Source organism: Amia ocellicauda, chromosome 12, assembly GCF_036373705.1.
Source record: "Amia ocellicauda isolate fAmiCal2 chromosome 12, fAmiCal2.hap1, whole genome shotgun sequence".
Classification (NCBI taxonomy): domain Eukaryota; kingdom Metazoa; phylum Chordata; class Actinopteri; order Amiiformes; family Amiidae; genus Amia; species Amia ocellicauda.
This window is the reverse complement of record NC_089861.1, coordinates 25,142,298-25,214,386: the sequence shown is the minus strand read 5'-3', so window position 1 is coordinate 25,214,386 and position 72,089 is coordinate 25,142,298. Positions and strand designations below refer to the sequence as shown.

At 40.3% G+C, this 72,089-nt stretch overlaps 2 long non-coding RNA genes across 5 annotated transcripts; one reads left to right on the top strand and one right to left on the bottom strand.

Moving 5' to 3' along the window:
• Nucleotides 1–38,574: 38,574 nt before the first annotated feature.
• LOC136764694 (uncharacterized) lies at nt 38,575–55,923 on the bottom strand. 2 transcript variants are annotated; one of them, XR_010821229.1, is made up of 3 exons: nt 55,160–55,921; nt 53,745–53,836; nt 38,575–42,214 (listed from the first exon to the last, which is right to left on the bottom strand). It is a non-coding gene; the product is annotated as an uncharacterized LOC136764694 (long non-coding RNA). The 2 variants fall into 2 exon arrangements; XR_010821230.1 differs by lacking the exon at nt 38,575–42,214 and adding an exon at nt 52,506–53,546 and having other exon boundaries at nt 55,160–55,923.
• A 3,287-nt stretch (nt 55,924–59,210) lies between these two features.
• Nucleotides 59,211–68,847, top strand: LOC136764693 (uncharacterized). Of its 3 annotated transcripts, none has more exons than XR_010821228.1 (4): nt 59,211–60,035; nt 60,263–67,229; nt 67,407–67,463; nt 68,108–68,847. It is a non-coding gene; the product is annotated as an uncharacterized LOC136764693 (long non-coding RNA). The 3 variants fall into 3 exon arrangements; XR_010821227.1 differs by having other exon boundaries at nt 60,263–67,253; XR_010821226.1 differs by having other exon boundaries at nt 60,263–67,463.
• Nucleotides 68,848–72,089: the final 3,242 nt, after the last annotated feature.

Sequence of the window (72,089 nt, the reverse complement as noted above, 5' to 3'; positions counted from 1 at the left end):
ATTAGGATGACATTAATTACCTTGATTTAAAGATTATACATTTAATGTGGTACAGACTAAATCTAGTTCTCAAAATCTGTTTTTATTAACCAGGGAAGATTGATCTTTGAAGGTGCCCCTCTTAAAGAAGTCCGCTGTTAAACTGTTGAAGGTCTTAATGCTTGAAGGATCATTTGAGACAATAGTTTATTTACAAGAGCAATTCAGTTGGCCTCCAGAATCTTTTGAATCCTTTAGTGGCCGTGAAGTGGATTCAATATCCTGGTCTTTCAGGAGCAAAATGGAGGAACAGGCTTTATGTTCAATAAATGCTGATTTTAGCTTTTGACAGTGATTATATTGAATGTGAACAGAGAATTGAACCCTATAATGTAAGGTACGTGCCTCAGGTTTTTATAGAGTGAAAAGTACCTGGATTTATTGATGTACAGTATCTCTGAAATACTAGGCGTATTAATGAAAAATGAAAACCTAGTGTTTAAATTTCTACACGGTTGTGCCATGAAGGGTGTAATAGATGTCAGTTGGTCTGTAACACTGCAGCTCAGCTAGAGATCCAGAAAACCCTGAGTCACTGAGTTGGACTCCAGAAACCCTCCGGTCCTTTAGACCGCGTTTAGTGAAGTCTAGTGATTTGACTGAACTGAATCCTGGTCTCTCATAAGCAAAATGGCCAAACTGGTTTTATCTGTTTAAATGTGAGTAGATTGTGAAAGAATGACCTTCTTAAACATGTTGACTGGGTTTCGAACTATTTTCTAGGGATGTACGCCTGAAAGGTCATTTGAGAGAGAGTGGTTTACCAAAGGGAATTCATACCTATGGACTGCATTTTGTTGAATTACTGCTTAAAGATATCTTACAGGCTAGTTACAGACCTATGTAAAATGATTTGTATCAAGCCAATTAGGATGAAATAAAAATGATAGACTACATTCAGTCCTCAAAATCTGGTTGTAAAATTACATTCGTAAAACATAGATTTTGAGAGAGGTCAGCTGGGTTTGTCTTATCTCAAGTTCTCAATGATTGCAGGATAATTTGTGAGCATGGTTTATGGACAAGATGCATATAAATTGGGCTTCAGATTATTTCTAATATTTTAGATTGTGAAGTGGATTCAATAATGAAATCTACTGCTCCTGGTTCTTCAGCAGCACAATGTCCAAGAAGATTAAGAAGATCAGATTTTACAATCCATTTACATTTAAACACGTCATCAGGGTTTCAGTCTAAACTCGAGGTCTCTGTGTACAATGTAGTTTGAGAGAATGGTTCATGAACAACGGAGCGTCTCAAGGATTCTGTATCTATAGGTTTGGTGAATTAAAAAAAACAATTCTTTACTTTGGTTACAAATCTGATGTTGAAGTGCTTCTAAATCCAATGAGTGAGAAATCCTCTTGATCGCTGACATTTTAAAAATACATTTCATCCTCAATATCTGGTTGCTTAAGCAATATGAGGTACATGCATTGGGTTTTCATAGGGTGGAAATATACACCGTTTAGGAACAGATTATGGATAATACTATGTGACCGAGATGTCTGAGGTGTAGAAGTGTCCCAGTGTTACAAGGTTGAGATGTTGGGAAGGTTTAATCAGAGCTGCTCTGAATCGGAGTTGCGCTTCAGATAATTTCAAATCCTTTAGACCCAGTTAGTGAAGTGGTTTCAATTATGAAATGATCATTTTACTGAACTGAAATTTGCAACTGAGTTCTGAACAGGTTTTATGTTGAATGTGGATCTAGCTTTTGAAAGATGGACATATTGAATGTGACCAGAACAGAGAATCAAACCCCATCTAAGGAAGGTATCCCATCAAGGTTTGAATGGCCAGTGAAAATGACAGTGGTTTATGAAGATGATGATGAGAATCCAGTGGAATTTTACCTATAGAGGTTTGATGAATTGCAGGTTTTAAATCCTATGTGCTACTTGCAGCCGCGTAACGGAAACAATTTAACCTTGATCACAGATGTGACATTTTGACTGACTGAATTCAGTCCTCAATCTGGCCATTTTAACAATATAATAGATTGTGAGAGTGACCTTCTTAAAGACGTCAACTTGGTTGCGGTTTAAACTCAATGTCTTTATTCTTAAAATATTTAGAAAGTTTAAAAGCTTTAGAGTCAATGGTTTATCCAAGGGACTTTATACATACAGATTGTAGTTTTCTTTTGTTGTTGTTTTTAATGAACCCCACATGCTAGTATCAGACCTGTTATGTAAAATTGTCATTGTAAAACCAATTAGGATAACATTAATTATTTTAATCACAGATTATACATTTAATGTGGTACTTTAGTCCTCAATCTGTTTTTATTAACCAGGTAAGATAAATTATTGAAAGTGCCCTTCTTAAAGAAGTTCACTGTTAAACTGTTGAAGGTGTTAATGCTTGAAGGATCATTTGAGAGACAATAGTTAATGGACAAGAGCAATTCAATTGGCCTCCAGAATTCATTGAATCCTTTACTAGTAGTATTTTATTTCTTAGCAGACGCCCTTATCCAGGGCAAGAGCAATACAAAGTTCAAAATACAGTACATTAATACTTAACACAACATGAAGTGTATTCAATAATGAAATCCGTTGGTTTCCTGATAGGTTGGAGAATGTTGTTCTGTATTTTGTTTCCAAAACAAATGTGAGAAAATCCTCATCTTGATCCCTGGTAGACGTTTTATGTAAAAATGTATTTTATAAAACCAATTAGGATATAATTTAGTTGACAGATTAAACATTTCAGATGTTACTGACTTAGTTCAGTCCTCAAACTCTGGTCTTTCAGCTGTAAAATGGCCGAACGGGTCTTTGTGTTCAATGTAAAGGGATTGTGAAAGTGGCGTTCTTCAACATGTCAACTGGGTTTCAAACTAAATTCACGGTAATGATGCTTGTAAGATCATTTGAGGGCCGATGGTTTATCCAAGGGAATGTATAGCTATAGATTGTATTTTGTTGATACAGACCTGCTATGTAGAAGTGTTTATAATACCCAATATGGCCAGACGATGCATTTAATCTTGATCACAGATTTGACCTCTTAAATGATACGCACTCAATTTCAGTCCTCAAACTCTGGTGTCTTAAACCAGATGAGATGGCTTGTGAAACTGACCGTATTAAGCACTTGAACTGGGTTTCAATCTAAACTCGCTCTCCGTGAACTGGGTCATCTGAGAGAGACTGGTTTATGGACGAGAGGATCTAGGGGAATTTATACCTATATGTGCAGATTGTTGAATTACAAGTTGTAAATGAATCCTACTCCTTAGTTGCAGATCTCGAATGTTGAACTGTGCATTTAAAACCAGTAAGAGAAAATAATCCTCTTGGTCACTTAATGACATTTGAAATGGTACCTACTACATTTGGTCCTCACTCTGGCTTCTTAAGCAATATAAGGTACATTGCGTCAGGTTTTGACAGAGTGGAAATATTATACATTTATGAATGGATGGTCTAAAACAATGACCAAACATTTGAGGTGTTTAAGGGTCACACTGTTAGAGCTGTGATTTAATGATATCTGGTTTTACTGAATCCTGGTCCTTCAGCAGCAAAATGGCAGAAGAGGATTCATGTTGTATGTAAATAGATTATGAAAGAATAACTTTCTAAAACACATCAACTTGGTTTGTGGTTTAAACTCAAGGTCATTATGTTTAGAAGATCATTTGAGTCCATGGTTTATCCAAGGGAATGTATACCTGTAGTTTGTTGAATCACTGTTTAAAATGAACCCCACATGCTAGTATCAGACCTGTCATTATCAACATAATTAGGCTCAAAATCATTATCAGGATCACAGATTGTACATTTTAATTTGGTACAGACTACATTTGAGTCCCCAGAATCTGGTCGTTTAAAGCAGGTGAGATTGCTTATTGAAAGTGACCTAGGTTCAATAAATGCTGATTTTAGCTTTTGAAGGAAGGACATACTGAATGTGAACAGGACATGAAACTCCCAAGGTCTGCGTTTACATGGTCAGTGAAAAGGATCATGTTTCATGAATAAGATATGGAGAACGCAAAGGAATATATATCTATAGATTTTAGTTTCTTGAATGAAAGGTTTTCATTCCTACAGGCCAATTACAGTCGGGCAACAAGCAATTTAATCTTGATCATAGATGGACAGATTGAGGACTGAATTCAGTCCTCAATCTGTCCATTTAAACAAGATCATGTAGATTGTGAGAGTGACCTTCTTAAAACATGTGAAATTGGTTTCAATCTATATTCAGTGTCTTTATGCTTGATAGATAATCCGAGAGAGAGCGTGGTTTCTGGACAAGAGAATTTCAATTGGCCTTCAGATTCTTTTGAATCCTTTATTATAAATATCTCTTGGCAAATGCCCTCATCCAGGGCAACTTACAAAACATAAGAGCAGTTATAGCTGATTTAGCTTTTAAAGAGGGACATATTGAATGTGACCAGAACAGAGAATCAAAGCAAGGTATTTCATCACGATCTGTATGTTTGAACGGTCTGTGTAAAGGACAATGACTTCTGAACACGATGACCGGTCTGTAAGTTGTTCTCTTATGTAGACGTGTTTAAAATGAAAAGGTAACCTGAAAAGCAGTCTTAATGTTGATCACTGATCTGACACTTTACATGGTACGGACAATTTCAGTCCTCAAAATCTGGTTTAAACGATGGGTTATAAAAACTGACCTTTTAATATCTGTCAAGTGGGTTTTGATCTAAAGTCGAGGTCTCTGTGTACAAAATAATGTGAGAGATAATGTGGTTTCTAAAGGAGAGGATCTAAGGGAATTCATACCTATAGGCTGTAGTTGTTTGGTCAATTATCAGTTTTATTAAATCCTGTGCTGAATGAACTGTGAAGTGTTTCTTAAACCAATTAGAAATCCTCATCTTGATCCCTGATGGACATTTAAAATTTGTATCTGGGACATTTTCCCCTCAATCTGATTGCTTAAACAATATAAGGTATACGTATCGGGTTTCTTGATAGGTTGGAAAAGAACTGAAATGGTCTTTTTGAAATGCTCTATGACTTTTAATGCAAGAATGAATATACAGTGTTTACATTTCCACAGGGTTGTGCCATTAAGGGTGTAATAGATGTCAGTTGGTCTATAACACTGCAGCTCAGCTTGAGAGTCAAAACACACTGGACTCCAAAAATCTAACTTTTGAAAGAGGGACATATTGAACGTGACCAGAACAGAGAGTCAAACCCCATCTAAGGAAGGTATGCCATCAAGGCTTGACTGTCTGGTGAAAATGACAATGGTTTATAAAGAGGATTATGATGATGAGAATATAGTGGAATTTTACCTATAGAGGTTTGAGGAATTTCATTTCACATTCATTCCATCCTACAGGCTACTTACAGTTGGGTAACGAAAGCAATTTAATCCAGATCACAGATTGTACATTTTTAAAGATACTGACCACGTTCAGTCGTTGAAATTTGTGTTTAAACGATACAACCTAGATGGCAAGAGTGACTTTCTTAAACCTGTCAGCTGGGTTTCATTTTCAACTCAAGTTCTGTATGTTTGAAAGGCCATTTGAGAGATGGTGGTTTATGAGGAGGAGAGGATCCAAGGGAATTCAGTTTGGTCAATTACAAATTTTAATAAATCCTACATAATCGTTGCAATTCTGATGTGTAGAAGGGTTTCTAAAACCAATGAGCGAGACATCCTCTTGATCCCTGATGGCCATTTTAAATGGTACTTGCTAAATGGGGTCCTCAATATGTGGTTGGTTAAGCAATATAAGGTACATGCATCAGCCTTTTATAGGGAGGACATCTTATACATGGTTTATGAACAGATTGTCTATAGTACTATATGACGGAAACCTCTGAGGTAGTTTGTAAACGGCCTTCCGTTTCTTAAGTGTCCCAGAGTTACAAGGCTGAGACGTTAGGAAGGTTTCATCGGAGCTGTTCTGAATCGGAACCAGTAATGGAGTCATTCCAGTAATGCAATCTAGTGATTTTACTGAACTGAATCCTGCTCCTTCAGCGGCAAAATGGCAGAACAGGTTTTATGTTGCTAGATCCACATTCTTTTGAAAGGGAGACGTATTGAGTCTGACCAAAACAGAGAATCAAACCCCATCTAAGGAAGGTATCCCATCAAGGTTTGAATGGCCAGTGAAAATGACAATGGTTTATGAAGATGATGATGAGAATCCAGTGGAATTCTACCAATTGAGGTTTGATGAATTACAGGTTTTAAATCCTACGGGCTACTTGCAGTCGCATAACGGAAGCAATTTAATCTTGATCACAGATTTGACATTTTGACTGACCTAATTCAGTCCATTTTAACAATACAATATAGATTTTGAGAGTGACCTTCTTAAACACGTCAACTTGGTTGTGGTTTAAACTCAACGTCTTTAACCTTAAAGTATAAGTTTAGAGTCAATGGTTTATCCAAGGGACTTTATACCTACAGATTGTAGTGTTTTGTTTTTTAAGGAACACCACATGCTAGTATCAGACCTGTTATGTAATATTGTCATCGTAAAACCAATTAGGATGACATTAATTACCTTGATTTAAAGATTATACATTTAATGTGGTACAGACTAAATCTAGTTCTCAAAATCTGTTTTTATTAACCAGGGAAGATTGATCTTTGAAGGTGCCCCTCTTAAAGAAGTCCGCTGTTAAACTGTTGAAGGTCTTAATGCTTGAAGGATCATTTGAGACAATAGTTTATTTACAAGAGCAATTCAGTTGGCCTCCAGAATCTTTTGAATCCTTTAGTGGCCGTGAAGTGGATTCAATATCCTGGTCTTTCAGGAGCAAAATGGAGGAACAGGCTTTATGTTCAATAAATGCTGATTTTAGCTTTTGACAGTGATTATATTGAATGTGAACAGAGAATTGAACCCTATAATGTAAGGTACGTGCCTCAGGTTTTTATAGAGTGAAAAGTACCTGGATTTATTGATGTACAGTATCTCTGAAATACTAGGCGTATTAATGAAAAATGAAAACCTAGTGTTTAAATTTCTACACGGTTGTGCCATGAAGGGTGTAATAGATGTCAGTTGGTCTGTAACACTGCAGCTCAGCTAGAGATCCAGAAAACCCTGAGTCACTGAGTTGGACTCCAGAAACCCTCCGGTCCTTTAGACCGCGTTTAGTGAAGTCTAGTGATTTGACTGAACTGAATCCTGGTCTCTCATAAGCAAAATGGCCAAACTGGTTTTATCTGTTTAAATGTGAGTAGATTGTGAAAGAATGACCTTCTTAAACATGTTGACTGGGTTTCGAACTATTTTCTAGGGATGTACGCCTGAAAGGTCATTTGAGAGAGAGTGGTTTACCAAAGGGAATTCATACCTATGGACTGCATTTTGTTGAATTACTGCTTAAAGATATCTTACAGGCTAGTTACAGACCTATGTAAAATGATTTGTATCAAGCCAATTAGGATGAAATAAAAATGATAGACTACATTCAGTCCTCAAAATCTGGTTGTAAAATTACATTCGTAAAACATAGATTTTGAGAGAGGTCAGCTGGGTTTGTCTTATCTCAAGTTCTCAATGATTGCAGGATAATTTGTGAGCATGGTTTATGGACAAGATGCATATAAATTGGGCTTCAGATTATTTCTAATATTTTAGATTGTGAAGTGGATTCAATAATGAAATCTACTGCTCCTGGTTCTTCAGCAGCACAATGTCCAAGAAGATTAAGAAGATCAGATTTTACAATCCATTTACATTTAAACACGTCATCAGGGTTTCAGTCTAAACTCGAGGTCTCTGTGTACAATGTAGTTTGAGAGAATGGTTCATGAACAACGGAGCGTCTCAAGGATTCTGTATCTATAGGTTTGGTGAATTAAAAAAAACAATTCTTTACTTTGGTTACAAATCTGATGTTGAAGTGCTTCTAAATCCAATGAGTGAGAAATCCTCTTGATCGCTGACATTTTAAAAATACATTTCATCCTCAATATCTGGTTGCTTAAGCAATATGAGGTACATGCATTGGGTTTTCATAGGGTGGAAATATACACCGTTTAGGAACAGATTATGGATAATACTATGTGACCGAGATGTCTGAGGTGTAGAAGTGTCCCAGTGTTACAAGGTTGAGATGTTGGGAAGGTTTAATCAGAGCTGCTCTGAATCGGAGTTGCGCTTCAGATAATTTCAAATCCTTTAGACCCAGTTAGTGAAGTGGTTTCAATTATGAAATGATCATTTTACTGAACTGAAATTTGCAACTGAGTTCTGAACAGGTTTTATGTTGAATGTGGATCTAGCTTTTGAAAGATGGACATATTGAATGTGACCAGAACAGAGAATCAAACCCCATCTAAGGAAGGTATCCCATCAAGGTTTGAATGGCCAGTGAAAATGACAGTGGTTTATGAAGATGATGATGAGAATCCAGTGGAATTTTACCTATAGAGGTTTGATGAATTGCAGGTTTTAAATCCTATGTGCTACTTGCAGCCGCGTAACGGAAACAATTTAACCTTGATCACAGATGTGACATTTTGACTGACTGAATTCAGTCCTCAATCTGGCCATTTTAACAATATAATAGATTGTGAGAGTGACCTTCTTAAAGACATCAACTTGGTTGCGGTTTAAACTCAATGTCTTTATTCTTAAAATATTTAGAAAGTTTAAAAGCTTTAGAGTCAATGGTTTATCCAAGGGACTTTATACATACAGATTGTAGTTTTCTTTTGTTGTTGTTTTTAATGAACCCCACATGCTAGTATCAGACCTGTTATGTAAAATTGTCATTGTAAAACCAATTAGGATAACATTAATTATTTTAATCACAGATTATACATTTAATGTGGTACTTTAGTCCTCAATCTGTTTTTATTAACCAGGTAAGATAAATTATTGAAAGTGCCCTTCTTAAAGAAGTTCACTGTTAAACTGTTGAAGGTGTTAATGCTTGAAGGATCATTTGAGAGACAATAGTTAATGGACAAGAGCAATTCAATTGGCCTCCAGAATTCATTGAATCCTTTACTAGTAGTATTTTATTTCTTAGCAGACGCCCTTATCCAGGGCAAGAGCAATACAAAGTTCAAAATACAGTACATTAATACTTAACACAACATGAAGTGTATTCAATAATGAAATCCGTTGGTTTCCTGATAGGTTGGAGAATGTTGTTCTGTATTTTGTTTCCAAAACAAATGTGAGAAAATCCTCATCTTGATCCCTGGTAGACGTTTTATGTAAAAATGTATTTTATAAAACCAATTAGGATATAATTTAGTTGACAGATTAAACATTTCAAATGTTACTGACTTAGTTCAGTCCTCAAACTCTGGTCTTTCAGCTGTAAAATGGCCGAACGGGTCTTTGTGTTCAATGTAAAGGGATTGTGAAAGTGGCGTTCTTCAACATGTCAACTGGGTTTCAAACTAAATTCACGGTAATGATGCTTGTAAGATCATTTGAGGGCCGATGGTTTATCCAAGGGAATGTATAGCTATAGATTGTATTTTGTTGATACAGACCTGCTATGTAGAAGTGTTTATAATACCCAATATGGCCAGACGATGCATTTAATCTTGATCACAGATTTGACCTCTTAAATGATACGCACTCAATTTCAGTCCTCAAACTCTGGTGTCTTAAACCAGATGAGATGGCTTGTGAAACTGACCGTATTAAGCACTTGAACTGGGTTTCAATCTAAACTCGCTCTCCGTGAACTGGGTCATCTGAGAGAGACTGGTTTATGGACGAGAGGATCTAGGGGAATTTATACCTATATGTGCAGATTGTTGAATTACAAGTTGTAAATGAATCCTACTCCTTAGTTGCAGATCTCGAATGTTGAACTGTGCATTTAAAACCAGTAAGAGAAAATAATCCTCTTGGTCACTTAATGACATTTGAAATGGTACCTACTACATTTGGTCCTCACTCTGGCTTCTTAAGCAATATAAGGTACATTGCGTCAGGTTTTGACAGAGTGGAAATATTATACATTTATGAATGGATGGTCTAAAGCAATGACCAAACATTTGAGGTGTTTAAGGGTCACACTGTTAGAGCTGTGATTTAATGATATCTGGTTTTACTGAATCCTGGTCCTTCAGCAGCAAAATGGCAGAAGAGGATTCATGTTGTATGTAAATAGATTATGAAAGAATAACTTTCTAAAACACATCAACTTGGTTTGTGGTTTAAACTCAAGGTCATTATGTTTAGAAGATCATTTGAGTCCATGGTTTATCCAAGGGAATGTATACCTGTAGTTTGTTGAATCACTGTTTAAAATGAACCCCACATGCTAGTATCAGACCTGTCATTATCAACATAATTAGGCTCAAAATCATTATCAGGATCACAGATTGTACATTTTAATTTGGTACAGACTACATTTGAGTCCCCAGAATCTGGTCGTTTAAAGCAGGTGAGATTGCTTATTGAAAGTGACCTAGGTTCAATAAATGCTGATTTTAGCTTTTGAAGGAAGGACATACTGAATGTGAACAGGACATGAAACTCCCAAGGTCTGCGTTTACATGGTCAGTGAAAAGGATCATGTTTCATGAATAAGATATGGAGAACGCAAGGGAATATATATCTATAGATTTTAGTTTCTTGAATGAAAGGTTTTCATTCCTACAGGCCAATTACAGTCGGGCAACAAGCAATTTAATCTTGATCATAGATGGACAGATTGAGGACTGAATTCAGTCCTCAATCTGTCCATTTAAACAAGATCATGTAGATTGTGAGAGTGACCTTCTTAAAACATGTGAAATTGGTTTCAATCTATATTCAGTGTCTTTATGCTTGATAGATAATCCGAGAGAGAGCGTGGTTTCTGGACAAGAGAATTTCAATTGGCCTTCAGATTCTTTTGAATCCTTTATTATAAATATCTCTTGGCAAATGCCCTCATCCAGGGCAACTTACAAAACATAAGAGCAGTTATAGCTGATTTAGCTTTTAAAGAGGGACATATTGAATGTGACCAGAACAGAGAATCAAAGCAAGGTATTTCATCACGATCTGTATGTTTGAACGGTCTGTGTAAAGGACAATGACTTCTGAACACGATGACCGGTCTGTAAGTTGTTCTCTTATGTAGACGTGTTTAAAATGAAAAGGTAACCTGAAAAGCAGTCTTAATGTTGATCACTGATCTGACACTTTACATGGTACGGACAATTTCAGTCCTCAAAATCTGGTTTAAACGATGGGTTATAAAAACTGACCTTTTAATATCTGTCAAGTGGGTTTTGATCTAAAGTCGAGGTCTCTGTGTACAAAATAATGTGAGAGATAATGTGGTTTCTAAAGGACAGGATCTAAGGGAATTCATACCTATAGGCTGTAGTTGTTTGGTCAATTATCAGTTTTATTAAATCCTGTGCTGAATGAACTGTGAAGTGTTTCTTAAACCAATTAGAAATCCTCATCTTGATCCCTGATGGACATTTAAAATTTGTATCTGGGACATTTTCCCCTCAATCTGATTGCTTAAACAATATAAGGTATACGTATCGGGTTTCTTGATAGGTTGGAAAAGAACTGAAATGGTCTTTTTGAAATGCTCTATGACTTTTAATGCAAGAATGAATATACAGTGTTTACATTTCCACAGGGTTGTGCCATTAAGGGTGTAATAGATGTCAGTTGGTCTATAACACTGCAGCTCAGCTTGAGAGTCAAAACACACTGGACTCCAAAAATCTAACTTTTGAAAGAGGGACATATTGAACGTGACCAGAACAGAGAGTCAAACCCCATCTAAGGAAGGTATGCCATCAAGGCTTGACTGTCTGGTGAAAATGACAATGGTTTATAAAGAGGATTATGATGATGAGAATATAGTGGAATTTTACCTATAGAGGTTTGAGGAATTTCATTTCACATTCATTCCATCCTACAGGCTACTTACAGTTGGGTAACGAAAGCAATTTAATCCAGATCACAGATTGTACATTTTTAAAGATACTGACCACGTTCAGTCGTTGAAATTTGTGTTTAAACGATACAACCTAGATGGCAAGAGTGACTTTCTTAAACCTGTCAGCTGGGTTTCATTTTCAACTCAAGTTCTGTATGTTTGAAAGGCCATTTGAGAGACGGTGGTTTATGAGGAGGAGAGGATCCAAGGGAATTCAGTTTGGTCAATTACAAATTTTAATAAATCCTACATAATCGTTGCAATTCTGATGTGTAGAAGGGTTTCTAAAACCAATGAGCGAGACATCCTCTTGATCCCTGATGGCCATTTTAAATGGTACTTGCTAAATGGGGTCCTCAATATGTGGTTGGTTAAGCAATATAAGGTACATGCATCAGCCTTTTATAGGGAGGACATCTTATACATGGTTTATGAACAGATTGTCTATAGTACTATATGACGGAAACCTCTGAGGTAGTTTGTAAACGGCCTTCCGTTTCTTAAGTGTCCCAGAGTTACAAGGCTGAGACGTTAGGAAGGTTTCATCGGAGCTGTTCTGAATCGGAACCAGTAATGGAGTCATTCCAGTAATGCAATCTAGTGATTTTACTGAACTGAATCCTGCTCCTTCAGCGGCAAAATGGCAGAACAGGTTTTATGTTGCTAGATCCACATTCTTTTGAAAGGGAGACGTATTGAGTCTGACCAAAACAGAGAATCAAACCCCATCTAAGGAAGGTATCCCATCAAGGTTTGAATGGCCAGTGAAAATGACAATGGTTTATGAAGATGATGATGAGAATCCAGTGGAATTCTACCAATTGAGGTTTGATGAATTACAGGTTTTAAATCCTACGGGCTACTTGCAGTCGCATAACGGAAGCAATTTAATCTTGATCACAGATTTGACATTTTGACTGACCTAATTCAGTCCATTTTAACAATACAATATAGATTTTGAGAGTGACCTTCTTAAACACGTCAACTTGGTTGTGGTTTAAACTCAACGTCTTTAACCTTAAAGTATAAGTTTAGAGTCAATGGTTTATCCAAGGGACTTTATACCTACAGATTGTAGTGTTTTGTTTTTTAAGGAACACCACATGCTAGTATCAGACCTGTTATGTAATATTGTCATCGTAAAACCAATTAGGATGACATTAATTACCTTGATTTAAAGATTATACATTTAATGTGGTACAGACTAAATCTAGTTCTCAAAATCTGTTTTTATTAACCAGGGAAGATTGATCTTTGAAGGTGCCCCTCTTAAAGAAGTCCGCTGTTAAACTGTTGAAGGTCTTAATGCTTGAAGGATCATTTGAGACAATAGTTTATTTACAAGAGCAATTCAGTTGGCCTCCAGAATCTTTTGAATCCTTTAGTGGCCGTGAAGTGGATTCAATATCCTGGTCTTTCAGGAGCAAAATGGAGGAACAGGCTTTATGTTCAATAAATGCTGATTTTAGCTTTTGACAGTGATTATATTGAATGTGAACAGAGAATTGAACCCTATAATGTAAGGTACGTGCCTCAGGTTTTTATAGAGTGAAAAGTACCTGGATTTATTGATGTACAGTATCTCTGAAATACTAGGCGTATTAATGAAAAATGAAAACCTAGTGTTTAAATTTCTACACGGTTGTGCCATGAAGGGTGTAATAGATGTCAGTTGGTCTGTAACACTGCAGCTCAGCTAGAGATCCAGAAAACCCTGAGTCACTGAGTTGGACTCCAGAAACCCTCCGGTCCTTTAGACCGCGTTTAGTGAAGTCTAGTGATTTGACTGAACTGAATCCTGGTCTCTCATAAGCAAAATGGCCAAACTGGTTTTATCTGTTTAAATGTGAGTAGATTGTGAAAGAATGACCTTCTTAAACATGTTGACTGGGTTTCGAACTATTTTCTAGGGATGTACGCCTGAAAGGTCATTTGAGAGAGAGTGGTTTACCAAAGGGAATTCATACCTATGGACTGCATTTTGTTGAATTACTGCTTAAAGATATCTTACAGGCTAGTTACAGACCTATGTAAAATGATTTGTATCAAGCCAATTAGGATGAAATAAAAATGATAGACTACATTCAGTCCTCAAAATCTGGTTGTAAAATTACATTCGTAAAACATAGATTTTGAGAGAGGTCAGCTGGGTTTGTCTTATCTCAAGTTCTCAATGATTGCAGGATAATTTGTGAGCATGGTTTATGGACAAGATGCATATAAATTGGGCTTCAGATTATTTCTAATATTTTAGATTGTGAAGTGGATTCAATAATGAAATCTACTGCTCCTGGTTCTTCAGCAGCACAATGTCCAAGAAGATTAAGAAGATCAGATTTTACAATCCATTTACATTTAAACACGTCATCAGGGTTTCAGTCTAAACTCGAGGTCTCTGTGTACAATGTAGTTTGAGAGAATGGTTCATGAACAACGGAGCGTCTCAAGGATTCTGTATCTATAGGTTTGGTGAATTAAAAAAAACAATTCTTTACTTTGGTTACAAATCTGATGTTGAAGTGCTTCTAAATCCAATGAGTGAGAAATCCTCTTGATCGCTGACATTTTAAAAATACATTTCATCCTCAATATCTGGTTGCTTAAGCAATATGAGGTACATGCATTGGGTTTTCATAGGGTGGAAATATACACCGTTTAGGAACAGATTATGGATAATACTATGTGACCGAGATGTCTGAGGTGTAGAAGTGTCCCAGTGTTACAAGGTTGAGATGTTGGGAAGGTTTAATCAGAGCTGCTCTGAATCGGAGTTGCGCTTCAGATAATTTCAAATCCTTTAGACCCAGTTAGTGAAGTGGTTTCAATTATGAAATGATCATTTTACTGAACTGAAATTTGCAACTGAGTTCTGAACAGGTTTTATGTTGAATGTGGATCTAGCTTTTGAAAGATGGACATATTGAATGTGACCAGAACAGAGAATCAAACCCCATCTAAGGAAGGTATCCCATCAAGGTTTGAATGGCCAGTGAAAATGACAGTGGTTTATGAAGATGATGATGAGAATCCAGTGGAATTTTACCTATAGAGGTTTGATGAATTGCAGGTTTTAAATCCTATGTGCTACTTGCAGCCGCGTAACGGAAACAATTTAACCTTGATCACAGATGTGACATTTTGACTGACTGAATTCAGTCCTCAATCTGGCCATTTTAACAATATAATAGATTGTGAGAGTGACCTTCTTAAAGACATCAACTTGGTTGCGGTTTAAACTCAATGTCTTTATTCTTAAAATATTTAGAAAGTTTAAAAGTCAATGGTTTATCCAAGGGACTTTATACATACAGATTGTAGTTTTCTTTTGTTGTTGTTTTTAATGAACCCCACATGCTAGTATCAGACCTGTTATGTAAAATTGTCATTGTAAAACCAATTAGGATAACATTAATTATTTTAATCACAGATTATACATTTAATGTGGTACTTTAGTCCTCAATCTGTTTTTATTAACCAGGTAAGATAAATTATTGAAAGTGCCCTTCTTAAAGAAGTTCACTGTTAAACTGTTGAAGGTGTTAATGCTTGAAGGATCATTTGAGAGACAATAGTTAATGGACAAGAGCAATTCAATTGGCCTCCAGAATTCATTGAATCCTTTACTAGTAGTATTTTATTTCTTAGCAGACGCCCTTATCCAGGGCAAGAGCAATACAAAGTTCAAAATACAGTACATTAATACTTAACACAACATGAAGTGTATTCAATAATGAAATCCATTGGTTTCCTGATAGGTTGGAGAATGTTGTTCTGTATTTTGTTTCCAAAACAAATGTGAGAAAATCCTCATCTTGATCCCTGGTAGACGTTTTATGTAAAAATGTATTTTATAAAACCAATTAGGATATAATTTAGTTGACAGATTAAACATTTCAAATGTTACCGACTTAGTTCAGTCCTCAAACTCTGGTCTTTCAGCTGTAAAATGGCCGAACGGGTCTTTGTGTTCAATGTAAAGGGATTGTGAAAGTGGCGTTCTTCAACATGTCAACTGGGTTTCAAACTAAATTCACGGTAATGATGCTTGTAAGATCATTTGAGGGCCGATGGTTTATCCAAGGGAATGTATAGCTATAGATTGTATTTTGTTGATACAGACCTGCTATGTAGAAGTGTTTATAATACCCAATATGGCCAGACGATGCATTTAATCTTGATCACAGATTTGACCTCTTAAATGATACGCACTCAATTTCAGTCCTCAAACTCTGGTGTCTTAAACCAGATGAGATGGCTTGTGAAACTGACCGTATTAAGCACTTGAACTGGGTTTCAATCTAAACTCGCTCTCCGTGAACTGGGTCATCTGAGAGAGACTGGTTTATGGACGAGAGGATCTAGGGGAATTTATACCTATATGTGCAGATTGTTGAATTACAAGTTGTAAATGAATCCTACTCCTTAGTTGCAGATCTCGAATGTTGAACTGTGCATTTAAAACCAGTAAGAGAAAATAATCCTCTTGGTCACTTAATGACATTTGAAATGGTACCTACTACATTTGGTCCTCACTCTGGCTTCTTAAGCAATATAAGGTACATTGCGTCAGGTTTTGACAGAGTGGAAATATTATACATTTATGAATGGATGGTCTAAAACAATGACCAAACATTTGAGGTGTTTAAGGGTCACACTGTTAGAGCTGTGATTTAATGATATCTGGTTTTACTGAATCCTGGTCCTTCAGCAGCAAAATGGCAGAAGAGGATTCATGTTGTATGTAAATAGATTATGAAAGAATAACTTTCTAAAACACATCAACTTGGTTTGTGGTTTAAACTCAAGGTCATTATGTTTAGAAGATCATTTGAGTCCATGGTTTATCCAAGGGAATGTATACCTGTAGTTTGTTGAATCACTGTTTAAAATGAACCCCACATGCTAGTATCAGACCTGTCATTATCAACATAATTAGGCTCAAAATCATTATCAGGATCACAGATTGTACATTTTAATTTGGTACAGACTACATTTGAGTCCCCAGAATCTGGTCGTTTAAAGCAGGTGAGATTGCTTATTGAAAGTGACCTAGGTTCAATAAATGCTGATTTTAGCTTTTGAAGGAAGGACATACTGAATGTGAACAGGACATGAAACTCCCAAGGTCTGCGTTTACATGGTCAGTGAAAAGGATCATGTTTCATGAATAAGATATGGAGAACGCAAGGGAATATATATCTATAGATTTTAGTTTCTTGAATGAAAGGTTTTCATTCCTACAGGCCAATTACAGTCGGGCAACAAGCAATTTAATCTTGATCATAGATGGACAGATTGAGGACTGAATTCAGTCCTCAATCTGTCCATTTAAACAAGATCATGTAGATTGTGAGAGTGACCTTCTTAAAACATGTGAAATTGGTTTCAATCTATATTCAGTGTCTTTATGCTTGATAGATAATCCGAGAGAGAGCGTGGTTTCTGGACAAGAGAATTTCAATTGGCCTTCAGATTCTTTTGAATCCTTTATTATAAATATCTCTTGGCAAATGCCCTCATCCAGGGCAACTTACAAAACATAAGAGCAGTTATAGCTGATTTAGCTTTTAAAGAGGGACATATTGAATGTGACCAGAACAGAGAATCAAAGCAAGGTATTTCATCACGATCTGTATGTTTGAACGGTCTGTGTAAAGGACAATGACTTCTGAACACGATGACCGGTCTGTAAGTTGTTCTCTTATGTAGACGTGTTTAAAATGAAAAGGTAACCTGAAAAGCAGTCTTAATGTTGATCACTGATCTGACACTTTACATGGTACGGACAATTTCAGTCCTCAAAATCTGGTTTAAACGATGGGTTATAAAAACTGACCTTTTAATATCTGTCAAGTGGGTTTTGATCTAAAGTCGAGGTCTCTGTGTACAAAATAATGTGAGAGATAATGTGGTTTCTAAAGGACAGGATCTAAGGGAATTCATACCTATAGGCTGTAGTTGTTTGGTCAATTATCAGTTTTATTAAATCCTGTGCTGAATGAACTGTGAAGTGTTTCTTAAACCAATTAGAAATCCTCATCTTGATCCCTGATGGACATTTAAAATTTGTATCTGGGACATTTTCCCCTCAATCTGATTGCTTAAACAATATAAGGTATACGTATCGGGTTTCTTGATAGGTTGGAAAAGAACTGAAATGGTCTTTTTGAAATGCTCTATGACTTTTAATGCAAGAATGAATATACAGTGTTTACATTTCCACAGGGTTGTGCCATTAAGGGTGTAATAGATGTCAGTTGGTCTATAACACTGCAGCTCAGCTTGAGAGTCAAAACACACTGGACTCCAAAAATCTAACTTTTGAAAGAGGGACATATTGAACGTGACCAGAACAGAGAGTCAAACCCCATCTAAGGAAGGTATGCCATCAAGGCTTGACTGTCTGGTGAAAATGACAATGGTTTATAAAGAGGATTATGATGATGAGAATATAGTGGAATTTTACCTATAGAGGTTTGAGGAATTTCATTTCACATTCATTCCATCCTACAGGCTACTTACAGTTGGGTAACGAAAGCAATTTAATCCAGATCACAGATTGTACATTTTTAAAGATACTGACCACGTTCAGTCGTTGAAATTTGTGTTTAAACGATACAACCTAGATGGCAAGAGTGACTTTCTTAAACCTGTCAGCTGGGTTTCATTTTCAACTCAAGTTCTGTATGTTTGAAAGGCCATTTGAGAGACGGTGGTTTATGAGGAGGAGAGGATCCAAGGGAATTCAGTTTGGTCAATTACAAATTTTAATAAATCCTACATAATCGTTGCAATTCTGATGTGTAGAAGGGTTTCTAAAACCAATGAGCGAGACATCCTCTTGATCCCTGATGGCCATATTAAATGGTACTTGCTAAATGGGGTCCTCAATATGTGGTTGGTTAAGCAATATAAGGTACATGCATCAGCCTTTTATAGGGAGGACATCTTATACATGGTTTATGAACAGATTGTCTATAGTACTATATGACGGAAACCTCTGAGGTAGTTTGTAAACGGCCTTCCGTTTCTTAAGTGTCCCAGAGTTACAAGGCTGAGACGTTAGGAAGGTTTCATCGGAGCTGTTCTGAATCGGAACCAGTAATGGAGTCATTCCAGTAATGCAATCTAGTGATTTTACTGAACTGCATCCTGCTCCTTCAGTGGCAAAATGGCAGAACAGGTTTTATGTTGCTAGATCCACATTCTTTTGAAAGGGAGACGTATTGAGTCTGACCAAAACAGAGAATCAAACCCCATCTAAGGAAGGTATCCCATCAAGGTTTGAATGGCCAGTGAAAATGACAATGGTTTATGAAGATGATGATGAGAATCCAGTGGAATTCTACCAATTGAGGTTTGATGAATTACAGGTTTTAAATCCTACGGGCTACTTGCAGTCGCATAACGGAAGCAATTTAATCTTGATCACAGATTTGACATTTTGACTGACCTAATTCAGTCCATTTTAACAATACAATATAGATTTTGAGAGTGACCTTCTTAAACACGTCAACTTGGTTGTGGTTTAAACTCAACGTCTTTAACCTTAAAGTATAAGTTTAGAGTCAATGGTTTATCCAAGGGACTTTATACCTACAGATTGTAGTGTTTTGTTTTTTAAGGAACACCACATGCTAGTATCAGACCTGTTATGTAATATTGTCATCGTAAAACCAATTAGGATGACATTAATTACCTTGATTTAAAGATTATACATTTAATGTGGTACAGACTAAATCTAGTTCTCAAAATCTGTTTTTATTAACCAGGGAAGATTGATCTTTGAAGGTGCCCCTCTTAAAGAAGTCCGCTGTTAAACTGTTGAAGGTCTTAATGCTTGAAGGATCATTTGAGACAATAGTTTATTTACAAGAGCAATTCAGTTGGCCTCCAGAATCTTTTGAATCCTTTAGTGGCCGTGAAGTGGATTCAATATCCTGGTCTTTCAGGAGCAAAATGGAGGAACAGGCTTTATGTTCAATAAATGCTGATTTTAGCTTTTGACAGTGATTATATTGAATGTGAACAGAGAATTGAACCCTATAATGTAAGGTACGTGCCTCAGGTTTTTATAGAGTGAAAAGTACCTGGATTTATTGATGTACACTATCTCTGAAATACTAGGCGTATTAATGAAAAATGAAAACCTAGTGTTTAAATTTCTACACGGTTGTGCCATGAAGGGTGTAATAGATGTCAGTTGGTCTGTAACACTGCAGCTCAGCTAGAGATCCAGAAAACCCTGAGTCACTGAGTTGGACTCCAGAAACCCTCCGGTCCTTTAGACCGCGTTTAGTGAAGTCTAGTGATTTGACTGAACTGAATCCTGGTCTCTCATAAGCAAAATGGCCAAACTGGTTTTATCTGTTTAAATGTGAGTAGATTGTGAAAGAATGACCTTCTTAAACATGTTGACTGGGTTTCGAACTATTTTCTAGGGATGTACGCCTGAAAGGTCATTTGAGAGAGAGTGGTTTACCAAAGGGAATTCATACCTATGGACTGCATTTTGTTGAATTACTGCTTAAAGATATCTTACAGGCTAGTTACAGACCTATGTAAAATGATTTGTATCAAGCCAATTAGGATGAAATAAAAATGATAGACTACATTCAGTCCTCAAAATCTGGTTGTAAAATTACATTCGTAAAACATAGATTTTGAGAGAGGTCAGCTGGGTTTGTCTAATCTCAAGTTCTCAATGATTGCAGGATAATTTGTGAGCATGGTTTATGGACAAGATGCATATAAATTGGGCTTCAGATTATTAGGTTTCAGTCTAAACTCGAGGTCTCTGTGTACAATGTAGTTTGAGAGAATGGTTCATGAACAACGGAGCGTCTCAAGGATTCTGTATCTATAGGTTTGGTGAATTAAAAAAACCAATTCTTTACTTTGGTTACAAATCTGATGTTGAAGTGCTTCTAAATCCAATGAGTGAGAAATCCTCTTGATCGCTGACATTTTAAAAATACATTTCATCCTCAATATGTGGTTGCTTAAGCAATATGAGGTACATGCATTGGGTTTTCATAGGGTGGAAATATACACCGTTTAGGAACAGATTATGGATAATACTATGTGACCGAGATGTCTGAGGTGTAGAAGTGTCCCAGTGTTACAAGGTTGAGATGTTGGGAAGGTTTAATCAGAGCTGCTCTGAATCGGAGTTGCGCTTCAGATAATTTCAAATCCTTTAGACCCAGTTAGTGAAGTGGTTTCAATTATGAAATGATCATTTTACTGAACTGAAATTTGCAACTGAGTTCTGAACAGGTTTTATGTTGAATGTGGATCTAGCTTTTGAAAGATGGACATATTGAATGTGACCAGAACAGAGAATCAAACCCCATCTAAGCAAGGTATCCCATCAAGGTTTGAATGGCCAGTGAAAATGACAGTGGTTTATGAAGATGATGATGAGAATCCAGTGGAATTTTACCTATAGAGGTTTGATGAATTGCAGGTTTTAAATCCTATGTGCTACTTGCAGCCGCGTAACGGAAACAATTTAACCTTGATCACAGATGTGACATTTTGACTGACTGAATTCAGTCCTCAATCTGGCCATTTTAACAATATAATAGATTGTGAGAGTGACCTTCTTAAAGACGTCAACTTGGTTGCGGTTTAAACTCAATGTCTTTATTCTTAAAATATTTAGAAAGTTTAAAAGCTTTAGAGTCAATGGTTTATCCAAGGGACTTTATACATACAGATTGTAGTTTTCTTTTGTTGTTGTTTTTAATTAACCCCACATGCTAGTATCAGACCTGTTATGTAAAATTGTCATTGTAAAACCAATTAGGATAACATTAATTATTTTAATCACAGATTATACATTTAATGTGGTACTTTAGTCCTCAATCTGTTTTTATTAACCAGGTAAGATAAATTATTGAAAGTGCCCTTCTTAAAGAAGTTCACTGTTAAACTGTTGAAGGTGTTAATGCTTGAAGGATCATTTGAGAGACAATAGTTAATGGACAAGAGCAATTCAATTGGCCTCCAGAATTCATTGAATCCTTTACTAGTAGTATTTTATTTCTTAGCAGACGCCCTTATCCAGGGCAAGAGCAATACAAAGTTCAAAATACAGTACATTAATACTTAACACAACATGAAGTGTATTCAATAATGAAATCCGTTGGTTTCCTGATAGGTTGGAGAATGTTGTTCTGTATTTTGTTTCCAAAACAAATGTGAGAAAATCCTCATCTTGATCCCTGGTAGACGTTTTATGTAAAAATGTATTTTATAAAACCAATTAGGATATAATTTAGTTGACAGATTAAACATTTCAAATGTTACTGACTTAGTTCAGTCCTCAAACTCTGGTCTTTCAGCTGTAAAATGGCCGAACGGGTCTTTGTGTTCAATGTAAAGGGATTGTGAAAGTGGCGTTCTTCAACATGTCAACTGGGTTTCAAACTAAATTCACGGTGATGATGCTTGTAAGATCATTTGAGGGCCGATGGTTTATCCAAGGGAATGTATAGCTATAGATTGTATTTTGTTGATACAGACCTGCTATGTAGAAGTGTTTATAATACCCAATATGGCCAGACGATGCATTTAATCTTGATCACAGATTTGACCTCTTAAATGATACGCACTCAATTTCAGTCCTCAAACTCTGGTGTCTTAAACCAGATGAGATGGCTTGTGAAACTGACCGTATTAAGCACTTGAACTGGGTTTCAATCTAAACTCGCTCTCCGTGAACTGGGTCATCTGAGAGAGACTGGTTTATGGACGAGAGGATCTAGGGGAATTTATACCTATATGTGCAGATTGTTGAATTACAAGTTGTAAATGAATCCTACTCCTTAGTTGCAGATCTCGAATGTTGAACTGTGCATTTAAAACCAGTAAGAGAAAATAATCCTCTTGGTCACTTAATGACATTTGAAATGGTACCTACTACATTTGGTCCTCACTCTGGCTTCTTAAGCAATATAAGGTACATTGCGTCAGGTTTTGACAGAGTGGAAATATTATACATTTATGAATGGATGGTCTAAAACAATGACCAAACATTTGAGGTGTTTAAGGGTCACACTGTTAGAGCTGTGATTTAATGATATCTGGTTTTACTGAATCCTGGTCCTTCAGCAGCAAAATGGCAGAAGAGGATTCATGTTGTATGTAAATAGATTATGAAAGAATAACTTTCTAAAACACATCAACTTGGTTTGTGGTTTAAACTCAAGGTCATTATGTTTAGAAGATCATTTGAGTCCATGGTTTATCCAAGGGAATGTATACCTGTAGTTTGTTGAATCACTGTTTAAAATGAACCCCACATGCTAGTATCAGACCTGTCATTATCAACATAATTAGGCTCAAAATCATTATCAGGATCACAGATTGTACATTTTAATTTGGTACAGACTACATTTGAGTCCCCATAATCTGGTCGTTTAAAGCAGGTGAGATTGCTTATTGAAAGTGACCTAGGTTCAATAAATGCTGATTTTAGCTTTTGAAGGAAGGACATACTGAATGTGAACAGGACATGAAACTCCCAAGGTCTGCGTTTACATGGTCAGTGAAAAGGATCATGTTTCATGAATAAGATATGGAGAACGCAAGGGAATATATATCTATAGATTTTAGTTTCTTGAATGAAAGGTTTTCATTCCTACAGGCCACTTACAGTCGGGCAACAAGCAATTTAATCTTGATCATAGATGGACAGATTGAGGACTGAATTCAGTCCTCAATCTGTCCATTTAAACAAGATCATGTAGATTGTGAGAGTGACCTTCTTAAAACATGTGAAATTGGTTTCAATCTATATTCAGTGTCTTTATGCTTGATAGATAATCCGAGAGAGAGCGTGGTTTCTGGACAAGAGAATTTCAATTGGCCTTCAGATTCTTTTGAATCCTTTATTATAAATATCTCTTGGCAAATGCCCTCATCCAGGGCAACTTACAAAACATAAGAGCAGTAGAAAGTGCAATAATAATCCTTTATACACCATGAAGTGGATTCAATAATGAAATCCAATGATGTTGCTGAACTGAACATTAAAATGGCAGAACAGGTTTTAGTTCCAGTTATAGCTGATTTAGCTTTTAAAGAGGGACATATTGAATGTGACCAGAACAGAGAATCAAAGCAAGGTATTTCATCACGATCTGTATGTTTGAACGGTCTGTGTAAAGGACAATGACTTCTGAACACGATGACAGGTCTGTAAGTTGTTCTCTTATGTAGACGTGTTTAAAATGAAAAGGTAACCTGAAAAGCAGTCTTAATGTTGATCACTGATCTGACACTTTACATGGTACGGACAATTTCAGTCCTCATAATCAGGTTTAAACGATGGGTTATAAAAACTGACCTTTTAATATCTGTCAAGTGGGTTTTGATCTAAAGTCAAGGTCTCTGTGTACAAAATAATGTGAGAGATAATGTGGTTTCTAAAGGAGAGGATCTAAGGGAATTCATACCTATAGGCTGTAGTTGTTTGGTCAATTATCAGTTTTATTAAATCCTGTGCTGAATGAACTGTGAAGTGTTTCTTAAACCAATTAGAAATCCTCATCTTGATCCCTGATGGACATTTAAAATTTGTATCTGGGACATTTTCCCCTCAATCTGATTGCTTAAACAATATAAGGTATACGTATCGGGTTTCTTGATAGGTTGGAAAAGAACTGAAATGGTCTTTTTGAAATGCTCTATGACTTTTAATGCAAGAATGAATATACAGTGTTTACATTTCCACAGGGTTGTGCCATTAAGGGTGTAATAGATGTCAGTTGGTCTATAACACTGCAGCTCAGCTTGAGAGTCAAAACACACTGGACTCCAAAAATCTAACTTTTGAAAGAGGGACATATTGAACGTGACCAGAACAGAGAGTCAAACCCCATCTAAGGAAGGTATGCCATCAAGGCTTGACTGTCTGGTGAAAATGACAATGGTTTATAAAGAGGATTATGATGATGAGAATATAGTGGAATTTTACCTATAGAGGTTTGAGGAATTTCATTTCACATTCATTCCATGCTACAGGCTACTTACAGTTGGGTAACGAAAGCAATTTAATCCAGATCACAGATTGTACATTTTTAAAGATACTGACCACGTTCAGTCGTTGAAATTTGTGTTTAAACGATACAACCTAGATGGCAAGAGTGACTTTCTTAAACCTGTCAGCTGGGTTTCATTTTCAACTCAAGTTCTGTATGTTTGAAAGGCCATTTGAGAGACGGTGGTTTATGAGGAGGAGAGGATCCAAGGGAATTCAGTTTGGTCAATTACAAATTTTAATAAATCCTACATAATCGTTGCAATTCTGATGTGTAGAAGGGTTTCTAAAACCAATGAGCGAGACATCCTCTTGATCCCTGATGGCCATTTTAAATGGTACTTGCTAAATGGGGTCCTCAATATGTGGTTGGTTAAGCAATATAAGGTACATGCATCAGCCTTTTATAGGGAGGACATCTTATACATGGTTTATGAACAGATTGTCTATAGTACTATATGACGGAAACCTCTGAGGTAGTTTGTAAACGGCCTTCCGTTTCTTAAGTGTCCCAGAGTTACAAGGCTGAGACGTTAGGAAGGTTTCATCGGAGCTGTTCTGAATCGGAACCAGTAATGGAGTCATTCCAGTAATGCAATCTAGTGATTTTACTGAACTGAATCCTGCTCCTTCAGTGGCAAAATGGCAGAACAGGTTTTATGTTGCTAGATCCACATTCTTTTGAAAGGGAGACGTATTGAGTCTGACCAAAACAGAGAATCAAACCCCATCTAAGGAAGGTATCCCATCAAGGTTTGAATGGCCAGTGAAAATGACAATGGTTTATGAAGATGATGATGAGAATCCAGTGGAATTCTACCAATTGAGGTTTGATGAATTACAGGTTTTAAATCCTACGGGCTACTTGCAGTCGCATAACGGAAGCAATTTAATCTTGATCACAGATTTGACATTTTGTCTGACCTAATTCAGTCCATTTTAACAATACAATATAGATTTTGAGAGTGACCTTCTTAAACACGTCAACTTGGTTGTGGTTTAAACTCAACGTCTTTATCCTTAAAGTATAAGTTTAGAGTCAATGGTTTATCCAAGGGACTTTATACCTACAGATTGTAGTGTTTTGTTTTTTAAGGAACACCACATGCTAGTATCAGACCTGTTTTGTAATATTGTCATCGTAAAACCAATTAGGATGACATTAATTACCTTGATTTAAAGATTATACATTTAATGTGGTACAGACTAAATCTAGTTCTCAAAATCTGTTTTTATTAACCAGGGAAGATTGATCTTTGAAGGTGCCCCTCTTAAAGAAGTCCGCTGTTAAACTGTTGAAGGTCTTAATGCTTGAAGGATCATTTGAGACAATAGTTTATTTACAAGAGCAATTCAGTTGGCCTCCAGAATCTTTTGAATCCTTTAGTGGCCGTGAAGTGGATTCAATATCCTGGTCTTTCAGGAGCAAAATGGAGGAACAGGCTTTATGTTCAATAAATGCTGATTTTAGCTTTTGACAGTGATTATATTGAATGTGAACAGAGAATTGAACCCTATAATGTAAGGTACGTGCCTCAGGTTTTTATAGAGTGAAAAGTACCTGGATTTATTGATGTACAGTATCTCTGAAATACTAGGCGTATTAATGAAAAATGAAAACCTAGTGTTTAAATTTCTACACGGTTGTGCCATGAAGGGTGTAATAGATGTCAGTTGGTCTGTAACACTGCAGCTCAGCTAGAGATCCAGAAAACCCTGAGTCACTGAGTTGGACTCCAGAAACCCTCCGGTCCTTTAGACCGCATTTAGTGAAGTCTAGTGATTTGACTGAACTGAATCCTGGTCTCTCATAAGCAAAATGGCCAAACTGGTTTTATCTGTTTAAATGTGAGTAGATTGTGAAAGAATGACCTTCTTAAACATGTTGACTGGGTTTCGAACGATTTTCTAGGGATGTACGCCTGAAAGGTCATTTGAGAGAGAGTGGTTTACCAAAGGGAATTCATACCTATGGACTGCATTTTGTTGAATTACTGCTTAAAGATATCTTACAGGCTAGTTACAGACCTATGTAAAATGATTTGTATCAAGCCAATTAGGATGAAATAAAAATGATAGACTACATTCAGTCCTCAAAATCTGGTTGTAAAATTACATTCGTAAAACATAGATTTTGAGAGAGTTCAGCTGGGTTTGTCTAATCTCAAGTTCTCAATGATTGCAGGATAATTTGTGAGCATGGTTTATGGACAAGATGCATATAAATTGGGCTTCAGATTATTTCTAATATTTTAGATTGTGAAGTGGATTCAATAATGAAATCTACTGCTCCTGGTTCTTCAGCAGCACAATGTCCAAGAAGATTAAGAAGATCAGATTTTACAATCCATTTACATTTAAACACGTCATCAGGGTTTCAGTCTAAACTCGAGGTCTCTGTGTACAATGTAGTTTGAGAGAATGGTTCATGAACAACGGAGCGTCTCAAGGATTCTGTATCTATAGGTTTGGTGAATTAAAAAAAACAATTCTTTACTTTGGTTACAAATCTGATGTTGAAGTGCTTCTAAATCCAATGAGTGAGAAATCCTCTTGATCGCTGACATTTTAAAAATACATTTCATCCTCAATATCTGGTTGCTTAAGCAATATGAGGTACATGCATTGGGTTTTCATAGGGTGGAAATATACACCGTTTAGGAACAGATTATGGATAATACTATGTGACCGAGATGTCTGAGGTGTAGAAGTGTCCCAGTGTTACAAGGTTGAGATGTTGGGAAGGTTTAATCAGAGCTGCTCTGAATCGGAGTTGCGCTTCAGATAATTTCAAATCCTTTAGACCCAGTTAGTGAAGTGGTTTCAATTATGAAATGATCATTTTACTGAACTGAAATTTGCAACTGAGTTCTGAACAGGTTTTATGTTGAATGTGGATCTAGCTTTTGAAAGATGGACATATTGAATGTGACCAGAACAGAGAATCAAACCCCATCTAAGGAAGGTATCCCATCAAGGTTTGAATGGCCAGTGAAAATGACAGTGGTTTATGAAGATGATGATGAGAATCCAGTGGAATTTTACCTATAGAGGTTTGATGAATTGCAGGTTTTAAATCCTATGTGCTACTTGCAGCCGCGTAACGGAAACAATTTAACCTTGATCACAGATGTGACATTTTGACTGACTGAATTCAGTCCTCAATCTGGCCATTTTAACAATATAATAGATTGTGAGAGTGACCTTCTTAAAGACGTCAACTTGGTTGCGGTTTAAACTCAATGTCTTTATTCTTAAAATATTTAGAAAGTTTAAAAGCTTTAGAGTCAATGGTTTATCCAAGGGACTTTATACATACAGATTGTAGTTTTCTTTTGTTGTTTTTAATGAACCCCACATGCTAGTATCAGACCTGTTATGTAAAATTGTCATTGTAAAACCAATTAGGATAACATTAATTATTTTAATCACAGATTATACATTTAATGTGGTACTTTAGTCCTCAATCTGTTTTTATTAACCAGGTAAGATAAATTATTGAAAGTGCCCTTCTTAAAGAAGTTCACTGTTAAACTGTTGAAGGTGTTAATGCTTGAAGGATCATTTGAGAGACAATAGTTAATAGACGAGCAATTCAATTGGCCTCCAGAATTCATTGAATCCTTTACTAGTAGTATTTTATTTCTTAGCAGACGCCCTTATCCAGGGCAAGAGCAATACAAAGTTCAAAATACAGTACATTAATACTTAACACAACATGAAGTGTATTCAATAATGAAATCCATTGGTTTCCTGATAGGTTGGAGAATAATTGAAATGGATTATCACCATTCTTTTAGATATACTATATGACTTTTAATGCAAGAATGAATATGCAGTGTTTACATTTCCACAGGGTTGTGCCATTAAGGGTGTAATAGATGCCAGTTAGTCTATAACACGGCAGCTCAGCTTGAGATCCTGGAAACATTAAGTCAGAGCTGGGCTTCAGATCATTTTCAATCATTTGGACAGTGCAGTGGATTCAGTGAAACCTAGTGAAATCCTTTTCAGTTCAGTAAGAGGTTTTATGTCGAGTTCAGGTCGAGCTCTTGAAAGCAGGACCTGTTGAATGTGACCATCAGAAAATGTGACCCTATCCAGGCCAGGCATCTCCTCAAGGTCTGTATGTCTGAATAGTCAGTGAAAAGGACAATGATTTATGAGCAAGTGAGGAGAATTCAAGGGAATTCATAGCTATAGATTGCATTTTGTATTAAAAGTTGTAATGCCTACAGGCTACTTAAGAGTTTGGTAACAAAAGCAATTTCATCTTACTCAAAGATTTGACATTTGGAAAGATACTGACTAAATTCGGTCCTCAAAATCGGGTTGTTTTAACATGAGAGAGATGGTCAAATGTGACCTTTTGAAACCTGTCAACTACGTTTCAATAGAAACTCCAGGTCTGTGTGTACACGGTCATTTGAGAAGAAGTGGTTAATGAACAAGAGTGGATCTAAGGGAATGTATTCTTCAAGACTGTAGTTTGGAGAATTCAGGTTTATATACTAGTTATGTATTTTGTTTCAAAAACATATGTGAGAAAATCCTCATCTTGATCCCTGGTGGACATTTTAAATGGTACTTGCTAAATGGGGTCCTCAATATGTGGTTAGGAAGGTTTCATCGGAGCTGTTCTGAATCGGAACCAGTAATGGAATCATTCCAGTAATGCAATCTAGTGATTTTACTGAACTGAATCCTGCTCCTTCAGCGGCAAAATGGAAGAACAGGTTTTATGTTGCTAGATCCACATTCTTTTGAAAGATGGACATATTGAATGTGACCAGAACAGAGAATCAAACCCCATCTAAGGAAGGTATCCCATCAAGGTTTGAATGGCCAGTGAAAATGACAATGGTTTATGAAGATGATGATGAGAATCCAGTGGAATTCTACCAATTGAGGTTTGATGAATTACAGGTTTTAAATCCTACGGGCTACTTGCAGTCGCATAACGGAAGCAATTTAATCTTGATCACAGATTTGACATTTTGACTGACTGAATTCAGTCCTCAGAATCTGTCCATTTAAGCAATATAATATTGACTGTGAGAGAGTGACCTTATGCAGGTCAACTGGGTTTCAACTGGGTCTCTGTGTACAAGGTCATAAGAGAGACAATGGTTTATGAATGAGAGGAGAATCGGAGGGAATTTTTATGTGTAGATTTGCGAATTACAAGTTCAAATATCCTGCACTGTAGGTAGAAATCTAATATGCAAGAGTCTTTACAAAAGACTGATGTTGTAAGAGATATTTGCAACATTTGTCCTCAGAATCTGGTTGTTTATACAATATAAGGTGCACGTTGCCAGGTTTTTATAGGGTGTAAATATTTCACCTGGTTTGTGAACAGATTGTCTATAATACTACATGACAAACATCTAAGGTGTATAATTGTCCCAGTGTTAAAGGCTTAGACATTAGGAAGGTTTAATCAGAGCTGCACTAAGATGCCACACCTTGAGATCCAGATCACATGGGGTCAGAGTTGGGCTTCAGATCATTTCAAATCCTTTACACACAGTTACTGAAGTGGATTCAATGAAATCTAGTGATTTTCCTGAAGTGAATCCTTCACTTTCAGTAGCAAAATGGTCAAACATGTTTTATGTTGTTCATTAAATGCTGATTCATCTAAGGGGTACATATTGAATATATCTAGAAGTGGAAACCAAACCCTATCAAAGCCAGACATCTCATCAAGGTCTCGGTTTGGATGGTCATTGAGAGAGACAATGGTTTATGAACAAGAGAGGAAAAGTGAAGGGAATGTATACCTGTAAACTGTAGTTTGGTGAAATACAACATAAAATCCCACATGGTATTGTCATAGTAAGTGTCTTTATAAAACCACGATAAAATGAATAATCGTGATCACAAATTATAGATTTTAAATGGTACGGACTAAATTCAGTCTTTAAAATCTGATAGGCCTTCCGTACAATCGCCAAACAGGTGTTTTAGGGTTTCATTTAAAGACATTGTGAACGAATTACCGTCTTAAACTGGTCAAAATGCTCAAAAAATTCAAACCTCTATAGAACTAGATTTGAGCATCAAGTAGAAGGAATTGAGGAACAGCTGGTGCATCATCATTTTGGAAAGTAAGCAGCCTTGTCCACCTCTTCTCCCTCTCCCTCGATCTTTAGCAGATGCCTCATCCTATCCCCATCTGTGATTCTAGAAACGACGAACAAATACATTCAGCTTCTCTGACCCTTGTGTCTCTGGCTCCAGAAAACTTGAAATCTTTTGTACACCGATCATAAAGTGCATTTAATATTGATATGATTTCACCGAATCCTGTTCCTTTAGCAGTGAAATGGCAAGCACGTTTTGTTTAATGTTAATTTTAGCTTTTGAAACCATGATATTGAATGTGACCAGAACAGAAAATCAAACCCTTTCCAAGCCAGGCACCCCTTAAGGTCTGTATGTTTGAAACACCATTTGAGATACTGTTATGAACAAAAGAGAATCCAAAGACAAACTAACATCTCTGGACCCCACACCTTGAATCCTTATATTAAACATTACCAGATTTTTAAATTTAATTTAAACCCTTCCATTTCTCTCTCCACAAATCCTTCTCCACTTCCCCACCCCCTTTCCTTCAAGTGGGCACCCTTTCAAGCACTGTCTGTCCTTCCCCATTGAGTAATGCATCCAATTTTGCCCTCTTCAAAGAGGTTACAGTGTGGAGCCCTACTACACCACCTTAAGATTAGGATATTTGTATTAGGTACTGGAATAGTGGGCAAGAGAGACAAAAACGTATTAAAATTCAATTAAATAAATAAATAACTGAGCACATCATGCACATAATTGCATCTTTCTCTCCAGTCACTCAAAGGTTTTTTTTTTTCCCAGAACAGCAAACCTCCCTTTGCTGCTCTGGGTTTTGCTTTTTTTTTTTTTTTTTTTTTTTTAAGTCCTTGTTTTTAATAGAGATTTTACAATCAAATCAATCACGAAATTTTAGCATGTAAGAAGAAGAAGAAGAAGAAAAAAAAAAAAAAGCAAAAGGCTCCAGTGATGGCACACCTGGTCTCCGGGGTGGGGTTCGACTCCCTGGGGGGTCCTTGCTTTACCAAAATTAAATGAACACTTAAACCTAACCATTGCGGATAAAAATATAATTGTCCTATTCATCAATGCGCTATTAATAAAACTGCAGCGAATTGGAGCACCCAGGAAATTGTGTGTGTTTGTGTTCCCAACCCCTGACAGATGCAAGATGCTGGGTCCTGGACGACTGGCTCGACCCAGCCTGTCCCCAGGGGTGTAAAGTAACGAAGTAGGTATACAAATACTTCGTTCCTATACTTAAGTACGTTTTTCGAGTATTTGTACTCAGGGCTGGATTGGTAATTGGGCATCCCTGGCATTTTCCAAGTAGGCCGATGCACTTTGGGGCCAATTTACAATTGTTTTTTTGTTTAATTGGGGGGGGCTGGCCCATCATGTAGGGACAGCGGCCCATTGGTTTGTCTTCTGTGTTGACAGTGTGTAACCCAATCACTATGTGCGATAGACGGAGCGATTACATATCTTACTCTGCCTTATATAAATAGCGCTCGGCTTCACCCCTCCCCCTTCTTCTCCAACGTCTCCCAAAATGAACAGTCCAAAGCGCAAAGGTGGTGCTGAAAAACTCCAGGATAAGATGGTTAAAAGTTTGGAGGCGGATGCCGCCAAATGTGCCAAGATAACAGATATGTGTACATTTAGCAGACGCTCTTATCCAGGGCGACTTAATTTGTACCCATTTATACAGCTGGGTATTTTACTGGAGCAATCTAAGTGAAGTACCTTGCTCAAGGGTACAACAGCACTGCCCCACCCGGGATTTGAACCCACAACCTTCCAGGGCTGCTGCAGTAGCCTTTACTTTGTGCAGCAGCAAGGAAAAGAGCAGGTGGCGAGCAATGAAGAACAGGCTTGTTCTGTCAATGATGAGGGCCAGAGGGACAGGCAGGAGGAGGAGGAGAAGAGGGTAGTTGAATCGGTAAGGAACAGCTTCATGATAACAGGGACTCGCAGGGAGGGAAGGAAGAGGGAGTAACCTGTCCTAATGTGTGTGCGCGCGCAGTGGCGGATCCTGGCACAGGCAATATAAGCAGCCACCTGAGGGGCGGCATGCAGGGGCACCGCCCACGCAACGCAACTTTTACATACGACTTTCTTCTCTTCTTTATAGTTGATTTCAAGTAGTTTCTATCTATGATAGTACAGGGATTCAATTTCTCCATTGCTACGACAGATTTCCGTCAATTGTAGGATTCCCGCGGGTCCTTAAAATGTCTTAAATTCACATTTCATAATTTTAAGTCCGTAAAAAGTCTTAAATTTCTCAAATACTGTAAATTATTTTTTGTTGTAGAGGTCTTAAATTTAGGAACAGACAGGAGACGAGGTAGATTCACACTGCTGAGGGGGATCTGATCAAAATATGTAGTGGAGCGACAGCACATTCCTCTCTCCACTGGTATACACAGTAGGTATACACACACATAAACATAGTGTTTGTGTGTGCATGTGTATTTTGAACGACAGTGTATATATATATGGGTGGTGTCCGACTGGACCGATTCTGCATCATAGAGGTGGGCCACCTGGACCAAAAATGCCAGGGCTGATTTTTTGTCCCAGTTTACTTTTACTTTTACTCCACTACATTTATGAACAAAATAATGTACTTTTTACTCCACTACATTTCCCACAGACACTCATTACTGTTACTATAATTGGAGAAAGGAATTACATACATCTACGTGGAATTAACATGTTTCAGGTTTGCTAGATACTTGTGACCAATCACACTGTAGCATAATGAGCAGCGCTGTAGAGAGCCAATCAGTGAGCCGGATCCGCAGCACAGATCCACCCCCACCCCCTCTCTCTGCTTTAAGCTCTTCATCGCTATTTGTTTTCCTGGTCAAAGATGAATTCAAACCCGCGGCCGGACCGGATACTCCGCACTGAGCGACACACGTTATAACCTTTCAGAGGCAGGGTCTCTATTTTCTGAAGGACCCAGCAGAGTGAGTTATTGATTGTTTGAGCATTCAAAGGCTGTTTTGGGGGTTTGAAAGAGACAGGCCCGGCGCCACAAGGGGGCAATGCCCCTCAGTTGGAATATTGTGCCACCTCAGTTTTGTATCCCTAGTCTGTCCTACAATTTGCCCCCTTGGTCATGCCCACCCTACGTGTTGCGTTGATGATTCGCTGTGGAGAGAAATAGAATAACATCAAACCTACGTTTTCAGGGGCACACAGCTCACTTCCGGTAGGTCATTAATATGAATATTAAACCGGCTCTATGCTTTATTCTGCAACTTCATAGCACCATTCATTCACACAAATTTTACAAAAAAATGTATTTTGATTGGCCTTCACACAGTAGAAAGGTTTGGTCATTTTGACCATTTAGGTTTGCGCAGCTGCATGAAAAAATATGTCTAACGTTAATAATGGGTATGTAAAATGAATAGTTTAGCAGCACTCACAATTGTGTGGAAAAACTGTGACGGTGTGTTTGACGACTTGACTCGTGTGGAGGGGGTGAAATGACTCCAGGACAATAGGCTGGTTGATGTGAAACACCGACACGACCTTAGGTAGAAATGACTGTCGTTGCTTCTCGAGAAGATCAGACAGTCTTTAACAACAGATAAGGCATGCATTTTAATGATTCTCCTTGCTGAAGTTATCGCTACAAGGAAAGCAACCTTGAATGAGAGAAAATGGAGCTCCGTTGTGGAAAATGGTTGTTAGTGCCCTTACGGACGTGTGTGTGTGTGCGTGTACGTGCGTTGTGCTCTGTGTTCAGTTCTGTCATTTTCCCTAGTGTGCGCACGTGTCCGGCTGCGATTGGTTCACATCCCCATCACTCAAACTTTGCTGTCCAATGTTCCTGTCCAATACGACGTCTCCGACTACTGTTTAAATCCACCATCATTTCTCAATTTCCAGAGAGCCGACAGAGCAATGCCATTTTGTGTTGCTATACCCTGTTTGTTTGTGCTAAATTACCTTTGTTATTCATTGTTTCCTTGTGTAAATTACCTACTGTTTTTTTTTTTTTTCCTGTTTTGTTCGTCACATTGTAAATGACTTTGTTCAGGGGTAAACAGGTAAATAGGGGTGATTTACACGTTTGCACGTAGGGCTCTCACCCGTTTGGGGCATCTGAGAGCAGTGGTCCACACTCCCCTGAAGGGAGGGGAGCCAGCTTGAAATTGGAGGGCGTATCCTTGCATCATGGTCTTTTGCCCCCAGGAGGCAAGCCAGGGGCCGAGTTCGGTAGATCTGTTGGGAGGGGGTGGGGGTGTTGATGGTAGCCATATCCCCTCAGGGACGATCTGCGGCTTTGCAGGGGGCTGTTGGGCGTCTGTCTTGCCCTTAGGCTTCCAGCCCGTAGAGCCTGTTCCTCCATCTCACCTGTGGCTGACTTCTGTGGTGCTGCTCAGGCTGTGAGCCACTAGACTGTTGTGGCCTGGGTTGAGGCTTCCCCTGCCTCGGCCACGGCCTGTTGGGTTGCTGGGATCCCCATAGGTGCTGCTGTGGCTGCCGTCTGGTCTGTTGGAGATCAGCATTCTTGGATGCTGTCTCCTTTAACTTCGCCGACCATTTGATAGAGATCCACTGTTTTTCTGAATGTCTGACCCAGGGTGATGGGAGCATCGAGAAGGACGGACTTCTCCTTGTCCTGGAGCTTCGCCTATGTCAGATGGTGTCTGGCTGCAACCATAGCTGCGAGAGATCTCCCCATGGCCTTCGCCCCTTCTTGTAGCAAGTCAGTCATATAGGCATTGACAAGCTCCATCTCCCCCACATCTGCCATAGACTGGCGCTCCCTCATGTGTCTCGTCAGGTGACCTATGTACAGGATTAAAATGGCCTGTGTGTTGTTGGACTGGACCGGTGAAGTCTCTGCAGAATATGCTTTCTTCAGTATAGTGTCCGTTGTTCTGCATTGTTTATTAGGGCAAAGCGTTTCTTTGTCTAATATGGCATTCACCCGAACCAGCCTGGACACCGAATCCCCTGTCGGTAGGAAAAATCCCAGTCCTTTCTTTTCCACCCCCGCTGTTGCGTATATGGCCTCCGCCTGCATAGAAGTTGCAGGAGCAACTGCTGGCTGGTTCCACGTGGATTGTACAATGTCCACATAATCATCAAGGAGGGGAAGGATCTCCGCAGGCTTAGCAGTCTTCTCCCTCACAAGCCGTTTTTTCAGAACCTCTTCCTGGGGGCACCAGGGAACGTCCACTGCCACAGCCGCACGTCTCATCAGGGCTTTAAACTCCATACTCGGCCTTTGAAAGTGCTATGACACCGAACTCACCACCTCTGTCTCCTCTGTAAAATATGGAGGGTCCGATATGTCTGAGCGCGATGACACGTGGGACAGTGCTTCTTACGGTAGCGGTGGTGGCAGCTGAGGGAGATGGTGAACATCCTCTTCCGCCGGAAATCATGCCGCCATAGAGTGCAGCATCTGTTGCTGGGAGTCCAGCCTGTGTGAAAGCTCCCCAACTGTCTTAATCAGAGACACAATCCCGCCCGCTTCCTGTCTCCTGAGGAGTCTGCTGAGTGGAGCGTCTAGAAGATCTGGAGCGGGAGCACTTCGCTCTCAGGGACCTTTGTCTGGGGGAGCATGGTCTCCTCCTGGGGGAGCGCCTGTGAGGAGGCGTTGAGGGGGAGACAGACTGCACCCTCGCTGGTGAAGCTCATGGAAATTGGGCTTCAAGGCATTCAAAACAGAAAACAGGAGACACTTCTTCACACAGAGAGTTGTCACAATCTGAAAAAACTTGCCAGCAATGTGGTAGAAGCTGAAAATTTGGGAACATTTAAAAATAGACGGGATAGGATCCTTGGATCACTTAGTTATTAATGGACACCAAACGAGCACGATGGGTCGAATGGCCTCCTCTCATTTGTAAACTTTCTTATGTTCTTCTTCTGTAACTGGCTGTACACTGTGTTAAGGTTGGTTTATACTTCTGTGTCTGCGACTGCGTACATACATGCACGTAAGGTTGACACGTCCATAGGGGGCAGTGTCGCATTACACATTAACACATCGCAATCTACTGAAATCGAAACCCGATTTCTATGGTGCACCTAGGATTGAATGGATGTAAATTAACATATACTGTTAATGACATGTTACAGAAACTACACGCACAAACAAATACAAATTGCATCCTGTACGTGCAGATCTATATTGTCTTGCTATAGTTGGCTAGAGACTTAACACTAGAACATACATAAACACATCTCTGCGTATGTGAATTTCTCCTGCATATCCGTTCTTAATTGTTACTAAATATTTTAATTACATATATGGCATTTCAGCTCTCCTATGATCGGCTCAGCAAGTTTCTAACTTTCCTTTGGAATCAATCTTGATCACGTTGCAAACTCTGGATCAATGCTTTGATCAGTCACTGTTTGATCATGAATTCAAATTGTTCATTCCGTCCACGGAAAGCAAAGCACATTTTACCTTTCGTCCAAAATTGCCAAGAACGAAATATGTCGGCATTTCGTGAGATAAAATGTGAATTATGTACGCAAAATGTTAATTATATTAACGAAATGTGCAGTTCGAGGGACAAAATAGTCGTGGATTCGTGGATATGCATTTTAAACACTTTCGTATGTCACCACATCGTTTCTCTCCTCTGCTGCTGCGACATTGTACCCCGGTCGCCCCAGCACTGAGCGATTGGCCGCGGCGCTCAGAATGTCCTGCTCAGCCAATCAGCGCTGGCCTGACGCGCAGGACGCAGAGACGCGCTGTTGAGATTGTGGAGGAGTGGCGTCGGCGCGTCTGCGGGCCTCTGTGGACTAAGCTTACCCAGAAATCCCTGCTGTGCATCGCTACGCACAAGTATAAATCAGCCTTTATGGGAGAAAAAAATACATCCAAAGCACACAAAAAAACTTGGAAGCAAATAATGTTAAATCGAGGGCAAAACTCGCCTGCAGCCCCTGTCTTTGCTTGCAATGCTGCGATCTTTGCTTTTGCCGCCAGTTTCTTTGCTTTCGATTTATTTATATTTTTTTCTGTTTTCTGTTTTGTCCTGAGGGCGGGCTTTACAGGGAGGCGTGGATCATGGGTCTCCATTGGTCCAGCAGGTTTGAGTGACGATTACATTTTTTTTTTCTCAGGATGGTTGCTGCCAGTCCAGGGAGATGATTCACTTGCATATTGCGCGATTTGTCATTCCACATTGCATGCACACAAGAAGGATCTGATCACACATTCTAAAACTCAAAAACACACTTTGAAAGTTTGTAACAGCAAAGCAGCCTCTGAGCATCAGCCAATTCAGCAGTATTTCACTGAGACCATTACAAATGAATGCAAACAGGCAGAGTTAAAACTGGCCTGCTTTGTTGCTGAACACTGTTCAATTAATACAGTGGACCATTTGTCTGAATTACTTCCATCATTAGACACCCAGTACAGTGTACTGAATAAAATAGCACTTCATCGTACTAAGTGTACTGCTCTTATTGTTAACATTTTGGGTCCAGAGCTTCACAAAGAATTTGTAGCAGATATTGGTGACAGCTTTTATTCAATAATAATTGATGAAAGCACTGACATATCTGTTACACAGGTATTTTCTGTTGTCATTTGATACCCAAGCTTTACAAAGCAAAATATTGTTTCAACCTTTTTTAAACTAATTCCAGTGATTGAGACTGATGCTTCATCTCTGGTAGAGGTAGTTGTTTCGGCTCTTGAAGAGGATGAGCTAGATTTGCACAAGTGTGTTGGAATTGGAGTGGATGGGGCTAGTGTCATGGTTGGATGCAACCATTCTGTGTACACTCTGCTCAAAGAAAGGGTTCATCATCTTGTCCTTATGAAGTGCATCTGCCATTCCCTCAATTTGGTTGGCAGCAAAGCGTCTGAGGTGTTGCCAAGACATTTAGATTTCTTGGTGCGTGAAACCCACAATTGGTTTTCCAATAGTGCAAAAAGAAGAAACCATTACAACCAATTGCACACAACCTTAGAAGGCTTAAACCCCAGAAAGTTGATTCAGCCATCACCTACCAGGTGGCTCAGTCAGGGAGAAAGTGTTGTCAAGATTTTGGACCAGTGGGATGTACGGTGGCCCTGAAGTGCAAAACACAAGAAAAATTATTTGAGGACACAAAAAATAAATTCCACAACACACAACATATCTCACAACGGAAATTACATCACTCATGAGAAGGCAGGGTGGAGCAGGAGGAGCGGAAGAGAAACGGCTGGAAATCAGTGAGGAGTTTGTTTTTAATCTGAAATGCCGACGGTGACGGTGTTTCTCCAGTGTGAGGGGGGTGACGGTGTGTATTTTATATGAATGAAAGTCATATAAAGCCCAGTGAGAGAAATGCGTTTATACAGCTCTAGCTTTAGGGGTCGCTTTCCAACAGCAGTGTAATGATACTGGGGTAGAAGGACACGTGTACACTATGTGTATAATAGTGTTTTATTCATGCGCCATTATTATTTTTTTTTTGGAAACAAGGACATAGAATAAATTAAGTCACGTTTCTCAACACAGGTCATGTTCTGTCCAGGTCGGCTGGACCTCCACTAGCATGACCTGAGACATGAGATCTCAGTGCAGTGAGTGGGCAGCGCAGGCCAGGCTTTACTGTCTAGCTCATATTTAGGATGTGACCAATACTTTTTGGATATAACTTAGATAATAGCATTTCTACCAATTACCGTATGTGTTAATTATTCATTTGTACGATTTTAGGTATGACGGAGATGGGCTGACTCAATTGGATATGATAAGGGAGTATTTCAGAAAAGGCTGCACCTATGATGCTATGATGTAATGTTGGATTTTCTAAAAGCACATCATGGAGGATGAAGAACCTGTCTTTAATGAAGTGGAGAAGTCGCTGAGAAGTAAAGCAAATATAATCTTTATTATATTATAATGAAGGATGGTGTTTCAGGTGTTACAGCACAAACACCAGTTGTGTGTGAGGAGACGTGATGTAATGAAGCTGTATCTGACATGAGTACGTCCTGCACATCTGTCAGCAGATGAGACGGTTCTGTAGATCAGCTATCAGTCTATTGGGCCACATTATGTTTGTGACGTAGATGGAAACGACTAATTAAAACCTTATGGGTAAGTGGATGCATGGACGGATTTTCGAGAAAGATTTTATGATTAAACTGTTGTCCCACACAATCCAAAGCACACTGACCACTTTTCAAGTCACGTTTAAATATATAATCCTGGTTGTCAAATTTTAGAATACAACGGTAAAGTTATAGCCAATACATGTATCGTTTTTGTTGTATATTCAAGAGATAAATGATTACATTGTGCAGTGGTCGTGCACACGATTGTTATTAAAATGCATAAATGCATTTATATGAACTTTGGTACTGTAGATTACCCTTTCCTTGTTTTTTGTAATTTTAAAATAAACTTTGCATATAAGTTATTAAAATTCAAATACCTTCCACACAATATGTTTAAAACAATGTGTGATACAAGTGAGTTATGTTGAATAACTAAATGTCATCATATCTTCAGCACCCAGTTTTGGATGGAGCTCCTAGACTTGAAGGATGCAGGCTATTTCAGTGGCAGCCATGAACAGGAGTGTTTTCTGTGCTTTGCTTTTGTTAACATCCTCCAAAAGGATTTAAATGAATACAAGCTGCTCTGCAACCAGTACAGAACTAGACCTTAGAGAATGTCAGCTTGTCCATCCGGAATTCCTAATGAGATATTTAACCTGCCACACAGGTCCAGTTTATTTTTTATAATACTTGACTGAACAAGTGGGGAAACTATTTCTAATATTAGCTTCTTATAACAAACCAACTGAAAACAAACTGCCATACCAATGTTCTGTTGTAGTTTTTTTAAATGTTAATGAGTACATCCAAATTTTGTTTTGTTACTTATTTTGTTTTAGCTTATATTTGAACATGAAATGGATTTATCTTGTGTAGCAGTGCAATTGTGCACGGGGACAGTGAATCATTGGTGTAATTGTAATATCTTGTTTAGGTTTCAGTTGAGGGATTGTGGCAGTGGAGTGTCTGAAGAACAGCTTCAGCAACTTTCAGCTCACTGAAGAGATTTGCTTCTGTGGAGATTAAAACATTCACTAACAACTATTTGAACTCGGTAAAAGAAAAGAAAAAACACTTCCTAACCCCACTGACACGTGAATGTGCCCTTGACTTGTATTTGAAATTGAAAGAAATAGCTAATGTGTAAAGATTACATAGAAGCTATAGTTTCTAGGAATTAGTGTAAGGGCCGTACTAACAGACAAGGGTTGAAAGAAAAAACAAACTTGTATTTCAATTACAAATTACAAGCATTTGCAGTTTGCATGTTGTATTGGACAATATTTTTGTTTCAAATGCATTTAATTATTGTTCTAAACATTTTATAGGGCGGTGTTAAAATCTCATGGGACATGCCAGTCACACTTTATAAAACAATATTATCACTCTTTGTTTATTTGAGTAGGAGAAATTAGATGCTTACAGAAACAAAAGGCAATAACATTCCGTTTTGTAAAGTGTGATGGACAGGTGCCGTGAGATTTGATTAGGTCCCAGCCCAAGTCTGTAACTTAATCAAGGTGAGACTTAATCAAACTTCTACCAATTGCCATTGATTCAATCAAACTTACCTGTAAATGTGACAACTTTGCAGTACAACATTAATGAAATGTAACTAAATGTAAAGTATGACATGAACATAATTTGCATCTGCTTAATTTACCTGTCCAACTACCTCCTGTATATGTATTGTTCTTCTGTTTTATATACTTTTCTATCTGATTCCCTTGAATCAATTACCTTTTCCACCTCACTGCCAAAACCCAGTATAATAACAAAGATGGAAAACTGAGATGCATACATCTTTTTATATGATATTGCCATTTGGTCTTTAATGCGAATATGTCTATTCCATTGACCAGTGAAAAATGTTAATGCTTGCTTTTAGTGTACTTTCAATAATAAGGATGCCTTTATTGTACTTTGTACTGTAATTACTCATGTTTTTTGCATTGCAGTATAACAAATAAAACTTGTATGTGATCCCTTCAGAATCTTTTCTTTTCCTTCAGAAGCTTCAGGAGAAATACAAAGAGGCAGGGTTTTTCATCTCTCCTTTTTCAAAATGCCATCACACGTGGTTATGTTCCCAACATTAACCTGAAAACACAAAAGAAATCTTAAATACTGGCAAAAAAATATATACCAACAACTTATCATCAAAACCATGGGTTTTACAAAATTAAACACTGACAACAAATATATTTAAATCAAATTCACATTCTCTACAAATGTTTTACAATACAACCATGAACACTAAAAACAAGTCATTAAAAATTATAGCATATATTGAAAACTTTATGTAGATATTTGAATAATCAGGTAAATTTACTGATTTCATACTGCTACAGTAAGTGCCTAGTCTACTGTTTCGGATTAAACAACGAACACGGTAAATACTACATACTACATACTTTTCTATTTAGAATTCCAATATTTGTAATGCAAGTAGAACAAATGTATTGCCTTCACTGATTCCTTATTGTGAATACTGCATGGAGACGTTTAGAAACAAACACCTTACTGATATGCATGAATCCCCATTCTTTCCATTATTTATTTAAATAAAAGGTTTAACAAACATGCACCTCGCAAACAGATTAATATATATATTGACTTCCAAACAGAAATGCCATCGATTACTTCATTTAGGACAGAGTTTTAAAGTAAAAGCATACCTGAACTGTATATTTCAAATCCTTTTTATGTTTATTTTTCGGTTGACCATTTACGTTAATGTTGTTTTTGATCTTTTGATACAGTTATGCACATAATGTAATGTAACTTAATTAATGCACATGTCCTTCTACCCCAGTATCGTTACACTGCTGTTTGGAAAGCGACCCCTAAAGCTAGAGCTGTATAAACGCATTTCTCTCACTGGGCTGCTGCACAGCGGGGCTCGGCACCCTGTATACACTCGTGGGGTGATCACGGCCGCAGCCCCGGCGAGAGAGGAGCCGACTTTCATTCATATAAAATACACACCGTCACCCCCCTCACACTGGAGAAACACCGTCACCCCCCTCACACCGGAGAAACACTGTGATGAGACTCGCTGTCCCTCCGTGTCTAAAGGCTGCTGGTCCTGCTAGACAGCGTGTGTCGAGTAACATGTTACAATAATAAGCGCATTTCAGATTAAAAACAAACTCCTCACCGATTTCCAGCCGTTTTTCTTCCGCTCCTCCTGCTCCACCCTGCCTTCTCATGAGTGATGTCATTTCTGTTGTGAGATATGTTGTGTGTTGTGGAATTTATTTTTTTTGTTCTCAAAATATTTTGTATGTTCTCAAAATATTGTTTGTGTCCTCAAATTATTTTTTGTGTTCTCAAAATATTTTTCTTGTGTTTTGCACTTCAGGGCCACCGAAGGGATGCTCTCAAGCTACATTTCAGTACAGCTAAAGATTCACAAAGATGCTACATGGCAAATCTCGTGAATGACATGATGGATGACCCATTAATAAGCTGTACCTGATCTTCCTCAGATCACCTCTGTGTGATCTGAACAAAGTAAACCAGCTGTTTCAATTGGACACAGTTAGTCCTTCTAAGCTTTTCCTGGATCTGACTGTATTATCAGTCAGTACTGAGACAAACTGTTAATCCCAGTTACCTGGAGAAGGTTTCCCCTTCATCACTCGTCAGCTTTGAATTTGAAAAGAACCTCATACCCACAGCAGCTATGTACATGGGATATGATTTTACATGTTTAGCTGACACCCTTCCTAGCAAAGCTGCTGTTGAGACCGTGAAAGAAAAGTACAAGGCTATGCTGATGAAGATGGCGCATTAACTGAGAACCAGACTACCAGCCAAAATCAGCACACTGGAAAAACTTGAAATACTGCACCCAAAAGAAGCGCTGTCACAAATAAAGAGACCCATTACAGGTATTGCACAGGAGTTCCAATCCATATTTCTCCTCCAAGATTGCAGACATCCGCAGGCTCTTCAATACTCCACCCTCATCTCCCCTCCCACCGACCAAGCTTCCTTTTCTTCATTCTCACCTCTCTCAGATGCTGAAGTTTCTGCTCTCCTCCTACGTCACAAACTCACAACATGTGACCTGGACCCTCTCCCTTCTCGTCTCTTCCAAGCAACCGCTCCTGATCTTCCCCCCTTCATCTCCTCCCTCCTTAACTCCTCCCTCCTTTCTGGCTGTTTCCCCTCTGCATTTAAACAAGCTGCTGTCTTCCCACTGCTAAAGAAACCAACCCTTGATGCCACCTCTCCTCAGAACTACTGCCCTGTCTCGCTACTTCCCTTCCTCTCCAAGACCCTCGAGCGGGCGGTCCACTGTCAGCTCTCGGATTTTTTGTCCCAACACTCACTCCTTGATCCTCTGCAATCCGGCTTCCGCACAGCTCACTCCACTGAGACGGCTCTCCTGGCAGTCACTGACTCCCTCAGCTGTGCTCGGGCGGCCTCCCTCTCCTCAGTCCTCATCCTCCTTGACCTCTCCGCAGCATCTGACACCGTTGATCACTCCATCCTCCTCTCCTGCCTCGCTGACCTCGGAATCTCTGGGACTGCTCTCACCTGGTTCTCCTCCTACCTCAGTGACCGGACCTACCAAGTGACATGGCGAGGTTCCTCATCCACACCTCAACCTCTCCTCACAGGCGTTCCCCAAGGCTCGCTCCCTGGGCCCCCTCATCGCTTCCCATGGTTTCTCCTACCAATTCTACGCTGATCTGGTGTCTCTCTGCCACGATTCCCACACGCTACTCCACTGCTCCGCTCCCTCCACTGGCTCCCGATAGCGGCACGCATTCAGTTCAAGACTTTGACCCTCACCTACTGCTGTCTCAACCACACTGCACCAAGCTACCTTCAGTCACTCATCTCTCCATACATCCCCTCCAGACCACTGCGTTCCTCCAGTGCCAGAAGACTAACTCTGCCTCCTCTCCACTCTCCTTCCTCCAGAGCCACTCCTTCTCATCCCTGGCCCCTAAATGGTGGAATGACCTGCCCACTGAAGTCAAAACAACAGAGTCCTTGACCTCATTCCGGCGCTTACTCAAGACGCATCTCTTCCGACAGCACTTGTAATATTAGTCCTCTATCCCACAGTTTTTATTATGCTTCTCGCGTTCTTGATTGTTTTCCTCCTTGCTCCCTTTCCCGTAGCCCTTGTCTCTGACCCTACATCTTGACAGCACTTAGCTTTCACCGTCCAGGATGTATGACCTCACTTACTGTACTTTTGTAAATTGTAAATTGGAATTTGTAAAATGTATTTTGAATTGCTGTTTTAGCCAAATTGAATTTGTAATGATTGATGCCTTGTACTTCTCTGTATTTTTGCACTTTGTTTGCACTTATGTTGTAAGTCGCCCTGGATAAGGGCGTCTGCCAAGAAATAATAATATTATTATTATTATTATTATTATTATTATTATTATTATTATTAATATGTGGAGATGTACAGCAAACTGAAAAAGAGTGGTGCAATTTAACAAACAAGACCTGGAAACAAACCACAGATTAATCCCTCTGGTTTGAGGTGCATGATGACAGAGATGCTGCAGGAAAAAGAAGATTCCAATACGTGGCTTTACTTGTATTGGCTATGCTGACTGTGATGGACTGAGAAGTCCCTTCATGAAACACGGATGTCTTCATAGGTTCAAAGAAAGTACAGCTAGTAATTGATTTGCAAAAGAATCATAGAAAAACAACGTGATATATGTTTTGATTAACATTTGTAATGTAAAATGAGTGGGCAATATGTTACTCTGTTACCATTATTCTGGTGAAGGGGAACTGGGAAAAGGGGGACAAACGGAGATCTCCAGTGAGTGCATACGCTGGTTCAATGTGTTGCATCCTCCTTTTAAATTACAGATCGCATACTGATTGTAAACCGCAGAAAGGAATATGCGATCTCTTCATCAGATGTGGTCTTAGTAGGGCTGTGCGATATGACGATATATATCGTGTGACGATATCGTAAATGCCACTGTTTACGGCAATATTTTTTGTCATTTGGACGACGCTTTGAGTTCTCCCCAGTTCTTCCACATGTGTCGGATGCAGGTAAGAAATGTGCATTCAGAAACGCAGACAGACATGGAGGAAAGTGAACTCGACACAGAATAACCACAATAACCAAGAGATACTTTAATGCGCAAGCGCACACGCTCAATGCTGTCTATGCGGAGGGAAAGTTAGAAAGATAATAAATGGGGACCCCCGCCTAAACATGGGGTAATATTATGGAGCCTTCTAAGAAGGGAGGGACCAGGTGTTGGGCTATATAAAGCTGACTGAGGGGGCACAGGGGGCGGGAGGTTAGTCGTGGAAGGATGAGGAGCTCTACTGGAGAGGCTTAAGGTCCGAGAGTCGCCTGTACTATTCAGTTGCTTCTTTTGTGTATTCCGATTAGTATGTTACAGTCTTTAGTTTAAGTTCTGGTGTAGTTTGTTTGTTGTTTTATTTTTCTTCATGCTATCTTCCTTCTGATTGTTGCCTTACTTTTGTGATCCACTTATCAAGATCTACCAAGAACTACCACCATTCCATGGGAATTACAATGGGCAATAAATGAGATTTTGGACTCTATATTTGTTTCTCTGAGTTTACCAACGGTGCTGCAGGATCCTCTACTAACAAATGGTGGCAGCGGTGGCATCCAGTAGCCAAGGGGAGTACTAAAGCAGTAAGAGGAAGAGACCTTGGTCTGACGATGCCACCGAAGAGAGCTCAAGGCGAGAGGCATGGAGGCGATGCTGGAGCAACTGCTTTGCCTCCATTGCCAGTAGCTGGAAGTGCCTCTTCAAAGCTGGGGAGTGAATCCACTATTTCAGAGATGGCGGGAATGTTAAAAGCTTACTTGGAGTGCCAGAAGCAGAGAGATGAGCGGATGGAACGAGAAACAGCAAAGCAAGAACAGAAAATGAAGGTCATGCAGTTGCATGCTGAGACTGGGTTTAGCGGTGAGCCAAAGTTCAATAAACTGACTGAGGGAGAAGATATTGAACACTATCTTACCACATTCGAAAGGATTGCAACTGTTTATCAATGGTCAAAGGAAGAATAGGCAATTCAGTTAGTGTCATTGCTAACGGGGAAGGCCAGGAGTGCTTATGTGGCCATGGACATGGATGTCACCTCTAACTATGATGAAGTCAAGGAAGCAGTTTTATGAAAATACACCATAAGCTCAGAAACCTACCACCAGAGATTCAGAGACTTGGATGTTGTGCCTGGCGAAACATCCCAAGAATTAGATATACGCCTCAGGGACATGTTCAGCAAGTTGGTGAAATTGGAACATTGTTCAAAGAAGGAACTAGCAGACATTATGATTCATTAACAGTTCCTGCAGATGCTGAATCCAGAGGTGAGAGTGTGGTTGAAGGAGCATGACCCAGAGACCGCCAAGGAAGCAGCCCAACTGGTAGACGCATTTGCAGCAGCCCGAGGTGCTCCAGGCCGATATTGTTTCTGGGGAAGTCTTTCATGTCCAGCCAGGGGTAAGTCTGATAGGGTTTGGAAAGGTAGTGGTCCAGAAAGATTGATCGTTCCTAGAGTTGAGGAGATTTGTAGAGCTAAAGCTGAACCAGTAAGAACTAAAGGGAAAGTAGTGTGTTATTTTTGTGGTGAGGAATGTCATATAAAACTGGTCTGTCCATTAAGGAAAGTGAAGCTCACAAGTATGTGTTATGTACCTAGACCTAGCATACAGACTGAGGAATTAGATGGGGAGGGAACTGAGTTAGTGACCTCTGTGATTGTGAATGGCAAGTCTCTTACTGTGTTACTAGATACCGGGAGTACTCAAACGCTAATAGTCACACAGTGGATTCCTAGGGAAATGTGGAACTGTGAGGGAAGGGTGAGAGTTAGGTGTGTTCATGGTGATGAGAGAGCTTATCCTACTGCAGATGTCTACATTGAGATATTGGGGCAGAAATATTTAATAACTGTGGGATTAGTTCAAAATGTACCTTATGCAATAGTGCTAGGGCAGGATTTGCCAGTACTGACTGAGTTAGTGAGGGGGCTGCAAACGTGTAATTTAGCCATTACTCGGTCACAGGCTAGGAAATCGCAACCTGCAAATAGTTTCCCTGACTGTTTCCCTTTTCAGAATGAGGAGATGGGGGTAGAGTAGGGGAAAACTAAAGGGGAGAGACATCAGGAGAAATTTAGGGGTGCAATTGAGCAGGGCGGACTCCCCAGTGAAGACATTTTGGAGACTGCTGTCCAAGATGGAACGGAAATTCCAATACCGGTAAATTTGGGAGAATTGCAACAGAAGGATGTGACACTGAAGGAGTGTTTTGCTAGAGCAGCTATGGGTGGAAGTCTGTTTTCTCTCAAAGAGGATAGTTATGAGGTGAAGCAAGGGCTGTTGTATCAGAAAGCTGGCCAGGGAGAGCAGTTGCTGGTGCCTAAGGACTTCAGGAACCAAGTGCTGGAGCTGGGACATTCCATTCCCTGGGCCGGACATTTAGGTTCTGAGAAGACTTATGCAAGGATTGCTAGACATTTTTCCCAGAATGTCAGAAGTCAGGTGGTAGGAGAGTGGCATGGGCTCCATTGATTTCCCTGCCTATTATTGATGTTCCATTCCAGAGAATTGGGGTTGATGTAGTAGGACCCTTGGAGCATACTCAGAGGGGGAACAGGTTTATCTTGGTAACTTGTGACTATGCCACTAGGTACTCGGACGTCTTTCTATTGAGGGAAGTGAAGGTTCGCCCAGTAGCTACAGCTCTTATGCAATTATTCTCCAGAGTAGGGTTGCCACAAGAAGTTCTGACAGATCAAGGAACTTTGTCTAAATTGTTGAGGCAGGCCTATCAACTGTTAGGGATTAAGGCAATAAGGGCCATCCCTTACCACCCACAGACAGATGGCTTGCTAGAACATTTTAATCAAACATTGAAGAATATGCTGAAAAAGTTTGTCTCCGAGACTGGAAGGGATTGGGACAAGTGGCTTCCATATGTGTTGTTTGCAGTGCACGCGCTGGTTCAATGTGTTGCATCCTCCTTTTAAATTACAGATCGCATACTGATTGTAAACCGCAGAAAGGAATATGCAATCTCTTCATCAGATTATTGTCTTAGGTATCCAGATGTTTTAATTTACATTGCTATACGTTATATAAGGATAATTGTTGTTTTGTTTAATTTCTTACCTATGACAGGTCGATCTGTGTGCAGCTCGCGCTGCGGGCGTGTGGGCTGCGACTACACGGGAGCGCACACTGAGTGCACAGTCTTTATGCAGAACGGGGACACGCTCAATGCTGTCTATGCGGAGGGAAAGTTAGAAGGATAATAAATGGGGACATCATTGTAATATCTAAATGAGTACCCCCGCCTAAACATAATGCATACAATATTTTGTCTTTGTCTTCCATATTAGTTTTTTCTTTATATATTTCACTTTTACATTTTTGTCAGCAAACTGCTGCAGTTAAAATAAAAGCAATTTGTATAATCAATCTGCTTTCAGGATAAAATATAATATATGTGCAGTATTATGCACCATAGTGACCTGTGTCTTTTTTCAAACTGCATGTCAATTAAATTTCTTAAATGCATACCTTCTCAAAATTACATTAAAAGACCATTATATGCAGCACAATATCTCCACAGTTGTTGAATGGCTTACTATTACATTTCCTGACACAGAAGCATTAATCAGTAAGACACCCTTTTATTACAGTTACATTCGTTAATATTTTCAGTATTTTATCAAGTTAATATTAATTAATTAGGCATTTAAAGCCCATATAAATTAGTATGGTAAAACAATATGCAACTCCTCTCTAATAAGGGTGTTGTGCAAACTGGGGGGAAATGTTTAGAAATGGGGGAAATTGGTTCCCCAGTGGGGGGATTTTCAAAGAAGCATTATTATTATTATTATTATTATTATTATTATTATTATTATTATTATTAAATAAAGAAGCATCTGGCAACCCTGTCTGTAACGCATCTTTGACTTCACCACTGACTGACACATACACTGAGTGGTGCAACTACATGGCTTCTGAACTTAATTATAAACAAAGCATGCTTTTAATAAAAGTTGTGGACAATCGCTTTCTACATATTACATGTGTTTATTTCATACAGCCTTTATTCTCATCTTTATCAATGGTGCCAGTAATTTTGTAGGTGACTGTGCATATGTATATATATATGCCCCTCCATTTGTGTCTTGCTAAATGATGTGAGCTCCATCAGTCTGGCGCTGTGTTATCTGAGGAGCTGAATTAAAGTGCTCTGCAGGTTACATTGATATGAACATATTAAACATGTTACTGTGCACGTAGCAGGTGGATCCTGTGTTTTGTTTCAGTGCTGTATGTTTGGGCTCAAATGGCGGTGGGATCCAGTGATTGTGCAGCACTTGACTGCAGGTCTCTGTGCACACAGGGTGTTTAATGAGTCGATGAATCGACGCTGCTGTTGAAACTGAGACAGTGCCATCCCACACAGATATCACCAGACCAGCCCACCTGCTCACTGATTGGGTCAGGAAGAACTGTCACTCAAACCATGGATCCATGCATGATCCACGCCTCCCTGTAAATCCCACCCTCATGACAAAATAGCGCCAAAACTCATAAACAAAAATAAGCAAAGAAACTGGTGGCGAAAGCAAAGATCTTAGCAGTGCCGCCACACACAGGGGCTGCAGGTGACTTTTGCTCTTGATTTAACATTATTTGCTTTCAAGGTTCTTGTTGTTGTTTTTTTTTTGCTTTTGATATAATTTTTTTGTTTACAATTCTATACATTTTACTTTCGATTGTTTTATTTTTGATCTCAACATCAATTTTTTCTCAACTTTTTTTTTTTGGTTACAATATTCTTAATTTTGAGTTCGTTACTTATGGCGCTAATTTGAGCCCATAGTATAGCTCTCAAATCTCATGCTCTCAAATCTCATGCACAACTTAAGTGTAACTTAGAATTGTTGAGACTGTCTGAGGAAACTTCTCCTGTCAGGCTCCCTGCAGCTGAATAAAGAATCAAGAAGTTAATTTATGAGGAACAGCAATATCCATTACTGTATCACTATACATTGAAAGACAAACGCATCCATTAAAAAGACAATGCGTGGGTGAACATCACAGCAGCTCTACACTCACCTAAAGGATTATTAGGAACACCATACTAATACTGTGTTTGACCCCCTTTCGCCTTCAGAACTGCCTTAATTCTACGTGGCATTGATTCAACATGGTGCTGAAAGCATTCTTTAGAAATGTTGGCCCATATTGATAGGATAGCATCTTGCAGTTGATGGAGATTTGTGGGATGCACATCCAGGGCACGAAGCTCCCGTTCCACCACATCCCAAAGATGCTCTATTGGGTTGAGATCTGGTGACTGTGGGGGCCAGTTTAGTACAGTGAACTCATTGTCATGTTCAAGAAACCAATTTGAAATGATTCGACCTTTGTGACATGGTGCATTATCCTGCTGGAAGTAGCCATCAGAGGATAGGTACATGGTGGTCATAAAGGGATGGACATGGTCAGAAACAATGCTCAGGTAGGCCGTGGCATTTAAACGATGCCCAATTGGCACTAAGGGGCCTAAAGTGTGCCAAGAAAACATCCCCCACACCATTACACCACCACCATCAGCCTGCACAGTGGTAACAAGGCATGATGGATCCATGTTTTCATTCTGTTTACGCCAAATTCTGACTCTACCATCTGAATGTCTCAACAGAAATCGAGACTCATCAGACCAGGCAATATTTTTCCAGTCTTCAACTGTCCAATTTTGGTGAGCTTGTGCAAATTGTAGCCTCTTTTTCCTATTTGTAGTGGAGATGAGTGGTACCCGGTGGGGTCTTCTGCTGTTGTAGCCCATCCGCCTCAAGGTTGTACGTGTTGTGGCTTCACAAATGCTTTGCTGCATACCTCGGTTGTAACGAGTGGTTATTTCAGTCAAAGTTGCTCTTCTATCAGCTTGAATCAGTCGGCCCATTCTCCTCTGACCTCTAGCATCAACAAGGCATTTTCGCCCACAGGACTGCCGCATACTGGATGTTTTTCCCTTTTCACACCATTCTTTGTAAACCCTAGAAATGGTTGTGCGTGAAAATCCCAGTAACTGAGCAGATTGTGAAATACTCAGACCGGCCCGTCTGGCACCAACAACCATGCCACGCTCAAAATTGCTTAAATCACCTTTCTTTCCCATTCAGACATTCAGTTTGGAGTTCAGGAGATTGTCTTGACCAGGACCACACCCCTAAATGCATTGAAGCAACTGCCATGTGATTGGTTGGTTAGATCATTGCATTAATGAGAAATTGAACAGGTGTTCCTAATAATCCTTTAGGTGAGTGTACTTTAATGACAGCTGTTTATAAAAGATACAGTATTGATACATAATATGGATAATGTGATTTTTATTTTACATTTTAACTTTTTTTAATTTTATGATTTAAATAATACAAGTGTATATGAGTAAAGGTCAGAAATCATGTCCATGGTGATGTTTACACTTTATATAAAACAAAAGTTTTTAAGATGGTTGTCACAATTCAAAACACATCCCCAGCTCTCCACTAGATGTCACCATCACACTTCTTTCCCAGTCACCTCTCCCAGACCACTTCATTCAATCATTTAATCACATTCCTGAAACCCATGTGCACTTCCACAATAACCCTCTGCTCCCATTTGCCCTGCACATCCCAACCTGGTTTTCTGTGCCACTTATAAACCCCTCACTAACTCCCAGCTATTGCAAAGTTTTGTCAGTCTGTACTACATCTCTGAGTATTACTCCCCGTGTCTTATTGCCATGTTACCTCGATTCCTTGCCTGTGAACACGACCACTTCTTTGCCTTGCCCTTGATTGCCCTGTTCTGCCGGTACCCGACCCACGCCCGTCTGACAACCTCTACCCCACGACCACAACTGGGTCCCCTGTTCCCGTGCCCCGCGGTACATCACAATGGTGTTTGTAAGACATCAAATTTTATATATATATTAGTAGTCGCACTCTCAATTATTAGGTATTTATAGCCCTGATGAAGACATAAATATATATATTTAGTAACATCCTGGTAAATTTGAGATTCCAACCAGTCTCCTGCACCACAGTGCAATAGATTACATTATAACAAACGTGATCAACGACTTGATGTGAAGTGTGCTATCCTAATTAAAAATAATGAACATGCTTGTTGTCTATCGCTCTGTTCAGTTTGCTAAATGTTATACCGTTATATTCAATTCAACCAATTGCGTTTTGGGAAATAATTCTAACATGAGTGGGAACATATCAAAGTGGCAAGTAATACGAATTGAAGTCAGAGTAATCCAATAGTCTGGAAGATGCATCCTAATTTGGTCTTCTGATCAGTCTAGCAACAGCGACAGGAGAACATCTTCAAAACCATGAACAGACTGTCAGCTAGAACAATCTGCACAACAACAACCCACAGAGAGAGAGAGAGAGAGAGAGAGAAACAGATAAATGGAGGAAAAGACTAATATATTTTAACTTCAGTATTAGCAGCTTGCGGAAGGACAGAGACAATACACAAATTAACACATTTATAATAATTTGTGTTTTTAGGTTGTTGTTTTTTCCACATAAAAACACATGGACAAACACACACCTTGTTAGTGAACAGGTCTCTGGTCTCAGCATACAGTCAATTCTCTGCTTAACAGTCAGCCCAGAGCTGCAGCAACACATGTTGGGAGCTATCTGCAGAGATACTAAAATTACTGTTGGAAAGGCACATTTCATATATTTTTCATTTCCAATCTAAGCACCGCATCTTTTGTTTTCTTTCTTTGGACATTTGTGCAACCCTTTCTCTAGTCCTCAAAAATCCACTACTACAAATTAAATAATGAAATACCTCACTAGATATCAGAGAAATATTAACAGACTTTTTCACAATTTGAAACGCAAAATACATGTTATATTTAATGCTTGATTTTCCTTAAAAAAAGAACAAAAGAAAAAGCAAACATTCTCTTTCCAACAATATGCAAAAAGCATCTTAAACTTGTATTTCAGTTTGGCCCCTCAAACCAGCAGTCAGCAGCCATTTTGGTTTGCGGATGTGGCACATAGCCTTTTGTATGCACATAGCCCGAGGCCATTTTAAATACCTCATGGTACTAAACCAAACTCTTCTAACAGATAATTCTCCAAGAATGACATCACACTGCAGCGATTTGGACGGAAACGGGGAAAAGGTAAATCCATTCAACTCGTATGCATCCTATGCAGTCTCCCAGGAAGACAACAAAAACATGACAGCTCCCCGTCACACACACACCGAGGAAGCCACAGGATGACAATAAATCCATAAGTAGTTTATTTGGTGTTGACATAATCTAGACAAACAGCTGACAGAGACGCAGAGGAGCCCCGGGACTCAGTGGAAGTTCTGACCTAGACCAGACCAAACACAGGTGCAAAGGAAAAGTTGATGTATAGGATCAAATGAATACAACAAATGAATATGTATGCAGTGCTGATGCTCCTACAAGACTTAACGGATTATATGGGTTACTGAATAAACAACAGTACAGATAAGTGAATTAAAGCCCCCCCACACCCCCCGTCAGCACTTGTGATGGTTTGTTATCAGTTGATCTCATCCTCTGTAAATGTCAAGGCAGAGAGCGAGACATGATTACGAGTGATCTGGGCCCTGTATAAACAATCTGTGAGCAATCGGGGTGACTGGATTGGTTTCTGGTGCTGCTCAATACTAGCATTGCTCACGACACTGTCTCTGAGTTGTGTAGTTTGTTATTAGTACTGACACCACCAACTTCTGGCAAGTGTAGAAGGTCCGTAATATAACCTGAATGGATTGGCGTAGAGGTCAGGTTTTATAATTAGTTATCAGTAAAAGAAACAACACCACCACATAATGGCCTGTTTTAGGTACACGCTATTCCCACAATTCATCAGATTTCCCGGTGTCAAAAGATACACTTCTTTCGTCTTCGTCCCCCCCTCTCTCTCTCTCTCTCTCTCTCTCTCTCTCTCTCTCTCTCTCAAACCTACCAGTAACAGCGCTCCTATGCACAGCCAGCCACGACAAGCCTCGATTAGTGATGACGTAGCCCTCTGCGACACTGAAAGCTTTGTCGCTCTTCAATGACGTAGCCTTGCCCTCTCCATACGTCTGTTGTGGATGTTATATTGTTGTTGTTGATGATGATGATGTTGCGACGGGCTACTCTTACCTTCACAATTCTTACGTTTCGAGATAATACAAAAAAAAAGCCCCGAAATGTAGATATCTTCCTTTCCCTTATAATTGATTTGCGATAGTCGGAGAGATGCTTCATGCTTTAAACACTCGATACATTGGCGATGCCCTTTAGTTAATACTAAGTAGGCCGACGTGGCAGACTTTCGGATACGGTGGTTTATCTTCTCTGTTTCTAATAAAAATCAAGATGAACTATCTGTAATCCTTTCTTTATTTGAAAGTTACCGCTATGTTTAGACTTCATATTCCTATTATTTGAGCGGGCAAAAGACAACCCCCAAATGAGTGTGTAAAGGTCCCCGGTTAATTTCGGTTCAGATTTGAATAATGTGACAGGATTGTTCAAGTCCACTGTTTTCACAGAGAATCGGAACAATGCAAGAGTGAGTGGATGACAGCAGCGTGTCAGTGAAGATAGCTGATCAACTGCATATGTAATATACGTATATTGTCTGGTATATAGAAAGGAGATTATGTAAACGTTTGTATATTGTCTTCATCATCATGATCACCATAATTACGAAGATTAAGAAGCAGCAATGGAGGAGAACTGCAGGGTTATTGCTAAAGGCGGAGGTCCTTCCTAAAACTAAAAGCTGTGTATTGCTTTTGCCAGCGGGCTGGGCTGGTTCATGCGTCACAATGCAGTATCCATGGAGACTGGGGCCATGGGGGGAGGAGATCTGAAGTGGAGTGAGAGCTTCTCCTTAAAACTGATCACCCTGGTTTATTATTTTGTGCGCCGGGAAACATAACATTTCGACAACAGAGATTCGCCTTAACCTCTAAACGTGTTGATTCCCACCATAGCCAGACTCGTCCGGTTTTGTGTTTTCAGAATCACGTCACCGGCCACCACAATTAGGAACGACGTCATCATAAATAAAGATGGCTTTTATGCTCCCCCAGCCCACGCATGTGTTGGGGTGACCCTGCAGACCACTCAAATCTTGTTAGGAGTTAATGGTGTCTGTGAAGTGCGGATGGGTTTCACCGTGACCTAGTGTTGTCAGACTGTATATCTGCAGAACACTATCTCAATTTGAAAAAGCCTTATTTGGCGTGTTTACTCACTAGTAACCACCACCACCACCACCACTACTACTACTACTACTACTACTACAGATAATAATAATAATAATAATAATAATAATAATAATAATAATAATAGTTTCGCATTTTGTTTCATTATAAATCCGTCCATTTTAAGAGATTGAGCAGCAATGAGTACCAGAACAGCCTGCAGCTCCTCAGGACCTGTGTTCAGACAGAGTGGTATTGCTGGAGAGCCGAGAACTTGCTGTACCTTTTTGCAGCACAGCGCCCTTGTCTGCAGTTACGCAATCGATATATAGAAATATATAACGAAATGCAGACTCCAACCTCTAACTTTGTAACAATTTCACTGAGTCAGCCAGACTGCATTATTGACATCTGTGCAGTCACCCCCCCCCCAGCAGAACAATGAAAGGACGAGCGTGACGAGCACGGACATGCGCAGAGCCCCACTGCAGCAACAGCAAGTAGGACGGTCAGAACAACCAGCGGCAGCCAGCGGGAGCCGGTTTGATCCGGATTGGGAGCCTCTTCACCGCTGGTGCCGTATCCCTCCGTCTGTGACGTCACTTTTGTTTTTCTTTGAAAATTTCCAATCGGTAACTTTGGGGTATTGTTTTTGTGTGGTTACTTTCTGCGAGCTTTGAAGACATTTGTTGAATGTCTTTATTAGTGTACATACTATATATCTCCACGTTTTCCCCATATATCTATCTATATATATATATATATATATATAAACATCACCATATTGCATACATATGTTTCTTTACTGAAAATGTGTTTGTTTTTGCATTAACCAATATCCATTCAATTATATATATATATATATATATATATATAGTCTATATATATATATATATACTTGTATATTATGTTATATGTGTGTGTGTGTGTGTGTGTATATATATATATATATATATATATATATATATATATATACAGAGTGAAAGAGAGAGATCTAAGACAATGTGGGTGACTATTAGACAACCCACTGAACCCTAACTATGTATCATTATATTATTAATAGTATTATGTCTCTAGTTCAGTCAGGCCGCTCGATGTGAGGGGAGGTGGAGAGTCAGCTGTTTGGGATGCCAATCCCATTAACACTGTGTTCCTGATTCCCTTGATAGAGTTGCAGTGTCCGGGGCCTGATTGCATTACTCAGGGGATCAATGGGCTCAATCCTGTTGATCAGAGTCAGCCTGCGATTAACCAAAAAAGCTGGCAAAGAGATTATCTATTGTGTGTCTGAATCTCCCTTTGTACTGTTGTGTTTACTTGTAGATCACTAGCTAACAATGTGGACCTTTTGCATTATATTTAAACTTACACCAATAATAATAATACATGATTATAACAAACAATATTGGGCACAATCCTGTCATCCTCTTGTAGGTGGATATGGTGAAAGCAAAGTACCCCAGTATCTTTACAATGGGTTATAGTAAAATAGGACAGCACTGATCCCACAAGGGTTATAGTTAAAGTCCAATACGACAGTAGTGTTACAATGTTGCGAATATACTTGCGGCTCCGAGTTTTAATAATTAGAATGTGCTAATATTGGGGATCTCGGTATAAGTGGAATTGTGTGGTGTTTTTTAATACAGGGTTCCAAAAACGGAATTGTATTGCCTCAGTCAAGCATTGTTCTGGAACAAAACCACTCGGGCTGTGTCAGAGCCGTGGCGTCCTTCTGCTCACGGTGCTGTATTGTGTGCTGTGTGAAGACCAGGGCACCTTAAAAGGAAACAAACAGAGAGACGGTCCATATGGGCCGCATGGACACAATCACGCTTCGCTGTATTGGGCCTGCGGAGCACTTCCTGGTGACGTATTTCCGGGGGTGGCCAGCGGGGGAGGGGGCGGTTTAGTTAGCAGAGAGGGCCTGATCCAGGTCCCGGGTGATGTATATTTACATTGTATTCGGAAAATCGTGAATCGCCACAGTCATACAAAGATACATACTTTTGCTGTTCCCCAAAATGTCATACAAAATCCCCTCCCCAGTCACACATCGAAGCATTGACGTCTACCATAGGGACTCCCCCAAAATAAGTCAAATCTCCCTGTGAAATATATTGAATTAACCAAGAATCAAGAGTACTATTTATAAGTTATAAGTTATAATACCAGGCTAATGGAAAGTTACAGCCCAGCAGCCCGACTCTGTGTTTCATAATACACGGTTGTATATTGTACACAATTGTATGTTTTTAATAGACATAAAACAAAAAATAAAATGTTTAAAAAAGCTTGGCGATCACAACATCTAATTACTATTACTATATTTTGTAAGTCTGCTAATAAATAAATAATATTAATAATACACCGGAATGAATTTTGTATTTTGATATATAGTTTAGTTATGTAAACAAAGAATATTTTGGAAATGAAACAAACAAACCCATGTTAGTAAGTAAGATACTTTCCTTACATACTCGTATCTTTTCTCTAAGCCAGACCACCTCAAAATCCAATCTTCGTAATTTTCTTGTCTTTTTGTCTCTTTGTGGTATTGCAGTGGGGGTAGGGCTGGGACCGTGGCTAGTCCCTATAGTAAATTACTACCCCGCCAAAAAAAACGTTTACATTGTCTACATAAATAAAACAATATGGTACAATGTTCAATTAGACTTAATCATTTCGTTTCCTGATTAGTGATACATAAATTATCTTGGAATGCCAGGGACTATTTTTCGAACGAATGCAGTGTAAGGATCTAGATTGAATTGTGACGTGGGAGCACAGCGCGGTGAGACTATAAAATGCCGCCTCCAGAACAGTGTCGCATTTTCGTTTGCTGAGGCGGCTGTAGGATGGAGAGGCAGGCAGGGAGTTGGTAATGTAGGGGCTTTCATTGTCGGTTTTTAAATTCTATTTCTATTAATCGTTTACAATCGGTTTATCAGCCATAACATTATGGCCACTGACAGGTGAAGTGAATAACACTGATTATCTCGTTATCATGGCACCTGTCAGTGGGTGGGATATATTAGGCAGCAAGTGAACATTTTGTCCTCTAAGTTGATGTGTTAGAAGCAGGAAAAATGGGCAAGCGTAAGGATCTGAGCGACTTTGACAAGGGCCAAATTGTGATGTATAGACGACTGGGTCAGAGCATCTCCAAAACCGCAGCTCTTGTGGGGTGTTCCCGGTCTGCAGTGGTCAGTATCTATCAAAAGTGGTCCAAGGAAGGAAAAGCGGTGAACCGGCGACAGGGTCATGGGCGGCCAAGGCTCATTGATGCCCGTGGGGAGCGAAGGCTGGCCCGTGTGGTCCGATCCAACGGACCAGCTACTGTAGCTCAAATTGCTGAAAAAGTGAATGCTGGTTCTGATAGAAAGGTGTCGGCACACACAGTGCATCGCAGTTTGTTGCGTATGGGGCTGCGCAGCCGCAGACCAGTCAGGGTGCCCATGCTGACCCTTGTCTACTGCCGAAAGCGCCTGCAATGGGCACATGAGCATCAGAAATGGACCACGGAGCGGTGGAAGAAGGTGGCCTGGTCTGATGAATCACGAGTTGAAAGTGTTGAAAATGAAAAAATGAAATTCAATTGAAACGCTTGTTGAGTGCCTTTGAACCGACGAAAAGTGAGCGGTAAGAACCTTTTTATACAACATTTTCTCTTTAAAGTATTGAGTTAAATAGCAGCAGTATATTTGACGCCATAACGACCAGTCTCGGTAACCCTTGTTGTTCAATATGAAATATACTGTTAGATGTGTTTCAATGTTTTTCTTACCGAGTAGAAACTATCACAGTGAAATGTTAAAATGGAGGGATGGTTTTATATCACTTGAACTGTTAAATTGGTTTATTGACAGGTAGAGAAGCAACAACAAAATGGCGCCGGGGTCTCTCCCGTAAACAAACCGCCATAGAGACATCCAGGAGATTGAAGATGAGAGGAAAGGAGCTCGTGTTTTGTTAAATTAAGTCCGAAGTACCGTCATTAGAAGTCAATTTCTGTGAATTGAAATTGAAGAATGAAGATTATGATGCGTAAAACACCACAAGGTCTTTAAGAGCAAGTTCAAGATCTGTAGTTAACGAAGAAATGAGAAACCGAGGCTTATTTTATTGAGGAGAAACTAAATCGACCCCCGTTAAAATGAAGACACAAAATGGCGGTCGGGGCCTCACCCTTAGAAAACGGGTCCAGATTGAAGATCTTTTGTTTAAAAAAAAAAAAAATCTAAATCTGAAGATCTATATTTATATATATATATATATATATATATATATATATATATAAACAACTGGAACTTGAAGAGATTAGGATTGAGGTTTGAAGATAAAGGCACTTACAGAAATAAAGCAAAGCCTTTTATATATGAAGATTAGTCACAATCCACATTTGAAGCAAGATGTAGACGATTGAGGTTTTATTAAGTCTAACAAGCGACGAAGTTCATTTACATTTAATCAATGTGTTTTTTTTTTTAAGAAGCAACGAAGTTTATTTTAAGCTTTAAGTTTAAAGCCCAGGGATTTTTTTTTTTTTTTTTACGTCAGTGCGTAATGCGTCACGTCGGCGTCTGTCGCGCAGTGTCTGGAGGTCAGGGAGTCGGGGCCGACGGGCGCCCCCTGGCGGTAGCGCAGGAGCAGCACTGTCAATGTGAGCCAGGAGGTCTCAGGCTATGGCAAGAATTGCATATCCAAGCACAAGATGTTTTATGGTCATGCTAACATCAGGGATCCAGTAGTGGAAGGCTAGTGTGCGCAAGGAATTGCCTAGCTTCAGGATTTTATTTTTATTTTATTTTTTTTATATATAAATGGACTATGTCTGAATGCTATTTGTGTAGCGAAGATTCTGTGAAGACTTTGAAGAGGAGGAGAAAGGACTGAGATCACATGGGAGCGAGTTGGTTTGCAATGGACTTAGTCTGTAGCGGTTTCAGGAGGGGTTAACAGGACCAGGCAGGAAGAGCACAGGAGGAGCAGGATCGTAGAAGATGACGTAATTCCGGTAACGAGGACAGCGAGGGAGGGCAGCGGTTAGCGTCGAGGGTCTCGCCAGCCAGTCCAGGGCCATCGGGGTAGTCTTGTGCGCCAGGGTCCCAGCAGCGGGTGTGGCAGTGCAGTGAGATGAGCGGCCCAGTCAGAGCGAGAGACGGTCTGCAGTTAGGATCCCTCGTCTAGCCACTGATAGTCCGGGATAAAGAATGGGTTCTTGGGTTTGTATGGTTGGAGAGGTACACTGTAAGGTTTCCAATTTAACATTTTTATCCCATAGCGCTGGAACACATTTGCTCGCGAAGTCTTCTTTCTTTTTACAGGACAAAGGTGTAATCGCTGAGTTTCTGCAGCCTGTGTGTGTCCCCCGTGTCGGGCGGTCCTGTTTGAGGTGTAATTCTGCAGCCAGTAATCTAGTCGTTGGGCTTCACTGTGTGTGGATGAGGACTGTTGATGGACTTCGGCTACCAGTCAGCTGTGTAGAGTGGCTCCATGCGCCTGTGTGCTGTGCGGCAGTTGCAATCGCCCCGTCCCCTAGGGTCCAGCTGGGTTTGGATTGGAGATGAAGAATCTGCCCCCTCCCCTTTTCTCCTGCCCTTCTTTGCAGCAGTTAAGTGCATCTGTAAACTCCAGCTGTCTTGTCTGAGCAATACTACTGATCTACAGGGAGGGAGTAACTATTTCCTTCATCTAAGACTTGCTGTGTAAATGTCAAATAATGGAGGGGAAGTAACTATTCCCCTCTAAAAACTTTACAACGGTTGAGGTTTAAGGCAGGGAGTCATGTTCATTTTGTAAAATGCACTCTGAGGGAGTAACTATTCCCTCCCAGAAAAGATTATGCTGAATTTGGGAGCTCTTCCCTTTGTAACATGCACTCTGTAACTGACAGGGGAGTAACTATTCCCTCTAAAGCCTTAAATGAGGATTTGTTCTGGGAGTAACTTTAAAAAAAAAAAAAAAAAAAAGGCAGGAACATCTTCCTACTGTAAATTGTTCTATAAAAAAACAAGTTGTGGGCTTGTGGGGGAGGGATAAACTGCGGGGGTCTTCAGTCTTTTCTTCAACAGGTTCTGCACACTAGGCTCCTAAGAGATCAGTGGCTCCAGGATTGTAAAGGCATTTCCCCTCCCGGTCACGCCAGCTGGAGATCGTCCTGGGTAGCAAGGGTGTTTTAAACGAATAATGAATCTGTTCCAATCATTCGTCTCGGTTAGCCGCAGGATGGCAGCAGCTGAGAACCAGCCATTGTAGGCCAGGTATTTCCCCCTTGTAATACTGGTGAAGTTTGAGAGCAGGTGTGGCACTGGAATTTTGTCTGCAGTTTTAACTTTGAGCAACTCCCTTTTAAAGAAGCAGTGCAATGAGGGGTGTGTGAGTGGAGTAAAATGTGTGAATGTCCAGAGGGTGGGTTCTAGGTGTGTCTGCTCTGTGGATGTTCAGTGATGCTTGGTTGTGCCCCATAAGGACTATCTGAATCTAAATCCAAAGGGTGGGGGGAGGGGTTGGGGTTAACATGAATCTCTTCCTAGACTTTTTGCAGCTCTTCTGTGTAAAGTGCAATGGCAGGATCGCTATCTGAGGCCTCAAGCCCACACTGGCTATGGGTACTGCAGAGGGACCCAGCGCAGTTAAAAGGGCAACGCTACTACATCCACTTCTTGTGAGGCAAGGCAGTTCTCCGAGCGCATAGTACCACTGCATCCCCTCGAGATGGCTGTGTGACGGCCCACCCCGCCCCCCGTAGCGTCAACCCATCTTAAAAAAGCTTGTGGAGGTCCCAGGAGATCGTCTCAAAAGATTTAGTCACACCCCCCCCCCACTTCAAGGAAAACTGGTAAATTTGATGTACAACGGAATTCATGCGGTACAGATGATTGGGAGTGCTCAGGGGAAAGGGGTGGGGGGGTCCTCTTACCTGTTAAAACACTCTTCCAGATGTATTCGTTACAAAAAAAAAACACACACCAAAGGAAAAGGAGGATTGATTGCGGCCTATTCGCCCCCCCCTCCTGCCCTCATCGCAGTGGAACACAGTTGGATCGTCTTCATCGGCGTTTTATGGAGGCATGTGGCATTTTCATTTAAAGTCCCCGTTTAACTAGAGGCAAGTAACTAGCATTATGGAGTAGCTATCTGAGATGTGTGGAGTGGTCTTTACATTGTCTTGTAACTTCTGCACTTTGTACCTGTTGAGTTTGACTGAAAGGGGAAGTTTTGTCTGGTAGTGTAGTGTCTCCTCGGCGATGTCACTGTAAGGCTTCTTTGCCCATGAATGTTATCCTGGGGAGGGCTTTGCTGAATGATATGGGGAAGGGGGTAGGGTCTGTTTTTCTCTTGCCTTTTTTGTCTGCAGTTCCCCCCCCCTCTGAGTGCTTAAAACTCAAGATCAACAGAAGCTGTCAGCTCTAGCCAGTGTATGTAACCTTTAATTAATCCTCTTCAAGCCCTGAGAATTAACATCAGGAGAAAAAGGTATTCAAATTGATTTGTATTTTTCCTTCCAATTTTAAAAAGCTGTTGGTATCATCTTGTGAAATAGATGCTCTGTAACTCTTGTCACTCATTTGGTTGCTCCGCAGTTTTGTCTGTAGCCTTGCAAGACCTCTTAGTCCTTGTCATGCGCCAGTGGAGATTTACTTTTTCTCCTTGTAAATGTAAACAAACTATTAAATTTCACTACAAACCAATTTTATTTTCTTAATAAATGCATTATATTTTGAATGAGTCTTTCTTTTGGTATGCATTTGTTCTCTGGGGAGGGTGTGGGTGTTCTCTTGTTTTTTTTACCTTTTTCAGGTACTGGTATGTCAGCTTTGTAGAGCCTGCGATGACGGGCTCAGTAGCAACTCCTCGAAGGTGGAGTGAAGGCAGATAAGTCTTTCTGGTTCATGATTTTACACTGTCAGAAGCCACTCGGATGTGCAGCCAAAATAGCCAGCTGAAAGCCCATGCTGTGTGTAAAGGATCTCAGGAGGCCCAAGCCGCCCACTTATTCCCAATGCTCACAGATGCTCATTCTCCCAAGCCTTAAAGCAGTGATGTTGTCGGGGTCTTCTGGATCAGGAGGAGGGAAGTTGGAGTGATTTGGGTGGGGGAAGTTATGCTGCTGTCTGTCCTTCAAAAAGTTATCTTCACAGTGCGAGTGGACAAGCGCCCCAGCTCTTCAGTTACAAAGGATCCCCGGGGAACCTAAAGCCCCAGAGCTCATGCAGATAAGTCAATCCCAGGGTATGTTGTAAAGTGCTGAAAGGGGTGTCGCCTTTTAATGGGTGGGTAAGCACTGATTTTAGTTGGTTTTCCCTTTGTGGAAAGATGTGACTTGTTCTGTAATGTTTAGTCTTGGGGTGGGCAAACTTGGCAATGTAGTCTTACTGGTGTTATAGTGTGACTTGTCAGGGTGGGGAGGGTATTCTGGTTTGCTTTGGATCTTGCAGCCTAAGGGAAGAGAGGCACCCCCCAGGCGTGGCGACTCGGATCTCGATCCAGGAAGCGGCTGTCCGATGAGTCTCTCCTAGCCAGGCAGACAAAGGATTTTTCTCATTCCCCCCTACTTTAAAGGCCAAGTATTGATGAAGTCTTGTGGCTGTGGATATTCCCACCCCCTTAAAACCTCGGTTACTCTGCATCAGTGCAAATGTACTGGTGCTTTTGTTGAATGGGGCTGCTGTTGTGTGAAGGGGCAGTTTGGGTCTGGAAGGGTGAGTGTGGAGTAGTGACCGGTCAGTGCAACTGTGCGACCGGTTGTGCAATCCGGCGAGTGACCGAGGGGAAGCGGCGCCAATGCGTGGCTTCGTCTAAATTGCATGCTGGGCCATGCAACTGTGTGGCCTGCGCAGCATAGGTGAGCTGCGCAACTGTGCAGCCTAAAGCTGATGATTTAGATGTGCGACTGGAGGATGGGCTGGAGGTTTTGTGTGTCTAGATCTGTTCTCTTTTCAGAAACGCACTTTACGAATGGCATCACAAACGCGCTGCGCTCAAAAAGGCCTTGTGACGTCCTTCCCGGAGTATAGTAAGACACCGAGGTTACCTTTTGTAAGAGTCGTAACAGTCCGAGCACTGGAAGAGGCCGCTAGGATTTTAACTATAATGGTCAACTGTATTTGCCATCTTGTACTTCTGTGTGTTTGAGGTGAGGCTTTGAATTTTTTCCCTTTTCTTTTGTATCGCCTGTCTGCAACACTTAAAGGGGAAACCTGTCCCCTGTCCCCCCATAGCTTTTTCAGTAGCCATTGCATCTCCCCTGGCTTTATGCCTTAATGGTTATGTATTGCTTCTGCATCTCCTTAACACATCTAACGTAGCACCATAGCTGTCGCACAAATCAATGTAGCGTATGTCCAAATGTGTGTGGGATGGGAGAGGATGTGTGTTTGTGGGAGTTTTGTTTTTTCCAGATTTCAGCTGTAAACCCTCCCCCCCTTCTCCCTCTGGCAACTGCATTTCACGCGCACCCGTGTCTGAAGCAGTCGTCAAGCGAATGTCTCCGAATGAAGATTGCCCCGCCCACACTTCCCTCCTTGGTTCACCCGAGTGTCTGTGCTAATCTGCTGATTCACTGGAGTTTTGTGATGGGATCCCCCCCCCCCCCGTGCTCTGCGCATCTTCTCTTGTTGTGCGTGCGTCTTGTTTTGTTTTGTTTTCTGGTTTCAAACAGGTGAAAATCCTCTAAGCGAATTTTTTTCCAAACCTGCAAGAAATCTATCTAAAAGCAAGCTTGTGCTCTCGGATCAGTGAACTGGCCCTGTGTGCGAAGGATCTCTGGGGGAACCAAGGGGTGGGGAAAACTCTTTCCAGTCTTTCATTTCAGATGAACGCCACCTACTTATCTTGTTCCTAACCTGCATCCCCCTGCAAGTTGCTTTGGGAAGTTAAGTAGCATTCTTGGTTTTTCTGCTCATGTCATATTTATTTTCTGCCCCTTCCTTTCCCACAAATTGAGCCTAATGGAGCTAGTGTTAATGAGCATGCTTATCAACCTTTAAAAAGCCCCAACCAAAATGACTATAACCTCTGGGTAACCACATTGTAGTTCTTCTGCACTAAAGCTTCGCTCGAGCTTCCCAGATTTGTGTAACTTCTTAGCCTAAATATCCTCATGCAATTGTAGGTTTCTTTTGGGGCGGGGTGGGGTGCAACAATATCTTATTTTTTTCCAGATGCATCAACTTCGTATCGCTTAAAAACCTTCCTGGCCAAAGAGGCACCGTGCGTCTTGTTGCCCCCCTAGAGGAGTGTCTCTCTCTCTCTCTTTCTCTCTCTCAAATCACTTTGACAGGTCAAAAAACACAAACACCAGAAGTTTCCCTAAACCAGATGCGACTGTAGTTGTGGACGTCGGAGTCTCTTGCAGTGTTGGGGAGGGGTGTGTTTGTTTGGGGTTGCTTTTCACAGATCTTACTCTTCAGTCCCACGGTGTCCTTTTTCCCCCCCCGACTTAAAACTTGCAAAACAGGACAAGCCGTTTGGAGAGAGACTGTAAGTTTGACATCAGACTAGAAGTTACATTTTGTATCGTACACGTTTTAGTCCGCTTGAGACGGGCCCCCTTTCACCGAGACCGGGGTGTATCCACCCCTTGTTTCTAGATCAAGGGGAGTATAGTCTAATGTGTGGCAAGTTGCCATTTTTCAACTGGTATTCAATAGTCAAACCAGATTTAATCATGAACATAGATCTTTAAGAGGTGAGGGAGGTGGGCGGGGGGGGGGGTTTAAATGAACTTTCCAAGTTTTCTTCCAACAGCTCGAGATCTCGGCGTGCAGCCACACCAACCGATCACACACACTCAGCGTCACTACTGCCTGGAGTGCAAGGCTCTCGCAGATAGTAACTCTAAAATTCCCATTCTGAGTAACTTTTTATACAAACTAATTTAAAATGGTTAAATATCTTTCTGAAGTCACTAAAACCATGCAGTGCTGGTTTGATTAAGCTGACTTGTAATATTGAAAGATTTTGAGCGTGAGACTGTGTGTGGATGTTTGTCTGCTTTCTATCTTTAAGAACACGTTGGCACACGCAGGAGAGGAGGCAGCGGCCGTACACTGACTTCAGTCACTCGTAAGGGCAGTGTTCATATTTCTCTACAAATAACATCAATTGAAATACGATTTGAGGGTTTGGGCAGGGTGGGGGGAGGGGTGGCAAACCTTTCTCTCTGTGGTTTCAGGCTCCCCGTGTGAGAAGAACCCTGACCCCTAGGTGAGGCACAGGTCATAGCCAGCAGTGTGTAAGGTTTTTCTTTTCCTGGGGGAACAAAACATTTTTGTTACCCCAGGTTTTGCTTTTCACCTTTTCCAAGAACAGGAAAAAAAAGCAAAAGACTCCGGTAGTGGCACTCCTGGTCCTGGGATGGGGTTCAACTCCCCACGGTGTCTTTGCTTCACAATCATGATCATAAAGTTGCTGGTGTGACCTGTGGTTACTAGCTAGTTTTTTTTTTTTTTTTTGGGGGGGACTCCCATTTCTAGGGTGACTAGGTAAAGTGAAACCTCTCCAAGTATTACAGTGCAGTGATGCAACTGGTACAAAATTAAAATCCACGTACATCCCACTGGGGGGTGCTAACAGGTGCCGACCATAGAGGGAAGTGCCAGGGATGGCGTAGGAGCAGTTGCAGTAAGAATAGTGGTTACAGGCTTAGAGTGGATACCATGTAGGCTGTAAAATCCCAATTCCCTTATTTCGGGAACCTCTGCTTCCAGGTTTTGGCCAACCAGGTTGTGACTAGCGTCTGTCGGGGAGCAACGTTGCAGTGGTCAAGTCACCCCCATCTCGGGGAGGGTGGAGTCAGCCAGCCCGCACTGACCTGGGCCGAGAGGACAGGACCAGCGCACTGTGGGCCTCCTGCAGCTCTGACCCCGGACTGGACACAGCCTGGGGCAGCAAAAGTCTCCGCCCAGAAGTGAGCGGAGGCTAGTGGGAAAGGGGGCTTGATTTCAAATGAATCTGCTGGGTCAGTTCCTTGCCTTCACTTTATCTCCCTGCCCTCTGGGTGTTTTGAGGGCAAGAGCGTTGAGTGTGATTGTGCTTGTATGGGTTATTTATGTATGTTGAGGTAAGGTGTGGGTGAAGGATTTTAGAATATATAATTAGACTTCAAAAGTGAATGTTTATATTTGAAAGCTTTGTACTTCTGTAGAGTAAGGAAAATATTTTAAATGTATAAATCTATGAAAAAAAGCTTTGCAATGTAATTAGAATAAAATTTAAATGGAGAGGAAGCATTGGAAAAGCACATTACTTCTGTCCATTGAAAAGATACCCGAGCCACATCTGTCCCAGTGCAGAAGTTTGCCCACCTAATCCAGTGTTTCGGATCAGTGAAAAGTCCAGTTACCATGGGGTTGGAGGTCATTATGCCTGCTGTTGAACTGGGAGTGGTCATTTTGTTTAGGCTGAATTCTGTGTTTTCTCAGAAAATAAAAGTTTTTCTTCCAATTCAGTTTAGTGTATCTTCATTTTTGGGAAACCTTGTGTTGAACAGCCTTCTCTGGGGGTATTTGTGCTTGGGTTAGAGACCACCACAGGGGTGGCCAGCACACTGAAGGAACAGACTCTGGGTTATGTTTAAACCGCTGGATGCATTTCTGTACTGGTGTCCTGGCTGGATGTCATGTGTTCCAGCGTCCCCAGCTTCCACTCCCCAGCCTGGTCCACAAACACCGACCACAGCCCCAGGTCATTGTGCAGCAGGTGGCAGTTGTTCACCACAAAACTGAGGGGTGAGGGGAGGTGTGCATCATCCATGCATCCCTTTCCCACTTTCCAGTTGTCTCTTTCACTCCTCCATCTCTACACCCCCTTTCCTCCCTCCTGTTACTCACCACAATCTGATACAGCCCCCAGGACACATCCAGCTCTCTGGCACCCCTTGCCTCAGCTTGTGACTTGCCCATCTGTATACACACACACCAAAAGTCAAGGTCAGAAAGAGGGAGACTGGATACTTAACCTCATAAAATGGAGAGATGTAAAATAACTAAAGTTATTTATTTGTACTCTTTTTGTATTCTACTGGATCTATGAATGCTCTGGGAACTAAAGTGTCAACTGCTCCTGCCAATAAAGCTAGTTTTGATGTGGAATTTGAGACAGACTGAAGGAAGGAAAGAGAAGGCCAGGACATTGCCATCTGCTCCTCTCCGCCTGGCCGCAGCTCGCACCCCCCACACCAACCACATGAATCGTTATCCTGTTAAAATGAACTTTTCAGGCTGGTATATATCCCTTCCTTGCGGGGCCGCTTTAACAATGAAGTAAAAGTTATATTTATACAAACGAAATTACCTGCTCACACTACTCCCCCCCCACCCCGCAATGTATAATCTCGCACTTTTAAACATCCGCTCGCTAACTAGCAAAGCAGCCTTAATAACTGACAGCATAGCGGACACGTCGGAAAAGCAAACTACACGTCAGTGCTGGAGCTGGATGCGTCACTGGCCTACGTGTTCACACAGCGCTGACAAACCCGCACCTGCCATCATGACGACTGCTTTCTTGCGCTTTGTTGAATGCGCCAGGCCGCCACGTCCAGCCAGACCTGCCCCGATTCGGGTATCCCAAACCCGCCCGCAGTCTTCAGTCGAGTGCGGGGCCTCAGCGACCGCTAAGCCGCAATAATGACCCCGGCGCCCCCACGGGTTTGCGGGCTCGTCGCCAGGCTTAGCCTTACCTCCTGCTTTCCCCGCTGCAGAGTCCATATCGAGAAAAAGAAAAAGAAAAGTCGCCTCCTTTGCTAGCGACGTCGCTCAAACCATAGACGACCCAGAGATCCTCTATCAACACCACTCCTGCACTGCCTCCAGCCTTACTGTTTTTTGTTACTGAGCTCTTAATTACTTAATTGATCCGTATATTTCATTGTTAGTTCAATGAAGAATTCAATTAAGCCATTAAGATATCAGTAGTAACAACAACAAGCAGATAAGGAGGTACTCCTGCCCACTGGATTTTACTTCCGTGCTACAAACTGGTCCCTAGTCCAAGTAACGGTCCGGTATAGGACGGTAACGCGGCCCTCAGTTACATTACATTATTTGTTATTTAGCTGACGCTCTTATCCAGGGCGACTTTTGTATATTTGTACATTTATACAGCTGGGCATTTTACTGGAACAATCTAAGTGAAGTACTTTGCTCAAGGGTACAACAGCAGGGATTATAACCCACAACCTTCTGCTTATGGCTGTATTTCTGTACTGGTGTTGTACCCCTTTCTAGGCTGTGCAGACACTGTATATTAGTTCGTTGTATACAGGTCATCTTGGGGTAAGTGACCTAATTATAATTATATTATAGATTAATAGCCTTTGTGTGTGTGTGTGTATATATATACACTCACCTAAAGGATTATTAGGAACACCTGTTCAATTTCTCATTAATGCAATTATCTAACCAACCAATCACATGGCAGTTGCTTCAATGCATTTAGGGGTGTGGTCCTGGTCAAGACAATCTCCTGAACTCCAAACTGAATGTCTGAATGGGAAAGAAAGGTGATTTAAGCTATTTTGAGCGTGGCATGGTTGTTGGTGCCAGACGGGCCGGTCTGAGTATTTCACAATCTGCTCAGTTACTGGGATTTTCACGCACAACCATTTCTAGGGTTTACAAAGAATGGTGTGAAAAGGGAAAAACATCCAGTATGCGGCAGTCCTGTGGGCGAAAATGCCTTGTTGATGCTAGAGGTCAGAGGAGAATGGGCCGACTGATTCAAGCTGATAGAAGAGCAACTTTGACTGAAATAACCACTCGTTACAACCGAGGTATGCAGCAAAGCATTTGTGAAGCCACAACACGTACAACCTTGAGGCGGATGGGCTACAACAGCAGAAGACCCCACCGGGTACCACTCATCTCCACTACAAATAGGAAAAAGAGGCTACAATTTGCACAAGCTCACCAAAATTGGACAGTTGAAGACTGGAAAAATGTTGCCTGGTCTGATGAGTCTCGATTTCTGTTGACACATTCAGATGGTAGAGTCAGAATTTGGCGTAAACAGAATGAGAACATGGATCCATCATGCCTTGTTACCACTGTGCAGGCTGGTGGTGGTGGTGTAATGGTGTGGGGGATGTTTTCTTGGCACACTTTAGGCCCCTTAGTGCCAATTGGGCATCGTTTAAATGCCACGGCCTACCTGAGCATTGTTTCTGACCATGTCCATCCCTTTATGACCACCATGTACCCATCCTCTGATGGCTACTTCCAGCAGGATAATGCACCATGTCACAAAGGTCGAATCATTTCAAATTGGTTTCTTGAACATGACAATGAGTTCACTGTACTAAACTGGCCCCCACAGTCACCAGATCTCAACCCAATAGAGCATCTTTGGGATGTGGTGGAACGGGAGCTTCGTGCCCTGGATGTGCATCCCACAAATCTCCATCAACTGCAAGATGCTATCCTATCAATATGGGCCAACATTTCTAAAGAATGCTTTCAGCACCTTGTTGAATCAATGCCACGTAGAATTAAGGCAGTTCTGAAGGCGAAAGGGGGTCAAACACAGTATTAGTATGCTGTTCCTAATAATCCTTTAGGTGAGTGTATATATATATATATATATATATATATATAGCAGACGCCTTTATCCATATAGGGGGAAATTATAATGCAGATATGGGTGTGGACATCCATCTGCAACTGGAGACAGACTTGTACTCTGCTGGTGCCA